The 72,089-nt window shown below is 36.6% G+C and overlaps 2 protein-coding genes, 1 long non-coding RNA gene and 1 pseudogene across 3 annotated transcripts; 2 read left to right on the top strand and 2 right to left on the bottom strand.

Annotated features, from left to right (window-relative positions):
- Positions 1–29,764: 29,764 nt before the first annotated feature.
- LOC122041788 (cellulose synthase-like protein D5) lies at positions 29,765–33,796 on the bottom strand. The gene is made up of 3 exons (XM_042601588.1): positions 32,736–33,796; positions 31,841–32,648; positions 29,765–31,762 (listed from the first exon to the last, which is right to left on the bottom strand). Exons 1-3 carry the CDS (start codon positions 33,680–33,682, stop codon positions 30,005–30,007), a joined length of 3,513 nt encoding a protein of 1,170 aa, XP_042457522.1. The 5' UTR covers positions 33,683–33,796; the 3' UTR covers positions 29,765–30,004.
- Positions 33,797–34,792: 996 nt separating this feature from the next.
- LOC122041787 lies at positions 34,793–40,759 on the bottom strand (annotated as a pseudogene).
- A 1,246-nt stretch (positions 40,760–42,005) lies between these two features.
- LOC122041786 lies at positions 42,006–49,246 on the top strand. The gene is made up of 2 exons (XR_006129078.1): positions 42,006–42,166; positions 48,324–49,246. It is a non-coding gene; the product is annotated as an uncharacterized LOC122041786 (long non-coding RNA).
- Positions 49,247–64,746: 15,500 nt separating this feature from the next.
- LOC122039842 (serine/arginine repetitive matrix protein 1-like) lies at positions 64,747–66,168 on the top strand. The gene has a single exon (XM_042599268.1). The coding sequence runs from the start codon at positions 64,809–64,811 to the stop codon at positions 65,904–65,906; it is 1,098 nt and encodes a 365-aa protein (XP_042455202.1). The 5' UTR covers positions 64,747–64,808; the 3' UTR covers positions 65,907–66,168.
- Positions 66,169–72,089: the final 5,921 nt, after the last annotated feature.

The following is a 72,089-nucleotide window of genomic DNA, read 5'->3' as shown; positions in this document are numbered from 1 at the left end:
TTTTATTCCTATCAAAGGATAAACATCTCCCACTGCAATAGCTGCTACTTTTACAACAGTGCTCATGTGGACGGTGATTTATATAGTTGTCGGATTTCCTGGAACCCCTGCAATGAATTGCAGACATAATCAGTGGTTCCTGTACCGGTAGATAACACCACTAAATATGTTTCAACAACTAATAAAATACACCGTTATTGTTCTCAGTTTTGTGAGGACAGTCTACCTTAATGTCCAAGTTTTTCAATCATTACAATTGGGACTACTAAGTCTATTCTATAATATAACAGCTAGGGGATTGACTAACATTTGAAAACCTAAGAATCACAAAATTATTTGGTCAAGACCAACATTTCAAAATCCCCGTGAATTTTGTATGCCACATTAGTGTGGACGTATACAAATTCTAAAAAGAGATTTTATCCATTAATTTTATTATCTTGTCAACCTATGACAAATAAAATTAATAGTTGATCTGTCTTTGATCAAATATTTGGTCAAGACTCTAAATTTAAAATAATATTGATTCATCTAACAATACTATTTAAATTTACCAACACCTCAAAACACCGTGAATTTTGCATGCCACGTTAGTGTGGACGTATACAAAATCATCATTTGTAAGAGGAGGGTTTTACCCATTAACTATCTTGTCAACCCAACTTTATAACAAATAAAATTATCTCAAACACCGTTAATTTTGTATGCCACGTTAGTGTGGACGTATACAAAATCAATCATTTGTAAGAGGGATTTTAACTCATTAATTTTATTATCTTGTCACCCTAGTTTTATGACAAATTAATAGTTGGTTTCCCTTTGGTCACACAAGTGATAGCAGTGACTCCGTTGGGGAGGATACTATTAAATGTGTCTAAGTGTATATCATTACTTGATACTAAATCCATTAAATAGAATTGTGCCCCTTCAGTTGGAGAAGATCACACACATCCTAAATAACTTCCTATAACCATCCATTAAGGAAGTTTGATCTAGTGATCCACAAACAAACTCATCCATTGTGGAGGGAGGCACTCAAAGCCAACACGCAAGCTTGTTGCATCACTTACAAACCAGTAATGGAGACCATGGGATTAATATACTAATCCCTCTCCCACTTAGTTATTTAAGGTGAGGAATTTTAACCTATGCTAGCATATAACACATGCACACACACATCACAATAAATAAAAACAATAAACATGAAAATTAATTTTCCAACTATTATGGCATTTTCATCACTATCCTCCGTGTGCTCCAACCCTAGCTGCTGCCATCTTTAGCCACCGCCATCGGGTCGAGTTATCACATCTATCTAGCTTCTTATTCCGCTGCGCCTCTGGTCCTCCAATAGCACCACGCCTCGCTAAGATACGATCAGCGACAAATATAGAATTTTACATATATCGATCCTATATTCCATAAATGGAATATACATGTAATCTAGATTGAAAAATAAAATTCTAAAACCTAGGGCTAATATAGCTTCTGCTATATTAGTTACATACAATCATGCACACACAATTAAATGCCCTTGACATGTCTAAGGGTCCAATCACACACAATAAAAATATGTCATAATAGTTGGAGCCTGCAACCACAAAGTTAGCACATCCTACTATTATCATGCCTAAATTATGTATGACATGTGCATAACCTATTTGAAAACCAAACGCACAGAAGCAAACCCTAGCTCTGATACCAATTGTTGGTTAGTCCTAAGAAAATTGTACCGGTTCCACTGTATAAAAATTTTTGTACAAGTGTCAAACCTTTCCTTAAATAACCTATTATGTTCTCTAGAAGTTAAATTAGAAATCGCAGACGGAACTTAACATCATTGATTCCAAATTTAACTTATCTGTTCTTAATGGTTTAGATTTGAATCGCAAGCGGAACTTAACACTATTGATTCAAATCTACCTAAGTTATTAATTCCATAAATATTAATTTCCAAAATTGACTTCCAAGACTGCATGACGAGGCACATGACCTTCTTGAATATGGGAGCAACCACCACCGCCTAGGCAAAGCCTTTTAAGGAAAGCTAATATTTATTTCCTTAAATAACTCTAGGTTAACCAAAAAGAACAATCGAATCACAAATTCGAAAAAGAAGAAAACACAAACTCGAAAAAACTATTTTGAAAACTCTAGAATCATATGCTTCTTGTGTTTGGTATTTCCATAAATAACTATACAAAGAAAACTAGTATGATGCGGAAAACAATTACTAGTTATACCTTTCTTTGTAAGCAAAATAATCTCTTGATCTTCTACCGTATTCCTCTTCTTATCTCAGACATTATGTGGGCAACGATCTTCCGAGATGAGAACCACCAAGCTCCTTCTTCTCCAAGCTAGATTCGGCCACCAAGAATTCTCCATGAGAAGTAGAGGTCCGGCCACCACCACCAAGCTCCAAGGGATACAAGAAACAAAATCTCCTTACTCTCCTTCTTCTCCTAGCTTGAACTGGCCACCATCAAGAGCTCCAAGAGGGGATAAAACCGGCCACTAGAGAAGAAGAGAAGAGGAGAGGGAGAACCTCTAACGGCCGGCCACACCAAGGAGAAAAAGAGAGGAAGAAAAGAATAGAGTTGTTCTCAATGAAGACACCTCTACCCCCTCTTTTATATTCCTTGGTCTTGGCAAATAAGGAAATTTTAATAAAAACTTCCTTAATTCCTTTGCCATGAAAAATAAAAAATAATTTAATTAAAAATAATTTTCTTTTCTTAATATCAATGGTCGACCACTTATTTCCCCAAAACAAGGAGAGTTTTAATTAAAACAAAAATTAAAACTTCCTAATTTTTTTCCAAAAATTTATAAAAAATTTCTCCAATAATTTTTTCCTTCATGGTGGATTATAAAAAGGAAATTTTATAAATTAAAATCTTTCTTTTAAACATGTGGATAATTTCCAAAAATAAAAGTTATCTCTAAAAATTAAAATCTCTTTTCAATCTACAAATAAGGAAAGATATCAAATCTTTTCTTAATATTTTGTAGAAACTAATAAAAGAGATTATTTAATTTTTAAACTCTCTTTTAAATCATGAACATGGTTAAAAAAGGAAAGTTTTATCAAAATTAAAATTTCCTTTCAATCTACAAATAAGGAAAGATTTCAAATCTTTTCTTAATCTTTTGTAGGAAGCTATAAAAGGAAAGATTTAAATTTTAAACTCTCTTTTAAAACCATGATATCCACATAAGAAATAATTTTAATTAAAAATAAATTCCCTTTTAATATGGCCCGGCCAATCAAGCTTGGGTTCCAAGCTATGGCCGACCAATTAACTTGGCTCAACCTTTGGGTCTTGGCCGGCCCTAGCTTAGGTTCCAAGCTAGCTTGGCCGACCACCAAAGAGTGGGTAAGAAGGTGGGTATGTGGTGGGTATAAATCTCTATATACAAGAGGCTACGATAGGGACCGAGAGGAGGAATTTGTTTTGGTCTCCCGATGAAATTAAGCTTCCCGTGTTCGCCCCGAACACACAACTTAACTTCATCAATAATAATTCATACCACTAAAGAATTATTATTGAACTACCGCACCAATCCCAAATTACATTTTTGGGCCCTTTCTTATTATGAGTGTGTTAGTCTCCCTGTGTTTAAGATGTCGAATGTCCACTAATTAAGTGAGTTACTGACAGCTCATTTAATTAATATCTTAGTCCAAGAGTAGTACCACTCAACCTTATCATCATGTCGGACTAAGTCCACCTACAGGGTTTAACATGACAATCCTTATGAGCTCCTCTTGGGGACATTATCAACATAGATCACTAGGACACAGTTTCTTTCTATAATCAACAACACACACTATAAGTGATATCATTTCTCAACTTATCGGGCTTATTGATTTATCGAACTAAATCTCACCCATTGATAAATTAAAGAAATAAATAACAAATATATGTGCTTGTTATTATATTAGGATTAAGAGCACACACTTTCATAATAACTGAGGTCTTTGTTCCTTTATAAAGTCAGTATAAAAAGAAACGACCTCTAATGGTCCTACTCAATACACTCTAAGTGTACTAGTGTAATTATATAGTTAAGATAAACTAATACATAATTACACTACGACCTTCTAATGGTTTATTCCTTTCCATCTTGGTCGTGAGCTACTGTTTATAATTTATAAAGAACCGATAACACCATCTTTTGTGTGTGACACCACACACTATGTTATCTACAATATAAATTAATTGAACATCTACATTTGGTATATATAAATGTAGATACTTGACCAATGTGATTCTTATAACTAGATAAATGTTTATACCAAAAGCTAGGCTTTTAGTATACACTCTAACACTCCTATACCTAGTGGATCGCCTTAAAGCCAATTGTGCATGAGGTGGTTGAGGTACTTGTTTATTAATATGAGGCAATATCTCACTTTAAATAGAATGATCTATAGGTTTGAATAGAGCGCTAGAGGGGAGTGAATAGCATGTGTCACTTTTTAATGATTTTTCAAAAACTAGAGAGATAGTAGTGGAATGCTAACAAGCTTTATTTTTTACTTAGTTCATAGCATATACTACTAGTCCAAGGCCCACGATTATTTATCACTTTTGTTAGGCAATCCACTAAAAATTCAATTAAGTACAAAGAACTGAATATGAATATCAAGTACATAAATTAAAAATATCAACAATAAGAATGAAGTGTAGACTTGATAGTAGTTGTCAGAACAGTATTTTAGCGTTGTAGTGGAGTTTGGGAGCATCATGAGAGTCGTTCAGTGTAGAAGAATGTAGTTCTTAGCTCCTGGTCGAAGGTTCTTTTTATAGCATATTCCAAGCACCTTGACCAGCTCTAGGCGCCTCCACCAAGGCCTATCTGATCTATCTTTATCGCTGAGTTATCCAACTCCATGCACTTGGACCACTCCTGGACATTTGGACCACTGATGTAGTAGCATCTCATCAAAGCTTTATTTGAGTCACCTCTATACCTTCCCAGGTGTTTGGATCCCTCTTGGGTGCCTGAAAGCTAACGTGTGCAAGCAAACTCGGGCATGCCAACTTAGTTGCTCACGTAGCTAGATTTGGGCCTTCCCGAGCGCCTATATCCATATGATCGCTTGGACCTCTGGAACCTAAATCCCTTCTAAGCATCTGGAACCCCTTGACTCCGGCCACCTTCCTACATCATAGAGTTAGCATAACAAACATAATAATAACATAAAAGTAGAAATAATTTGATAGTCTTGGGATTGTTCGATCTTGACTTTTAGATTTCAAATGAAACCTTAGGTTGAACTAATGTCGATTGTTCCCTTTAAGGGAATGCATCCTCACTTACTCCTCTCAAGAGAAGTCATCTAACTTACCAAACATCTAGTCCTCCAAACCTATTTAGATTTTCTGCTTAGTATCTCATCCTCTAACCCTTGGACTTTATCTTGATGTCCGGTCCTCTAGACCCATCTAACTGCTAGATGTCCGATCCTCTAGACCCTTCTGGACTTCATCCTAATGTACTCGATCTGTCAAGTCTTCTTGCCTAGTCATACTAACCAAGACTTTCTTACCTAGTTCCATAGACCAGGACTTCTTTGCCTAGTCTCACAGATCGAGACTTCCTTGCCTAGCCACAACTAGGGTTTTCTCTTTCTCTTTACCTATTGCCCACTAGAACTTTTGTCTTACCTAGTATCTAGTCAATTTGACCTACTAGGACTTTCTGGTTGAACTACTTGCACACTTAGTCAACCTTGTTAGATTACAATGAAACTTAACTTTAAACCTTTGCTAACATCAAAATTTAGGTTCAACTATATGTTGCTCCCTGCACCAACAAAATCCTCCAATTGTATTGGAGATCACATGGGAATATCTTGGTTCACTACTCCCATTGAATGCACAATATTCATAATGTAAGATATAGTAATTATATCACTACTTATTACACTGGTAGTGATTATATAAGTATCGCTAACGCTTTCTTTAAAAGATACTTCTTTAACCTTAGACTCTTACTGTCCTCAATGAATTTAACGTTTTCAGTTTAAAAAAGAATAAATTTGAGGGGTAATAAAATTTATATCCCCTAGACTTATCAGCATATCTCACGAAATAGCAGCTCACTATTTTTTGGGTCTAATTTCTTTTCATTAGACCTATAAGACCTAGCCTCAACTAGACAACCCAGACATGCAAATGTCTAACACTAGGCTTTCTATCCATCCACATCACGTATGGGGTTTTAGTCACTGTCTTACTTGGTACACTATTAAGTAGGTAAACTACAATTTTGAGGATCTCGCTCCACAAAGGCTCTGATAGAGAAGTGAAAGTCATCATACTTTTCACCATATCTTTTAGGGTATAGTTTCATCATTTAACTATACCATTCTAACTGAGAGTACCAAACAAGGTATATTGATGAACGATCCCACACCCTTTTAGGTAGTATACAAATGGTTCAAGATATTATTCGCCTGATCTATCATACCGACCATAGTATTCTCCGCTATGATTAGATTTAACTGTAAGTACCCCGTCATAGTTTTGATATGGTCAACCGAGTTAAGTTAGGTCATGTTTGTATTTGATGTCTTGTATTTGAGTGTATAGGGACTTAGAAATGCAAGAAGTCGAGCAAAAAATGTGATAAATGAGAAGCATGACATATGAATCGAGTCGGCAGGTTCAGTGCATCCGAGGGACGAGAAGCTGCGGAAGAGTACATTGGTGGACAAAAAGAACACGCGTGATGCTTCCGAGGGATAAGAAGCTGGAGCGAAAGTTTGCTCAAGGAGAGATGGCTGGAGTTGGGTTTGGGTGAGCTCAACTCTAGATGTAAGAAGTCGAGTAGAAGATGCGACGGGCGAGAAGGATGATATAGAAATCGAGTTAACGGGTTCGATGGATCGGAGGGACAAGAAGCTACGGAAGAGTACGCCGGTGGAGCAAGAAGGGCGCGCATGACGCTTCCAAGAGATGAGAAGCTAGAGTGGAAGTCTGCTCGAGGAGAGATGGCCGGAATTGGGTTCGGGTGAACTCAACTCTGGATGGCCAAAAAATCACCTAACCAATTGGAGTAGAAGACTGGATAAAGTTAACCTGAGTTGACCTTGTTCAGGCGCTAGGAGTTGGTCTGGGCTGCCTGACCATTTTGGTGCCCAACAGGCACCTCGTTATAGTGGATCAACTTCGGGTCCACGTCAGTAGCAATTCAAGCGCTCGAGATGGTCCGAGCGCATGGGAGTGGATAAATGCTTATCCTTTTACCATTGCAAAGTGGATTGAGAGGAACAGCTATGTGACCAGCTAGGGACGCCCAGATCGCGTCCAGGCGCCCAAATTGCTCCACATCATCAAATGGTCACTTCAACCAGTGAGCCTATAAATGGAGCCCTAGTGCTAGAGATTTGACACAACACTTATGTACTTCGAATTCTTTATTTTACATTTTATGTACTTCTAACATTTGTAAGAGTCTTCTTCGCCTATGCCGAAAGGAAAATTTTGTTAGTGCTTTCAACGCCTTGAATTAACAACTTCCCTAGTTGTAACCAAGTAAAATCCGGTAATCTTTTTTATTTTTATGTAATTTAGTGTTGTTTATTAAAGTGTTTGTATAACTTAAGTCGAAAGCTTTGAGAAGGGTATATTTATAATTTCAAGTAATTTACCCCCTCTTGTCGGCCTCACCGGAACAAACACTAACGACCTTAATTTTCTTGTCTAGTTGATTTTCAACTTCGACTTTGAAAATCTTGAACACATCCAAGAATTGTGATATTTCATGAATAAGATATAATAATCATATTATGAGTAATCTTTTATGAAACTAATGAAATAAGTGTGTTCATGCTTTAGGGAATAGTCCACAAATGTTTATATGTATCAGTTTTAAGATGTCATTACATCGACTTACACCCTTATTCCTCTTGTCAATCGTTTTCCCCTTAACACATTCTATATAGAAGTCAATGTTTGATATGTTAAGAGAATTGAGAATTTTATGTGACATACCCTTTTTAGGCATTGTTTCGATATATGTCTTAAATGCCTATACCACAACATAAAAAAAAATCGCTGGTCAAATTACATTTTATACCTATGTTATGCATAATTTTATTGTTAATAGTAGGAGTTAAGATGTTTAATTTGTATCGCTTATCAATTAAGGAATCATTGTCAACCAATACTAAATTTAGAATAATACTAAAAATTTCATTTCCAAATGAATAAGAATAACTAGATTTGTTTATACAAGAAATATAAATTAAGTTTTGTCTAAACGATGGTACATATAATGTATTATTCAGATCCAGATAGACATTAGTGTTAGTGAAGTTAGCATTAATAATTAAACTTTAGTTTTGATAAATGACAAATGGTTAAAGTTAGATTATCTGTGATCTAATATTTCTACCAAGTGTGTAGGAATTGATAGGTCTAAAGGACCTGACATCAGGATGAAGCCCAGTTAGGTTTTAGGGCCTAATAACTAGCATGAAGTCCAGATAGATCAAGGTGTGACCCAATATCTGGCAGGAAGTCCAGCAGGGTTTGCAGAACCTGACAGCTGGCTAAAGTCTAGTTAGATTTATGAACCTGACAAATGGTAGGAAGACCTGGTGGGTCAACAGGCAAGTTAGGTGACTACAAATGATAAAGTAAGTCACTGGAGGAGAGTAATCTAGTGAGAATGAGTCCCAGAGGGACTATAGTCGGTGGTCCATCTTAGAGCCATTTTAGAAGTCTAAGTTGAGACCATGACTAGATCCTGATCTTGGTAAGATGTGATCTAATTAATAATCATTCTATTTTATATTATGTTAACTCTATTTTGTAGATTATACTTGATTGTACTAACCTTGTGATGTAGGAAATTATATGGCTGAAAAAGCGCTCTAGGCACTTAGACACAGTCCAAACACCTAGAGGTCTGGGGGTTCGGAGTTGGTCTAGGCTCCTAGAAAGGGGTCAAACCAGATGACTAGCTAGTTGAGGTGACACACTCTGATTGGTCGGCATACGTCAGAGCCCAAGAACCCAGACCGGTCTTGGTGCTCAAAGATGAAAGAAGTTTTACAGATAGAGCTTCGACGAGGTACGGACACGTCAGTGATCCGGGCGCTCGGGCCGAGTCCAGGCGCCCGGACATGGATAAGTCAACGAAGTCCCAGGATCGGATATGCCTCGTTGGAGGCACCCGAGGGTGGTTTGAGCACTTGGAAAATACCTATAAAAAGGACTTCAACCAAAATCTTTAGAACATCATTCTCTCTGACTTCGTACTTACACGCTACTCCGAGAAGACTCCTAAGACACCAAAAGGCTGCTCCGACAACCAACACGCTCAAGCAATTATTCTTCCTATTGTCGGTATCATTAGTTAATTATTCTTGTACTTAAATTTTGTAAACTTATTCGAGCTCATAGTGGTTGCCCAATGAAAGCACTCAATGAGTGCGAGTCTTGGAGTAGGAGTCGTCGAAAACTCCAAACTAAGTAAAACAAACTTGTGTTAGTGTTTGATTTTTTTCTTCTTTCTTTTTTCCGCTATGCATTCTCGTGATTTTCAAAAATGTGAAAAAGCGACTCAGGCTATTCCCCCCCCCCCCCCCCCCCATCTAGCGCTTTACGGTCCTACAATTAGTTCCTAATAAAGCCTAAAAATATATATGGACTCTACTTTAGCTTTCTCGTATAGATATATCTTTCACCATCAAGCAACAGTCGACTCCTGAGACAATCTTGCATAGTGATACTTATGTGAGTAGTAACACCGGTATCTATCCACTAAATATCAATAAGTACAATCAGTAAGTCTACTTCTGAACTGACAATTTTAATAACTTTACCTTTCTTAGCACATCAGTTGACGTATTTAGGGCAATCTTTTTTATATGACATTTTTTCCAAATACTAAGTGAGCACTTTTAGATGCCCCATGTCTTAGTCTCTCCTCCTCTTGCACACATTGAGCAATAAGTTCATTTAATGTCTACTTTTCCTTTTGAGTATTATACAAGATCTTAAAAGGAGTGAACCGTGTAGACAGAGACATTAAGACAAAATGCACTAATATATTCTCAAACATTTTGATTTTTAGTAATTTTAGACTTATGATGATATTAGACATCTTCATAATGTACTCCCTTATATTTTATTTATCATTATACCGTATGAATACCAACTTTAAAAAAAAATATGGTAGTCTCGACCCTTTTTGTTTGATGCAAATTAGTCTGCCAATTGGTTAAAAAAACTCCTAGAATCCTCCCCTTCTGTTATTGAGTCCTTAGAAAGTCTCATGATACTTAGACTCATGTGGTTTGATCACTCCCACTTTTGAAATTCATCCCTTTGCTCTATAGTGATATCATTGGTCAAAGGTGTGGGGCGGTCATATCTCAATGCATTGTTTAAGTCTATGCAACCCAAGACTATAATTATGTACTCTTTCCATTCTGTAAAATTTGATTTAGTCTGATGATGTTGTTAATGTTGGTGGTTACTGATTGCACTGAATTAGAAGAAAGAAAACATTATAAGCCCACTAAGCCAAAAACATAAGTTATTTAACATAAGTGTATGCAATTAAAATATGCATGTAATGGGCTCTTAATGTGATACCAAATACCACATTGCATTTTAATCTTTGGACTAAAATATAATTTGTTAGCGTTACTCTCTAGTATAACTCAAACCTTAGTCCACACAACATGTCTTCCTTTGGGCTAACACATTATGCGTATAATTGACACTTTATATGAGTTATACGAAACCATAGCTTACAACAACCTTAATCAACCACCTAACATGCCTTCCTTTGGTTGACTTATTATGTGCATGATCTAAATAAGTAAAATTTTGTTTCTTAGTTGTAAGCTACATTTAAACATATATTTGGCCTAAAAATATTTTCCTTTGGACCAACTACTTTTAGCATAGATATACGTCTATCGACACAAATATACTAAATCTACCTAAAGTATCTTCCTTTAGACAGACATAATAATTTAATTTAGTAGTACGCGTGTAGATAAACAAAAAAACCTTAGTAAACCAAGTCAAACATAAATGATTTGCTCCACTAGTGATTCCCAAGTGATCCTGAGTAGAAACCCAAGCAATGGAGCAACTATGCGATTTACAATGCCTAACATAGCTATGTCAAAGCTTACAACCCTAGACATGGCCGTGTTGGGCAGCATGACCGTGTCAGAGCTTATATCCTAGGTTTTCTTTTCTAGGTATTTTAACGAGCAAACATCATTTTATGCTAGCAAAACCAAATCTAGCATATAACAATAAAATAAACGAAAACCAAAACCTTAATGTCATATAATCGATGAAATGACCTCTGCTTTGATATCACTTATTAAATCATATAAATTTTAAATCGCATGAATTCTAAAAGCATACAAGAACTCAAATATGGAAAATACAAAACAAGGATCTAGTTTCATCATAGAATATGACACAAAATGTTGGATTAGAAATTCACTGGGGGGGGTATATAGCGATCGTCGAAAAATTTGAGTTAAAACAAAGTTACATAGCGAAAAACAGAAGAAACAAACGACGCTAACACAAGTTGATTTTACTTGATTCGAAGCTTTTGACAACTCCTACTCCAAGGCCAGTACTTGTCGAGTACTTTCGTTGGACAATCTACTAATAGTTCACAAAATGTGTTACAAGATAACTACAGGAACAAAAAAAAAATAAGGTTACCAACAACAAGAAAAATATGAAAATCTGAGTCGTCGGTTGTCGTAGGAGCTTCACAGTGTTGCAGGAGCTTTTTCGGAGCACCAAGCAAGAAGGAAACTTATCACTATTGTTGTTCTGAAGCTCCAGGTCTAAAGCCTTTAAATAGGTCCATTCCGAGCGCCTAGACCACATGGCTCGGCCAATCGATGCACTCCACGTCAGCTTGTGGATGATTTTTTTGGGTCTGGGCGCTTGGACCGAGTCCGGGCTCCCAGACCGCCTAGGTGCCCGAGGCCACATATGGGTGAGCCTGGTCCGGGTGCCTAGACCCCTTTTCTTTAGCCTCTACTTATGTAAGAAAAGGTTAGTCCAAGCAATCAAAAAATATATTTTACCCTGCAAAACAGAGTTATCACAATATAATAAAATATGAGTATTAATTCAATCCTGTCTTCACAAGACCAGGACCTAGTCAAGATATCAACTTAAATTTCTCAAATGTACCTAAGTTGAACCGACTCCTACAGTTCCCTCAACGGGGAACGCGTCCTCACTGGTTCCCTCCTTTAGTTGCTTACCTTTACTTACCACTTGTAGTCGCTTGACTTCCCTCTGATCCACCGGGTCTTCCCTCCAGTTGTGAGGTCTACAGACCCAACTGAACTTCGACCGGTTGTCAGGTCCTGCAGACCCAACCAAACTTCCTGCTGTTGGTTGCTACTCGGAAAACCTAGAGGTTCCACTGTACAAAAATTTTGTACAAAGGTCTAAACCTTTTCCTAGCTACCATGTGTTCTTTTAAATTAAATTTTGGATCACCTGCGGAACTTAACACGTTTGATCCAAAACTTAATCTATTTGTTCTTTTAGGTTTAGACTTGGATCTCCTGCGGAACTTAACACGTTCGATCTAAATCACCTTAAGTTATTAATGTCATTAAATATTAATTTCCATAATTGATTCCCAGTACTGACGTGGCGAGGCACATGGCCTTCTTGGATATGGGAGCAACCACCACCGACTAGACAAAACCTTTTATGGAAAGCTAATATTTAATTTCCTAAAATAACTTTAGGTTAACCGAAAAGAACAATCAAATCACAAGGAAAAATAAATCAAAAGAACACAACATCGAAAAACATATTCGAAATACTAGAATCGTAAGCCTCTTGTATTTGGTATTATTTCCAAAAATAACTAGTATGATGCGGAAAGAAAAATTACTAGTTATACCTTTTAGAAAGACCTCTTGATCTTCTACTGTATTCCTCTTCTAACCTCGGACGTTGTGTGGGCAACGATCTTCCAAGATGAGAAACCACCAAACACCTTCTTCTCCTCCTAGCTAGGTTCGGCCAAAACAAGAAAGCTTCACCAAGGAAGGAATAAAAAAAAACACCAACCAAGCTCCAAGGGATGCAAGCTTTCTCTCCTTCTTCTTCTTCTTCTCCAAGTAGTATCCGGCCACCACAAGAGCTCCAAGCCAAGAGAAAGGTTCGGCCACCACAAAGAAGAAGAGGGGAAGAGAGGTTGGCTGGCCACACCAAGGAATAAGAGAGGAAGGAAAAATAATAGAGGTTGTACACCATGAAGGCACCCCCACCCCTTCTTTTATATTCCTTAGCCTTGGTAAATTAGGAAATTTAATTACAATAAAATTTCCTTAATTTCCTTGACATGATTTAATTGAGAAAAATAAAATAAAATTTTCCAATTAAACTCTTAATGGCCGGCCACATCATAGAGAGACAAATTAGACAAGTTTCAATCAACAAATTAAAACTTCCTAATTTGTTTCTGGAAATTTTAAAAATAAAATTTCTCTTCAAAAATCCCTTCATGGTTGATAAAAAGAAATTTCTATAATTTTAATTTTTCAACATGTGAATAATTTTTAAAGAGAAAATAAAATATCTTTCCAATCTACAAATAAGGAAAGAGATCTAATCTCTTTCTTTAATCTTTTGTAGATCCTTTTAAAAAAGATATTTTAATTTTAATTCTCTTTAATAAATTATATCTTCCACATAATAAAAATTAAAATTAAAATTCTTTTTAAATTTAATTATGGCCGGCCCCCTCTAGCTTGGGTTCAAGCTAGGGCCGGCCACCCTAAACCATGCTTAGGCCGGCCCTAGCTTGATTCCCAAGCTAGCTTGGTCGGCCCCCTTTAGGTGGGTATAGAAGGTGGGTATAGGTGAGTATAGTACTTTATAAATAAGAGGCTACGATAGGGACCGAGAGGAGGAATTGGTTTTGGTCTCCCGATAAAATTAAGCATCCCGTGTTCGCCCCGAACACACAACTTAATTTTATCAATAATAATTCATTCCACTAGAGAACTATTATTGAACTACCGCACCAATCCCAAATTACATTTTTGGGCTCCTTCTTATTATGAGTGTGTTAGTCTCCCTGTGTTTAAGATATCGAATGTCCACTAATTAAGTGAGTTACTAACAACTCATTTAATTAATATTTTAGTCCAAGAGTAGTACCACTCAACCTTATCGTCATGTTGGACTAAGTCCACCTGCAGGGTTTAACATGACAATCCTTATGAGCTCCTCTTGGGGACATTATCAACCTAGTATCTCTAGGACACAGTTTCCTTCTATAATCAACAACACACACTATAAGTGATATCATTTCCCAACTTATCAGGCTTATTGATTCATCGAACTAAATCTCACCCATTGATAAATTAAATAAATAAATATCAAATATATGTGCTTGTTATTATATTGGAATTAAGAGCACACACTTCCATAATAACTGAGGTATTTGTTCCTTTATAAAGTCAGTATAAAGGAAACAACCTCAAATGGTCATACTCAATACACTCTAAGTGTACTAGTGTAATTATATAGTCAAGATAAACTAATTCCTAATTACACTACAACCTTCCAATGGTTTGTTCCTTTCCATTTTGGTTGTGAGCTACTGTTTATAATTTATAAGGTACTGATAACATCATCTTCTATATGTGACATCACATACTATGTTATCTACAATATAAATTAATTGAACAACTACAAACAAATGTAGATAAATTGACCAAATGTGATTCTTTATTCAACATAAATATTTACAAAAGCTTAGGCTTTCAGTTATACACTCTAACAATCTCCCACTTATACTAATGACTAAGCTGCCATATCTTCTACTATACATCTTATTCCCATTCCCTCCACATGCCGATCGAAAGCTTTCGCCGGAAGGGCCTTAGTGAAAGGATCTGCTAGGTTATCCGTTGATGCAATCTTGGCGATGACAACTTCTCCTCGCTTCACGATATCTCGTATCAGGTGGTACTTGCGCTCTATATGTTTACTTGCCTTATGAGCTCGTGGTTCCTTCGAGTTTGCAACTGTACCGCTATTATCACAATAAATTGTGATGATTTTGGGCAAACCAGGAATCACATCTAAGTCCATTAGAAAGTTCCTGAGCCATACTGCTTCTTTAGCTGCCTCAGAGGCTGCTACATACTCAACTTCCATGGTTGAGTCTGAAACGCATTTCTGCTTAACACTCCTCCATGAAATGGCTCCACCTCCTAAAGTAAACACATAGTCTGATGTAGACTTATTAAGTCCGAATCAGTGTAACCCACAGGAAGAAAATCGTCGCTTGGTAAACTAGCATATAATCTCTAGTCCTTCTCGGTACTTTAATATATGCTTTACCGATCCAATGTCCTTGTCCAGGGTTATTCGATATCTGCTGACCATGCCCAAAACAAATATCGGGTCTCGTACATAGCATTACATACATAAGGCTTCCTAGAGACGAAGGAACTGCCTTTATGTCTTCTATCTCCTTTGATGTCTTAGGAGACATCTCTTTAGATAGAGCTATTCCATGCCTAAAAGGTAAGAAACCTTTCTTGGAATCCTGCATGCTAAAACGAGCAAGAATTGTATCTATATATGAAGCTTGGGACAGAAACAACATTCTTTTCTTGCGATCCCTTATTACTTTGATCCCAAGAATATGTGCACACTCTCCTAAGTCCTTCATATCAAATTTTTTGGACAACCATACCCTTACGTCTGATAATACCTTGACATTGTTGTCAATTAACAAAATATCATCTACGTATAGTACAAGAAATAGCACCACGTTTCCGTTACACTTCTTATATATACAAGACTCATTCGGACTTTGAATAAATCCATATGACTGGATTACTTCATTAAACCGGATGTTCCAAGATCTTGAAGCTTGCTTCAGTCCATAAATGGACCGATTGAGCTTGCACACTAGATGCTCTTTGACTTTTTCAATGAACCCTTCTGGTTGCTTCATATGGATGTTCTCTTCAAGACTTCCATTAAGGAAAGTTGTCTTGACATCCATTTGCCAAATCTCATAATCCATATGAGCAGCAATGGATAAGAGTATCCGGATAGACTTAAGCATGGCTACCGGTGAAAAGGTTTCCTCATAATCGATTCCCTCTTTCTGAGTGTACCCTTTCGCAACAAGCCTAGCTTTGAAGGTTTCTACCTTCCCGTCTGTCCCTCTTTTCCTTTTGTAAATCCACTTGCATCCAACGGCTTTTACACCATCAGGTGGTTCTACAAGCTCCTAGACCTTATTAGAGTACATAGACTCTATTTCAGAATTCATCACCTTTTGCCAAGATGCTGCATCTATATCTTGGAGTGCTTCGTCATATGTCCAGGGATCAGGTTCATGTTTACCCGGGATCAAGTCCGAAGACTCTCCCAAAAACATGAATCTCTCAGGCTGCCTTACAACCCTCCCACTACGACGAGGCACTGTCTGTGGTTGTGTATCATGTGTGACACGTGTTGCAGTTTCTTGTGGTACTTCATCTTGTACTGTTGGTACTAAAGTAGACGTGTCCTCTCTTAGTTCTTCTAAAATAACTTTACTACTGGGCTTGTGATCCATTATATAGTCTTCTTCTAAAAACTGGGCATTGATGCTAACAATGACCTTCTGGTCTTTAGGACTATAAAATAAACCTCCTTTCGTTCCTTTGGGATATCCCACAAACACTCGAACTTCTGTACGAGATTCTAACTTATCAGCATCTGGTTTCAGCACATGTGTTGGACTACCCCAAATCCGAATATGTCTTAGACTGGGTTTTCGCCCATTCCACAATTCTGTGGGAGTAGAAGAAACTGATTTAGAATGTACTAAGTTTAGAACGTATACTGCTGTTTCCAGAGCATATCCCCAAAACAGATTTGGAAATTCTGAATAACTCATCATCGATCTAACCATCTCCATAAGAGTCATATTCCTTCGTTCTGCTACACCATTCTGTTGGGGTGTTCCAGGTGCAGACAATTGGGATTGAATCCCGACCTCTGATAAGTAATTCCTAAACTCTCCTAAGAGGTATTCCCCACCACGATCAGATCGTAGTGTCTTGATACTTTTACCTAGCCGTTTCTCCACATCAGCCTTGTATTCTTTGAACTTATCAAAGCACTCGGACTTGCGGCGCATTAGGTAAATGTATCCGTATCTTGAATAATCATCTATAAAAGAGACAAAATATTCAAAACCACCTCTTGCCTGGACAGACATAGGACCACACAAATCAGAATGAACCAATTCTAACACTTCTTTGGCTCTATACCCCTTGACCTTGAACGGCCTCTTGGTCATTTTCCCTTCCAAGCAAGATTCACAAGTTGGAAAATTTTCCAACTCTAATGAACCCAAAAGTCCATCGGTTATTAGCCTCTGAATCCTACTTAAGTTAATATGACCAAGCCTTAGATGCCAAAGATATGCTTGGTTCATTTCCGAAGGTTCTTTTCTCTTATTTGAATTAGAAGATGAGTTATAAATTTCCATGTTTTGCTTTGTGGGAGAAATTGGATTTAAAATATATAAATTGCCAACTAATGTACCAGAACAGATAATCACTTTATTTCTCTTAATAACTACATCGTTACTAAAGGAAACTGAATATCCATCTAAAAACAGTTTAGAAACGAAATTAAATTCTTTCTAAAGCTGGTACATAAAGATAATTTCTTAAACCAAATTTTATTTCTACTAAAAGATAAGTAGACGTCTCCCATTGCTACCTTAGTAGCATTGCCCATATAGACGGTAATCTCTCCTTTAGATAGTCGCGGGTTTCGGAACCCCGCAAGGAATTACGACATGATCGGTGACTCCGTATCTACACACGGTCTTGGTAGATAACACTGCTAAACATGTTTCAACAACTAGAGCATGAGATATACCTTTGTTGTTCTGATTCCTACGAGAACAGTCCGTCTTCTAATGCCCTGACTGCTTGCAGATGAAGCACTTGCCCTTCGGCTTCTTCATTCCAGCTTTAGGTCCTGTACTCTGAGATTTATTCACTTTCTTTGCTGAACCAACTTGTTTCTTCTTCTTCTTTCCTTTCGGCTTAGAAGTAGAACCATTTTCAACATAGTGAATATGAGAGTTGTGACGAAACAATCCTTCTGCTGCCTGAAGTTCTGTCAGTAGTTCCGCCAATGAATATACCCTTTTGTTCATATTGTAATTCAGGCGGAATTGCTCAAAACTTCTAGATAGTGTTTGGAGGATCATATCGATCTGGGTTTCCCCATCAATTTCTCCTCCAAGGATCTGTATCTCGTTCAAATAAGCCATCATCTTTAGGATATGATCCCTCACAGGAGTACCCTCTTGCATGGTGGCTGTCATTATCTTTCTCATGGCTTCTTGTCTAGAAGCCCTATCCTGATGACCAAAGAGTTCCTTGAGATTGTTCATAATATCATAGGTTGTTGGTAAATCTTGATGCTGATGTTGCAATACATTTGACATTGAAGCCAAAATGTAACACCGCGCCATCTCATCTGCTTTTACCCATTTCCTATGATATTCAATCTCCTCTTGGGTAGATTCACCAGTAGGTGCTTCAGGACAAGGCTCAATCAGTACAAATTTATAGCTTTCAGCAGTAAGGACAATGTTCAGGTTCCTCTTCCAATCTATATAATTAGGTTCAGTAAGTCTATTTGGTTGAAGTATGATGGACAGTGGGTTGAAAGTCATCCTAAGAATCACAAATAACTTTTGGTCAGAACTTTAAATTTAGAATAATATTGATTCCTCAAACAATACTATTTTAAATTAACCAACACCTCAAACCACCATGAATTTTGTATGCCACGATAGTGTGGATGTATACAAATTCAACATTTGTAAAAGGAGGGGTTTAACCCATTAATTTTATTATCTTGTCAACCTAACTTTTTGACAAATAAAATTAATAGTTGGTATCCTTTGGTCACACAAATAATAGCAGTGACTCCGATGGGGAGGATACTATTAGTTGTGCCTAAGTGTATACCATTACTTGACACTAAGTCCATTAATAAGATTGTGCCCCTTCCGGTGGGGAAGATCACACGCTCTTAATTAACTTCCTATAGTCATCCCAAATGGAAATTTGTTCTAGTGATCCATAAACAAGCTCATCCGATATGGAGGAAGGCACTTAGAGCCAACGCGCAAGCTTGTTTGCATCACTTACAAACTAGTAATGGAGACCATGAGTTTTACTTAAAAATCTCTCTCCCACTTAGTTATTTATAAATGAGGAATTTTAACTATGCTAGCCTACTAAACATGTATACTAACATACACACACAGCACAATATAAAAGCAATAAATAGAAAATCTAATTTTCAACTATTATGGCTTTTATCTATGGTTGTCCTCCGTGTGTTGTCATCCCAAGCTGCTGCCATATTTGGCCATCGCCACCGGGTCTAGCTGTCGCATCCATCTTGCTCCTTGTTCTGCTGTGCCTCTGGTCCTCAGAAGGTTCCACGCTTTGCAAGATTTGATCCGCGACTTAAATAGAATTTTACAATTTTGATCCTATATTCCATAAAAGGAATGTACATGTATCTAGATCAAAAATAAAATCCTAATAAAACTAAATACAGCTCCTGCTGTATTTTATAATACAATCATGCACACACATATAAATGCCCTTGACATGTCCAAGGGTCCAATCACACACATAAAACTATAAGCCATAATAGTTGGATCCTGCATCCACAAAGTTAGCACATCCTACTATTATCCTGCCTAAATTATGTATGATATGTGCATAATTAAACTAATACCAAATACACAGAGGCAAAACCCTAGCTCTGATACCAATTGTTGGTTGCTACTCGGAAAACCTAGAGGTTCCACTGTACAAAAATTTTGTACAAAGTCTAAACCTTTTCCTAGCTACCATGTGTTCTTTTAAATTAAATTTTGGATCGCATGAACTTAACACGTTTGATCCAAAACTTAATCTATTTGTTCTTTAGGTTTAGACTTGGATCTCTGAACTTAACACGTTCGATCCAAATCACCTTAAGTTATTAATTTCATTAAATATTAATTTCCATAATTGGTTCCCAGTACTGACGTGGCGAGGCACATGGCCTTCTTGGATATGGGAGCAACCACCACCGACTAAACAAAACCTTTTATGGAAAGCTAATATTTAATTTCCTAAAATAACTTTAGGTTAACCGAAAAGAACAATCAAATCACAAGGAAAAATAAATCAAAAGAACACAACATCGAAAAACATATTCGAAATACTAGAATCGTAAGCCTCTTGTATTTGGTATTATTTCCAAAAATAACTAGTATGATGCGGAAAGAAAAATTACTAGTTATACCTTTTAGAAAGACCTCTTGATCTTCTACCGTATTCCTCTTCTAACCTCGGACGTTGTGTGGGCAACGATCTTCCAAGATGAGAAACCACCAAACACCTTCTTCTCATCCTAGCTAGGTTCGGCCAAAACAAGAAAGCTTCACCAAGGAAGAAGAAAAAAAACACCAACCAAGCTCCAAGGGATGCAAGCTTTCTCTCCTTCTTCTTCTTCTTCTCCAAGTAGTATCCGGCCACCACAAGAGCTCCAAGCCAAGAGAAAGGTTCGGCCACCACAAAGAAGAAGAGGGGAAGAGAGGTTGGCCGGCCACACCAAGGAATAAGAGAGGAAGGAAAAATAATAGAGGTTGTACACCATGAAGGCACCCCCACCCCTTCTTTTATATTCCTTAGCCTTGGTAAATTAGGAAATTTAATTACAATAAAATTTCCTTAATTTCCTTGACATGATTTAATTGAGAAAAATAAAATAAAATTTCCCAATTAAACTCTTAATGGCCGGCCACATCATAGAGAGGCAAATTAGACAAGTTTCAATCAACAAATTAAAACTTCCTAATTTGTTTCCGGAATTTTTAAAAATAAAATTTCAACATGTGAATAATTTTTAAAGAGAAAATAAAATATCTTTCCAATCTACAAATAAGGAAAGAGATCTAATCTCTTTCTTTAATCTTTTGTAGATCCTTTTAAAAGAGATATTTTAATTTTAATTCTCTTTAATAAATTATATCTTCCACATAATAAAAATTAAAATTAAAATTCTTTTTTAATTTAATTATGGCCGGCCCCCTCTAGCTTGGGTTCAAGCTAGGGTCGGCCACCCTAAACCATGCTTAGGCCGGCTCTAGCTTGATTCCCAAGCTAGCTTGGTCGGCCCCCTTTAGGTGGGTATAGAAGGTGGGTATAGTACTTTATAAATAAGAGGCTACGATAGGGACCGAGAGGAGGAATTGGTTTTGGTCTCCCGATAAAATTAAGCATCCCGTGTTCGCCCCGAACACACAACTTAATTTTATCAATAATAATTCATTCCACTAGAGAACTATTATTGAACTACCGCACCAATCCCAAATTATATTTTTGGGCTCCTTCTTATTATGAGTGTGTTAGTCTCTCTGTGTTTAAGATATCGAATGTCCACTAATTAAGTGAATTACTAACAACTCATTTAATTAATATCTTAGTCCAAGAGTAGTACCACTCAACCTTATCGTCATGTCGGACTAAGTCCACCTGCAGGATTTAACATGACAATCCTTATGAGCTCCTCTTGGGGACATTATCAACCTAGTATCTCTAGGACACAGTTTCCTTCTATAATCAACAACACACACTATAAGTGATATCATTTCCCAACTTATCAGGCTTATTGATTCATCGAACTAAATCTCACCCATTGATAAATTAAAGAAATAAATATCAAATATATGTGATTGTTATTATATTAGGATTAAGAGCACACACTTCCATAATAACTGAGGTATTTGTTCCTTTATAAAGTCAGTATAAAAGAAACAACCTCAAATGGTCCTACTCAATACACTCTAAGTGTACTAGTGTAATTATATAGTCAAGATAAACTAATTCCTAATTACACTACGATCTTCCAATGGTTTGTTCCTTTCCATTTTGGTCGTGAGCTATTGTTTATAATTTATAAGGTACTGATAACATCATCTTCTATATGTGACACCACATACTATGTTATCTATAATATAAATTAATTGAACAACTACAAATAAATGTAGATAAATTGACCAAATGTGATTCTTTATTCAACATAAATGTTTACAAAAGCTTAGGATTTCAGTTATACACTCCAACACCTGCCAGATATCAAGCCCTACGGACCTATCTGGACTTTGCACCAGCTATCAAGTCCCGCGGACCTAACTTGATTTCAGCCTGGTGTCAGGTCCTCCGGACCAGTCCACTCTTACACACTTGGTAGAAGGATTAGACAATAAAACTCTCTAACTTTAGACTCCTTGTCATTCATCAAAACATGAGTTAGATTATTAGTGCAAATTGCACTAACAATCTTCCCCTTTTTGATGAAATGATAACCTGAGTAAAAGTTAGAAAAAAATAATATTGATACAGAGATAAAGAAATGATTAAATTAATTTTGTTTGTTATTTTTCTACATTAACCCTTACCATAAAGTTATGAGGAATTAGTTTTAGGAGATTTTCAAATAAAAAGGATTTCCAAGTAAGATTTTCAAATTAATACAAGAGAATTTTATGTGATTTACAAATGAGGAATTAGTTTTAAGAGTATTTTTGAAATAAGAATTTTAAAAAAAAAAATCTAAGAAACCACTTTAAGTTTGAAACAAATTTTTAACAAAAAATTTTTAAGTAAAAATTTCAAAGTTATGCTAGAAAACTTTGCTAAGGAAAATTATAAGGATTTTTAGGAAAGTACTTGCAAAGTAATCTTTTTCAAAAATGAAGTTTTTCAAAAAAAAAATGTCAAAACATTTTAAATCTATTTTCTAAGATATTTTTTCAGAATATTTTCAAGCAAACTTTTAAGTAGGTTTTTAAGTAAATTTAAAAATGAATTTCAAAATTTCTGAGTAAATTAAACAAAATTTTCTAAGGATCTAAAAAAATAAATATTTGTTAAGTAAAAAAAATCTAAAATTAATTTTAAGTTTTAAGAAATATTTTTAAAGTACTTTTAAAGACATAACTTTTTAAGATTAATTTTTAAAGTAATTTTTTTAAACAAAGAAAGATTTAAACCAAATTAAATAATTTTTAAATTATTTAGATAAAGCCTCCCCTTAATTCGATATAACAAAGTTATAATAGAATATCAAGCATTTGGTAATATGCAACACAAAGTTAAATAAAAGTGACTAAAAGGGAAACTGAATACTAGTTATAGAAGTAAGAGTAAAACAACATCAAGTCTGTGTAAAGCAGAAAGTAAGAAACAAACTAGTAGTAAAAAATAGTAGTAATTGCTAAGGAAAATTATAAGGATTTTTAGGAAAGTACTTGCAAAGTAATCGTTTTCAAAAATAAAGTTTTTCAAAAAAAAAATGTCAAAACATTTTAAATCTATTTTCTAAGATATTTTTTCAGAATATTTTCAAGCAAACTTCTAAGTAGGTTTTTAAGTAAATTTAAAAATGAATTTCAAAATTTCTGAGTAAATTAAACAAAAATTTCTAAGGATCTAAAAAAAAAATATTTGTTAAGTAAAAAAAATCTAAAATTAATTTTATGTTTTAAGAAATATTTTTAAAGTACTTTTAAAACATAACTTTTTAAGATTAATTTTTAAAGTAATTTTTTTAAACAAAGAAAGATTTAAACCAAATTAAATAATTTTTAAATTATTTAGATAAAGCTTCCCCTTAATTCGATATAACAAAGTCATAATAGAATATCAAGCATTTGGTAATATGCAACACAAAGTTAAATAAAAGTGACTAAAAGGGAAACTGAATACTAGTTATAGAAGTAAGAGTAAAACAACATCAAGTCTGTGTAAAGCAGAAAGTAAGCAACAAACTAGTAGTCAAAAATTATACTACTACGAAGACGAGGAAAATGGGCCAGAATCCCAGGAGCGTAAAAAATCTAGTAACTTAGCATGATGAGTCTGGCTCTCTCGTCGAAGATCGGAGACCTCCTGACGAAGACTCATCACGGATCCCTCAAGTATGGTAACTCGATCATCTAATGTATGAGGGACTGGAGGTGTCGGTGCCCCAAAGAGATCGACGATATACGCATCTAGCTCTGCCTCCTCTCCTGGAACTAGATTAGGCTGATCATGGGCCTTAGAATCAGGCTACGACTGGGCAGCTGGATCAGGTGGAGGCTGAGCGACTGCATCGGGCTAGTGCTGGGCCTCTCTCCTCTAGGATAAGACACCCTCATCATCTATATGTACACCTCCTAAAAAAAAATTCCTAGCGCCTACTATGTCAAACTCATTTAGAGCTCTGACATCAATGCACAATGCGGCAATGTAGGCGGTTAAAATATGGCAATAGGGCATGTGGATCCGTCGATTAGTGGTAATACCAGCCGAATAGAGGATGGTATGAAATATGTATGTCTATATCTAACATATGACATAATGCATAAAGGAGAGATGAATGAAAATGATGCATCATCGCTACGCTGCGAGTGGTCAGGGGCAAATTGCATGTGACTAAGGCTCTATAAAGGACATAGTCCTGGACTCTAAGGGTAACTGATTTAAATAAGGTCACAGTCGGTATACGTTGCCCCCCCCCCCCCCCCAAAAAAAAAAAATGAATAGATCGTATCAAGTGTGATATGCGAGTAGGGATTGTCAAATGGTGAATCCCGGGGAGGGTAGCACTGGAAGGGACATGGGATGGATGCAACTCCAAAATGTCACGAATAATAGTTAGGGATAACGTCATATCTATACATGTGACCCTAGTAGTGTATGTAAGATCATTGACTCTAACTAAATTGGTATACAGCTCAGCATACAGACCTATGTTAACTGAACTAGTGCAATCAACTAATCGCTGCAAGCTGTAATAATCAATAGCCTCTACAGAAGGAATGCATAATCGCATGAAAAAGTGTCTATCTAAAAGTCTAGAAGGTATAGGAACATATATGGTAGAGAAAAATCTAACCCTAAGTTCATCAGTGGAGAACCTAGAGTCTGTACTAGCAGTCGAGGGGTCAACGCCAGGATGGAATCATTTCCTAATTAACAAATAACATTCTTAAAATAAAATTCTAAGCAACAAACAACAACAACAACAAAATAAAGTTTAAGTTTAAAAATTTTACCGACCATCGTGAATAGTTATAAAAGAATTGACAACTTCGATTGATCCGCAATGCATGGCTTGAGAATTGAAGTAGGAAAGTTTTAGAAAAAAAAATTCTTTTCTTGCTTTTGCTCGTAAAACCCGATGAGGAACTTTTTACAAAAGAGAAAAGGTGAGGGACAAGTGTAGGGGGCTCCCCTACCACCCCTTATATAGGGTCGTCCGAGTGCTTGGACGAGGTGGCAAGGCGAGGCGCCCGGATGCCCATACCAGGGGCGCCCACCTTGGTTTTGGGCACTTGGTTTGCGCTTATTTTTTTATTTTTTTAATTAATTAGAGATTGAGTTAAATGTTTATTTAAATTAGAAATGAATTAAGTTAACGATATTAAAGTTGAGCAAGTTAAAATGGACTAAGTAAAGAGTTTATTAAGTTTTAGAAGTTAATTTAAGAATTAATTAAAGCTTAATTAAAATAATTTCAGTCAAGAATTAAAAATTAATTAGTATTTTTAGTTGAGCATTGAGAAATTAATTCAAGTTTGAGAATTAATTTGAGTAAGTTTATAATTTAAATTGATGATTAATTGAGAAATTGATTTGAGTTGAAGGTTAGTTAAATTAAGTTGCTATAGAAATTAAGTAAGTTGAAAATGAGATTGTTTAAAATTAATTAAAAAAATAAGTTAAGGTTAATTTACAAAATTATTGAGTTGTTTAACAAATTGTTAAAATTGTGTTTTTTTAAACGGTAAAGATTAATTAATTTGAAGATTGATTAACTTAAGAAGTTGATTTAAAAGTTAATTCAAGTTTAAGAAAATGTAAATTAAGAATTAATTAATGATTAACTAAATTAATTTAAATTGAAAATTAGCTAATAAACTAATTCAAATTTAAAAGTTATTTTTAGTAAATTTATTTAGCTAATTAATTGAAAATAAATTTAAGTAAAAGATTATGATTAAAAATAATAATAATAATAAAAGTTTGGTTAAACATACTTATCTACAATTAGTCTTTAACTGTCTAACCCTTGATTACTAACTAACTATCAAAAGATAATAATGTTTACCTAGTTAGTCGAGTCAAGTATTTATGTTTAGTTAGATATTTACTAAGAAATGACTACTTGACTTGATTAATATTCTCTTGTATTTTTCGCCTAGATTTATGTTTATGCACTGATATAAATATCGGAAATCTAGGCAAAATGTCTATGCATCTCACACCATTCTATGTTTATAAATACACAATTAAGGTAAACCTATTTTGTTTGTGAGATGCTCAATTCCTAGATCTATAGAATCATACTTTTTATGGGTTAAATTTAGGTTAAGGCCAAAATCAATTTTGAAACACTAAAGAAATAAGAAATTTTTTAGAAAACATAAGTAAATAATTTTCTTAGGATTTAAAAATTATCCGAATAAATATCCTCCACCTTAATCTAAGATTTTTCTAGTATAAGCAATATCTTTATGATTATTTGCAAATTTTTAAGGAATTAATTATTTAATTTTAGATTAATTATTTAGATTTAATTTAGTTTATCTTTATTCATCTCACCAGTCTAATTTTTTAGACAGAGGGATCCTATAATTTTATGAGATGGGTTTAAATTGAATTTTAGGATTTGATTTAAACTTGTGTTAGATTCAAGTTTAGCTTTAGATTCAACAAATAGATATTTTTTGGATAAATTTATAAGTTATGGTGAGTCACATGAACATCATTAGAGTAACCACGCCTTCGAGGTTTTTCAAATAGTCTTATCCACTGAACTTAATAACAAAACTTTGGTCTAACCATCTAAGATTATAAGGGGCAGCTTCAGTTAGTTTCACTAAGTTAAATGCACCAGGTTGAAGTTATATCTTCCTAGACATGGATAGACAGAGCTTCCCTAACCTATTATCATCCAAAACTTCTCCAGTGTAGTTTTTCAAGTTAAATTTTTGTCTCTTTTTAACCTAATTCTAATTACTCAACCGGGTAAACTATTCTTTTGGAGGTGCCAATTAATTTGAAGTCTTCCCCTGAATTATTAAACTTTTAGGTTTTAGTTTTATGTCGATTATTTTTGTAGTTAAAATAGACTTGATGGTAATTAGCTTCGTAATTGTTTGATTTAAATTTATTTGATTTGTTACACTTCATTGTATTTTAGGTTTAGGCTTGATTTATTTGAGTTTATTTTATTTTTAAGTTTTAAATTTAGCTTTAAAGGTTTATCTTGATTTAGTTTTGAGTTAATGGATTTAGTTGAATTTGGTTTTAAATAATGAATTTCAATTTTAGGTACATAAAATTGATTAAGTCCTACTTGTGTGGTTAGGCATACTTTCGGAACCCAAGCTTTAATTAGGTTTTTATTTTGACTTATCAGTGATATAAAAAAATTTTTTATTAAGCTGAACTTGTATCCGAGCCTGGACTTATTGTATACAGTTTTTTGAGTTTTAAGAATTAAGTCTAAATTTTTTGATCTAGTGGTAAAAGTTAATAATAATCCTTTAAGTTTATTAATTTCATTTTTTAAATTTATGTTTTCCTCCTCAAGTGTTTCATCTTGATTTGGATTTTTATTTTTAATTTATTTCTTGAGGCATTGATTTTCCTCAAGAAGTGATTCATTTTATTTTTTTTATGTTTGATTAATGTATTATTTAAACATGCAATTTTAAAAAAAAAAACTTTGGAGGCTAAGTTAGAAGATACCTCGTTCGGACCTTCGAAAATGATTGCGGCCTCGTGGCTTGATTCGTCTTCAGACTCGTCGTCTTGCTTCGACTCGCTTTCTAATTCCAGCTCTGTTGCCATCAATGCGAGGTAGTTGTGATGCTTCTGATCTTCGACATCCGATTCTTCCAAAGATGATTCGTCCCACGTCACCTTGAGTGCCTTCTTCTTTCTAGTTGTTTTGGGTTTGTCGTCCTTCATCTTTGGATACTTGTGCTTGTAGTGTCCTTTCTTGTTACACTCCTAGCATGTGATTATCGCCTTCATGTCATTTGACTTAATTACCTTTTGTAGGTCCTTCTTGTGAACATTTTTCTGACCATGTTCACAAGTTGCTATTCTTCGTCTTCTGAGTCGGATTTAGATTCTGGCTTGTTCTTGTGTTTAGCTTCTTTCAAGGGACCTGTAAAAAGTATAATACATTTCTCGACCTGCTTTGAGTTAGTCTGTTCATGGAGTTCAACTTCATAAAAAAATTCATCTAATTTTAATTTAGATAGGTTCCTTGAAATTTTGTAGGCATCTACGATGGATGCCCACAGTGCATTTCTAGGAAACGCGTTTAAAGCATATCTTATCAAGTCTCGGTTCTCCATTTGATGGTCGATTGTGTAAAGTCTGTTGAAGATGTTTTTTATCCTTGCATGTAATTGACTAACAGACTCCCCTTCTTGCATTTTTTTATGTTAAATAGTTTATTTAAAAATATATCTCTTTTTGTTATCTTTGCGTCGTTGGTGCCCTCGTATAGTTCTATGAGTTTGTCCCACAGCTCCTTCATGTTTTTATGTGGGCTGACATAGTTTAGCTCCTCCTTGGTTAATCTGCACTGGATTGTGTTGAGAACCTTGAAGTCGATCTGAGCCTTCGTCTCCATTTCCGAATTGAGATTCATTAGATTGAAATTGGCTTGAATCAAAGAATGAATTCAACTCAACATGGAAGAGATTTGGTCAATTTTGACTTGACCAAAATGGGAAGTTGAAACATCAAGTTTGACTTGATGAATTGCCACTTCATGGAGGATGACTCATCCTACATGGCAGCCACATCATCTCCACCTCATGAGATGTGCCACCTCATGGAGGTTACACCTCCCATTCCATTTAATGTGGCCGGCCACATTAAATGGGGAGGTTACATGTGTGTGGCCGGCCACACTAATGGTGTAAGAGGTTTCATTTTGTGTCATTCAAGTGGTGTTGAATGCTTCTCCTTCCTCCTAGCTCTCTTCCTCCTTTCTCTTGCTGTTGCCGTGGGTTTCAAGAAAATGAGAAGGTGTGTGAGTTGTGTTCCATGAAAAAGGGTGAAGTGAAGGTCACAAAGGAGGGTACCTAGTGGATTATGTGAGATCCCTTTTCTCTCTCCTTTCTCCCCTTTTTAAATCCTACCCGAGAGCCCTAGAAAGTGCTAGCACACTTGGGTGCTCTCTTCTCCATCCTTGTGTGTTAGAGAACACACCTTGTTCATGTGGATATCACTAAAGAGTTGTCTACGTTGACAACTTCGAGATCCGGCGTACCATTGGACGAGCGGGATTTGCGAGGGCACGCTTCGAAGGTAAAATGTTTTTCCTTTGTAGATCTACTGTAGATTGTAGTTTAAAACTCGTACTCGTGTTTTCGGAAAGTTTTCTTCGCACGAGATCCAATGGCTAGGATGATTCGGGGTTTCCGCGACGCGAAAACGCGGTTTTCGCGGCCCGAAAAACCCAACACCATGCCCTATCTATATGAAAGCATCCGTTATCAGCCCATTAATAAAAACTGATCGTATTAACCAATTCTGTAATCCCACATCAATAACCTAAATCCAGAATAAACATAAGTTAGATCACAGGTTTAGTTCTTATGACAAATCTGTAAGCTTATAGAGATTAAATCCAGCACATCATGATTGGATTATACAAGTTGAACAAATTATTCAAGTTTATGTCTTAGTGGAATTTTGATATTGATATTGATCAAACACTAATAACGAGTACATAAAAAAAACAACACTTCAGGTATTTCATATGTGCTTGTGGAATTTTGACGCTTCTACTAAAGGCAAAAATCTTAAGTTCGACGATGGTACTTCTCCTTCCACTCAAGGAAACTGGAAACTCATGTAGTCCCTCCTCCCTCCAGCTGGGGGGCTTATGTACACCCAAAGCAAGGAGATGATACTCGAGATTAGACCAGCCCATATAAATACAATCGTCGGCACCTTCCCCCTCCGCCCCATCAGGCCTTTTGCGAACGGATACAGATGGCAAAGGACCCAGAAGCTGAAGAACACACCTCCCAGAAGCTTGCTCCACTGCGGAAATTGACAGTACATTGTCCTCGCAGTCCCCACGGCTATCGCTATCGTGTTCATCATCATAATTGTGATCGGAGGCACCATCAAGAAGCTCCACTTCACGACGTAGAGCTCAGCAAAGGCATCCGCATCGTCGTCGGCCGCAGGTTTCGATGTCAAAGTGAATGAAATGTCCACACCGGCAATGACCTTCAGCAAGCCTTGGAGGACAGCAGCAGGGTGAGCACTCGTTCCTCCAATTAACCAGAACTGCTCATTCCTCCACCACTCATGCAATGTGATCCCGGACCACTTGATCTCCAACAATGCGAGCAGGCAAAGAGTACCGGTAATGGCGAGGAGTAGCATCAGAAATGTAATGCTGAGGGATTGAACGATAAACTGGCCGGTGAATAGAGAGATTGCCGGGAGAATGCAGTAGACCATGAGAAAGATGGAGGTGAACGGGTAGATTCCACAGTTGAAATAGGCTACTCTCTGCAAGAACTTCATCCTCCTGCTGGCAAAGATTGCATTGTTCTGGGAGAAGAATATCTCGACCGAACCAGTCGCCCACCGGAGGACTTGGTGCAGCCTATCGGTTAGATTGATCGGAGCTGTCCCTCTGAATGCATCCCTCTTGGTGACACAGTAAATTGACCTCCACCCCCTGTTGTGCATTCTGTAACCTGTCACGACATCCTCAGTGACAGAGCCATATATCCAACCCACTCGTTGGCCCCATTCGGTTTGATCCTCGAAGAAGCAAGATATAACACTGATCGTTTCCGCGACTGTTGCTGCATCAAGGGGTTCTCGAGGGACTGCCAGGGAACCAGCAGGCCTGCCTTGTCGAACTCCGGGCATGTCTTGAAGCAGCCTTCCCTGGTATTCAGCTATGGGAATGGATGCTACTAAAGTGGCTGAACTACCAAACCTCTTCGGCAGCAGTGCTGATTCTACATCTAATTCGTCGTCGTTCTCATCGTCCTTTTTGTCGCGATCATGCTTCTTCCCCATTGTAGGTTTCCTCAGGAAAAGCTTAGTCTTCTTCCTTCCAAACCAACCGTGGTGTTCGGTGGCACGAGGAGGGCTAAACCCATAAAGAGCAGTTCTTCGAAAAATGCAGCCAGTTCCAACATACATGGGACCTTGCAATCCATCCATGGCCCTCATAGTGACATCAAAGAACACCAAATTGTTATTAGCGTATCGGTCACTGGGATCGATTCCATCAAACCTCTGAGGAAATTGAACATAGCATATCCTGTCACCGCCTCGATCGAGCATGAAACACATCCCTTCTCTCAGAGCCAAGGAATTGTGGATGTAGTGATCGCAATCCAGATTCAGAATGAAGGGGCCATTGGACATTATAGCACTTGTTCTGACCAGAGAATTCATTGCGCCGGCCTTCTTGTTGTGATCGTATCCCGGTCTCTTCTCGCGCGAAACATAGACGAGCATTGGAAGTCTGATGTCGACGTCGGCGGTGTTGATAAGATTACTTTCTTGTTCCACATTGCCTATTACCGGTTCAGGATTTGGAGGAACAAGCATCACCTATGAATGGTAAGATATAATGAAACAACTACTCTATCGATGCAAAGAACAAGCACGAGGCGATTGATCGATAATTACCTGAACGATACTAGCATGATCAGCTCTAGAATGATCAGGTGCAGCTGAAAACCATGTCCCAGGCCAGTGTGATCCATCAGACATCCAAGTTGCTTTAATAAACTCCGTGGGTTCCGAAATGCTGTCGTCTTTGATCTCCATTTGTTTCTTCTTAGCTCGTAGTTCTTCGTGCGCATTGTATGCATCAGATCGCCTCCTGATGGATTCAGGCAGAGAATTTATTCTTACTTTAAACTCATCATATTCCCTCTTAACCTTCCTCCTCTCTCGAACAAAGTCTCGACGGACTTTGTTCTTTAGAAAGTCGCGCTTCTGACTGAAGTAGGCCTCCGGATTCCTCGGCTCTACGGTATGCTTCCTGCAGAAGGGAACCCAAATTCTTGCAAAGGTAGCAGTTTCAGCAAGAGCTTCGAATGTCAGAAGTGAGCCTCCATCATCTGATAGGTAACAAGCAAGTTTCTCAACAGGGTAGTCGACTGCGAGTATGGAGAGGATTGTGTTTGCAGTGACTAAAGGTGGTTCTTTTTCTGAATCAGCTGTGGAGACAAATACATCGACCCCTGGAAGATCAGATCGGCCTTTGGGGTTTCGAATGCTCGGGGACTCGAAGCGTTCTTTCAGGACGGAGAGATCTGTGGCTCTGTTTACTGGACAAAGCTTTTGAAGCTGGTCTAAAAGCCAAGAGAATGCAAACCAGACCTCGCAAGCTACAGACATTCCCCATAGCCATAGAGCATCATGGTTAGGATGCCGAATCCTCCATGCGAGGAAAAGACCAAGTGCAAGAAGGCGAATGACTACGAGCAACCTGAAGATCAAGCAGGATTGGTTCGGATCTCATTCTATAGAATCGAAAAAGTCGTTTTTTTTTAAAGTAAATCATCGTGTTGATTACCTGTATGGGCTGAGAATTGCTTGGGAGACGCCCTTTTTCCTTGTCAATGGCCTTCTGCATTTCCCCTCGAAATCGGGTGGCTCCTCGAAACCGTTGTGCTCTGCTCTGTCGCCGCCGGCGTTGCCATCTCTGTGCCACACTGCATTCCCATACCCGTACGTTCCCTTGGTCTCGAAGAGCCAGCTGTTGTGATCGAAGTCCCCAGGTTGGTGCGGTGCTTTCATCGATCTCACCATCGACAGCCTCTTCCAGGCCATTCGATTGAACTCCGGCATTGATGTCAAAGGAAGGCGTCTCCGTTCGTCCTCAGACATGGAATCGTCCTCGTCGTTCGCGGTTCGGTACGGCTCCTTGCACCCCGGGCACAGCCCTCCGCCGTCCCCGATGCACTCCAAGTAGCAGTCTTTGCAGATCAGGAACCCGCATTCGCACAGCGGCTTCATCACTCCAAGGAACACATCGCCGTCGCATCCGTTCATCTCGCAGAGCATCCCCCCTGAGGATTTCGCCACCTTCACGCTGTCCGCCGAGCACTGGATGACGTGGCCGCGGGTCCCGCAATTGAACCCGCCGGTGAAGATGGTGCCGGAGATGAAGCTCCGCTGCGGGCGAGGCTCGAGCTCGTCGACATCCTCCTGCGACGGGGTCGGCTGGTGGTCCGGCGTCGGCGGGATGTGGACGGTGTACCGGACGAACTCGGAGGAGGTACGTTCGTGGCTCTCGTCGCTGTTGTCGGCCGCGGAGAAGTACCTCCCCCCGCCGCTCGAGAGGCCCCGGCTGGACGGCCTAGCGGCCGGGGAGTCAGCTTTGGAGAAGGAGTGCCGCGGGACCGGACTGGTCAAGCCGATGCTCCGGCGGAGGGGTCCATCGCCTCCTTCCTTCCCGCCGGAGGAAGACACGGTGATCGTCACCGGGGAAGCCGGCGACGATGCTCGCCGACCCGCCATCTATCTCCTCGAAAAGCAAACGCGAGATCGACGAATCGAGCAAACAGAAACAAACAATCAATGGAGACAATTCACAGGGCGTTGAACGAAGACATTAGTTTGAATTTATTTGAACAAATGGGGAAAAAAATAAAACAAAACAAAAAATAGAATTCTTAAAAGAACGCTCGCAACGGTCGGGTTTGACATTCTTAACACCTCAACGTTCAAGAACGGGTGCAGCATGGAGAGGCCAACGGCTACTTGCTATCTAACTCTGACCGTCCGATCGCATCAGCTTTGTTCTTGGAGCGTCTATCGTGGTCCCACAAAAATCAACGGTCAAGCCGCCTCCGGAGCGGAAAAAATGTCAAATTAGACGGCCAAGATTGACGGATCACCCTATATCGGTGACAACGGTTAAGAGAGTGAATTCTCAACTACTTTAGATATTTATTATAAAATTATTTATTATTATAATAAACATAGCAGGATTGAAGGCTTCAGTTTAATTGAATTAACTGACCTAACCCTAAACCTAACCGATTGAATAGTTCAATTCGGTTAATTTTGAAATTTATTTTTTAAAAATATATATATATTGATTTAATCGGTTCAAATTTAATTTTAAAATTTAAAAATCAATTAAATTGAACCGAGGACATCAATGCATTAATCAATTCGACTGCTGGACGGGAATTGAATGTTTAGTAGATGGAAATTAAACGTTCAATTTGACTGAAAAAATCGAACAAAGAGTTGAACATCAATTGATCAACCCGACTGATCAATTAACAATAGATTGGTGGACTCAACTATTTAAAAGTTTAACTATTTTGATTTTTAATTAAATTAAACACTTTTTTTTATCAATTTCGTTTGTTCAATTTTAGTAGAAAATTTTGATATAAAAATGTGCAATTTTGATTTAATCGAATCAGTTCGGTTATTAACCGGATCAATTTTTAACAAAACCTACCTGGTTTCAGAGGTATGAATGAACAATAACATGCTGAGGGAGGAGGCAAGAGTTTCAATATGCAGAGAAACCAATAGAGCACTTAAAAGTGTTTGGCCACAGATTCTTGATGCCTTTATAAAAAAACATGGCAAACATAACAAAATATTTGGTATTTTTAAACACTAGCAAACGATACAAAAAAAACTCGTCTCTAAAGTTGATTTCCCCCTATAACATAGTTACAGACTTCCATGTGCAATTCCAAAACATCCACATTGATAGTGGGGAAACTGCAAACAAAAACTGTGCGGCGGAAGTTTGAATCCAGGATCAAAATAGAAGTTTGATGCACGTTAATTTTAAAAAGGATGATAAATTGGTACAAGAATCAACTCCTAAGTCCTAAATGTGTTGGCATGTGAAAGAAAGAAGCGATAGTCAGGATGATCGACTTGTTGCAGGCGAAGCCAATCATCTGCAGCTTGCAATAACGAGCTTGCACGCTGCCCTTCATGCAGGCTAGAAGATGTCCAAACAGAACTTCTGAACTTATACGAAGCCAGACCAAAAACAGCCAAGCAAAACTTCACAGGCCGGTCATTGAAGTTCCCGACACTCATGTTACCAATAGAGCCAAGAACCACTGAAGGTGGATTGACCGTATCTATCAGAGATGAACAAAATAAATTACGAGAATAAACAATTCTAGCAAAAGTGATTACGCTCACCCCAAATATTCCTCATAGTCCATCCCCGAATAATGTGAAGAGAGATAAATCACGAGATCAGTTTATAGCCGACCGCCAAGTAGCTATGGATGGGAGGAGTTTTTTCAACTTATGAGAGTAAACAAAACTGTGACTACGTAGTTATAGAAAGTATACAATGCCCTAATATTGGACGACTATGTTTCTCATCTTCTACTTGGAAGAGATGAATGATGTAGAAAAGAAGTCGGCAAGAATTAATAAACCAATTCACCGGTTGACAAGGCAATCAGTTAGTCACCCTCCTAATATTTGTAATTACCATAATGATATTGCTTTTCCCTTTTCATATCACCTAATACCCAGTAATAACATGATGCGTGTAATAGAATGATGATATGATCGAATTTTTCATATATTTTACAGGGGTATCTAAACATCTTTTATATAGATAATATATATAAGACAGAATGAAATTTCTCGTATATAGATATATCAATACTGATTTAAACATTGCCAGAAGTCCAAGCACTGCATTATCCACACACCTTATGCTTAGCATCCAGTTAAAGATGTTAGATTAACATAAATACAGAAATACTAAGTAACTTAAAGAGACACTTCACCTATCATTCCCAGATGTAAGAATGTACAATTTGATAATTTTTCATAGATGTGAAATTAACCGATACGCATCTTAGTTACAATTGCTTACTTTTAGGAGTAGCCAAGAAGTGGAATGTCAAAAAACAGGCATCCAAATCCTTTAACGTGGGACCTATTGGAATTCTGTAAATTGGGTACCTGAAGCATGAATGTCAAGGAGATACCAGGCAGTAAACAACATTAGCATGTATCTAACAAAAGATGATAATGAACAATGATGCAAAAACTGAAATAAACCATACCAGGCAACAGACATCCAGCTAGAAGGTAGAGCATATCACAGCTGTTGTATGCTTTCAGGTTTCGAAATTTACTTGCAAGAACTGATATCTATATTGGCAATACATGAAAAATATCAATTTCTGGATTTAAATGAATGCTTGAAGTGTAAAGTAAAATAAACATCATTTTCCTTATCAATCAATGGCTCTCTTCCATAGGGTGGATCCTTCTCAAAGTACTGAAATACTGGACGAGCTGGTTTGGGATAAACCTCGCCATTTTCATTTGCAAATCCTTCATGGCCAACTTGGCTGATCGATTCCAAGGATGAACTTCCTTCCTTCAATCGGTTCTCTTCACTGCCACTGCTACCCTCCCTGCTGATATCCAGGTAATGATTGTCATTACTATCTTCAGTCGATTGCCTTGAAAACAAGTGTCAAAAGCTTCAAAATTATAAACCTTGGAAAGACAATTTTCTGTCTTATGACTCAACAATGCCATGTAGTGCTTTAGTACTAAACTTTGATGACTAATAAACACTATGTTTTCATTCATTTGATACTGGAAACATGCACAAACTAAAAAGCCATTCTCAGAAGGTTAAAAAAGAAAATATCAGTAGAATAGGAAACTTGTAAAGGGAACGTAAATTGTTTTTCCTAGTGGATGGTGTTTCTCTCAACTCATTTCAGGCAGAAGGATCCTGCCATAAAAGTTGCACGAAATATATACCATTATAATGTTTCTTGTTTAAGGCGCCCAGTAAGTATTTACTGAAATTGTAGTTGAAGATTTAAGCAGCTAAGGCACGTCTATAAGGAGAAGAACACCACTTAATGCATGACCAGCAGTAGAATTGGTATTATGCAATGTTCAGACACTTAGGCAAGTGTCTAGAAGTAGACAAGTCTCAAGCTCTAAGCTAGACTTTGTCATATATAAACAACTAATTACCATATGTATGCACACATCGTGTCAAAATAATCTGCGATTATGCATCAAAAATCTAATTTAATCAATATTGTTTTGACAAAAAAGGAAAAATGTAAGTGTACCGGAAGGCAGGCAATAGGCTAGTAGCAAGTCAAGGCAGGGGCTACTAATATATATCCTGATTGTGTATAAAACAAACTGAATATCAATATATAGATAATGAAAGCTTATTGTATTTTATGTAATTCCAGAAAGAAGCAATACAATTAGAGAATATAGAAGTGCAGGAGATATTTTTCACAATCATTTAAATTGGAGAATTATGCTAGCTGGATCTCCTTTGCATCATTAAGATTAGGATGGTAAAGTCTAGAACATAATACACAGCATTAGCATGACACAGTATGCACATTGATGCAAGTAAATTTCTTGGGTGTGCAGACCAATTTTGAGAAAAATCAACTAGTCATTCATGTCAACTACTATGGGATCCGCACAATGGGGAAAAGAATGATACACTAATTTGAATAGGCCATAAAAATGCATTATAAGATGCATTTATTAATTTATTAAAATAATTAACAAATATTTGTGTTTAAATGGATTTAATAATTATAAAAATAATATTATAACTTGTACTGAGCATCAAAATGATCAATAAGGAAAATAATTACAGATGTTAAAATGCAACAAAATAGATAACAACTCATCAATCAAGAACATGAATTTATCAATTTATTATGGATCAAGTTAGAAAAAAGATAATGAACTCAATTCATCAATTATACATATATACATTTTTATTACAAACTCTATTTGATAATTAAAGAATTAAATTAAATTAGATACTGCTACAAGAAGCTATGTAAGGAATATTAAGTTTACAACTATAATTAACTACAAAAAGAAAAGAAAAATGAACATCATCTAATTTGAAATAATTATATAAATGGTTTATTATTAAAAAAAAGTAGTTAAATATATTTCTTCAATATGATTATTCATAAATATTTGTTAATCTCATTAATTAATTAAATTGTAGTTATATGCATAGATTTCTTTTAAAAAACATAGGATTTTACTTATTAAAAATAGTTTAGTTTATGAATCATATTACTCATGTTATCCAATACATAATGGTAGCAAAATTAAAAGAAGAGTTTACATATAATGACAAAATATTCTATCCTTTGTATTTATACCATAGTTCTATCTTATATCTATCTATATATATATATAATCCTCGATCATGAAGTTGCAAGCTTCCAGAAATTTAGTCAGACTTCCTACCAAAAAAATAAAAGGAAAAAAAATCTACATATACTTATGTTAAAGAAGGAAACTTATGCTTTAACATGAGGGTCAAAAGACTCTTTAACATTGAAGCCTAATCTGAATCAGAGAAAGCACCAGGGAATATGGTGTCCTGCTGACAGCAAATAAGACCCGCTACATGCAACTTGAGGATCTCTAAATCTCTTCCAGAATTTAGCTGGGTTTGACTTGATATCTAATATCCAAGAATATGAAAGGTTTGGGAAGAAGAAACAACATACACAGGACTCCTCCATTGAGAGTGGGTGAGTTGGGGGATGACAACATCAATCAGTAAAAAGTTTCTACTGGTGATGGATATATGTTCCATAAACTCATCAAGGAGATCATTTTTTCTAGACATAACCCATACTCGGCAGATATGAAATGACAGATAATACATTCACTATCAAGACAACTTCCATCTGATATCATGCAGAAGAATACACAGGCTCCGAACATGCAGGTTGGGGCAATGCAATCGGGATTGATCGTGCATTAATTATAATGTTATAAGGAATTTTAAAGTAAACATAGAGGGTTTCCAATGTGTAATTTAACTAAAATGATAAAAAGCTCCAAAAAATGGGGAAGACAGGCTACACCTCTGATTTAGTATGTTATATAGATATCCTTAATAAGTGTCTCCATTCCATTTGAACAAAACAACATAATTATATAGATAAGATTATGTTAATGACTTACATTAGAGAATGAAATAACAAGCTTGCAAGGAAAAATAAGTTCGCTCAGGTGTTATTCTGGAGGATGATTTTATGAATGAAGATATATGTAAGTAACAGAGCTAAAAGCAGGGAGTAACTTCTGAACAAAAATGTCTATCCAAGGTTGAACAGAGTTAAAGTAAAAGATAGGGATTAGAGAGATTTAAGTTTCAATTTTACCCACAATATCTATGTCCAATATGAAAGAAACTAATAGACAGGACATGAGATGAAGCATTAACCATAACAAAGTCCCTGATGATTCAGCTGGCCATAATTAAAGGTTCTTAACAATGGGTGTCGTGGTTAGAATTCAGAAGCTCAATATATTTATCATGAACAGAACTTGAAGAATCCCATCTTCTCTTCTGTTGGAATCATACCCAGCTTGAACAGCACTCATAGACGACTCATCCTCACATTAAAACTTAAGATCTCATCGCAACCCTGACAATGCAGATTGTCAAAGCATTCTCTCATAGCAGGTTCAGAAATGAGGCAAAAAATGTATCTTTTCTCACAAATAATTAACGAAAAAAAAACATTGAGAGAGCAACTAATCAATTTCGGGGAGAATGAAAAACAACGTCAAGATTGTCAGCAAGCATACCCCAGCCTTAATTTGGTGACAGAAGTATCTTCGTACAGCTGGATAGCCGAGAGGTATGGTACATAGTACTGAACAACGGACTCACTCCCGTTCAACACCAATGGCACTCCTGCACCATAAGCACTGCACTCCTTTAGAGACTCCCAAAGATCGCTGAAGCAAAGTAAGGCTGAGATCCAACCTTAGCTCCATTCCTCTGCCGTCTTCCACTGGCCTGTGAGCGTTTAAGAAATTAAACACTCATCAGAGGCAATTCACGCAGCAACAAAAACCAAAAAGGAAGTTCTTTTCGACCTTGGAAAAATACCGGGCGGGTACTACCGGCGTAGTGGATTCAAGCAACCGATCAAGATTCCCAGCTGGAGATTGCGGTAGCGGCGGGGAAGGAGTAGGTGTGGGAGACGGGGAAAGGGATGGAGATGACGATGAGGACACCGAAGGCTTCGATAAGGCATCATCCGTGCCAAGTCTGTCCTCGGCGACCCTGACGTCGGCTGCCGGCGAGGACGATCGAGTACTCGGCGCCGCTTCCTTCTTCTTTTGCAGCAGTAGCTGCTGCTGCTTCTGCAGTTCTCGCTGCTTCCTGAGTGCCGGAGGACAGTAGAAGCGCTCTTCCATCTCTGATGCGGGACGACGATGAACCGCCGGAACCGACCATATCGGCGGGAAAGGGGGAGGGAATTCGAAGGGATTCTGAAATGCTGGTCTTATGGCACTCCCACATCTTTAATTTCGAGTTCGTCGATGGGGATCGGAGCTTGTTAGGGTTTTCTTCGGAGCCAACGACAGCAATCAGCAGTTAGAGGTCGACTACGGTGCTCCGCCCCCGCAGCCTCGTTGCCTCCCGAGTCCCGGCACTTCCCAAATATTCCTCGCCTAGTCACCTTACCTCTCGACGACTGCGGTATGTCCACCGTAGGAAACTGGTACCCAGATGGCCGGGTCCCTGTTGACAAACGCCACGAACCGGATCATGTACGACTGACCGCATACAAAGGGTTAGACCACGGTGGAATCTCAGTCCTTCATCCAATGCCTTTATTATATCCGGACCGTCAATTCAAAAGAATAATCCCCACAACGTGAGACGCTCTCCTATTAGTGGCTGGTCATATATTTGCATTTTTATATGCGGATAAACATAGAAATGATTTTGTACATGTGTATACCAATAACGTTTGTTTATTTTGTGAATAATTGATTTAGAGGGATTATGGATATAACATTGTTATTCGTTGACAGAAGACTCATATTCGAGTCTTTTATGAACTCTTGATTCATCGGATTATTATTAATTGAGATATCTTATGTATGTTTTTATTAATATGATGGTACTGAGACTCCTGAGACATAGGGTTATGAAGCGATGTTCTCAGTCACTATAAAAAATTTATTCTACTTTAGTTTTATCTTTTCGGGATGATTTAGTAGCTAATGCATGAGGTAAAGTCGAGATAAATGTCTCATTTATAATAGTCATTATTTTAAATGTTAATAGTCGCTCGTGATTTACTTCTTATGGGGACATTGAAGACAAATATATTCATTTTTTATCATCACATTTACTTACATCCACATATCCGTCAAGCAGTCTAATACCAAAACTAACCTCAATTTTGGACGCCAATTTATCCTATTACCCTTCATTTTAATTAAACCCTTTTCATACTCATTCTTTCCCTCCCAATTTTCAAATGTCCATCGAATTCAGACAATTTTAAAAACTAAAATCTCTAATATTTTTATATAAAAAAAGAATAATTTCATTTTTATTGTTCTATGTAATTGAGTATTTTTATTTTAAATTTTTTATACATTTTGTCGCTCACGATAAATCAATCGATTATCGATGGATAAAATATATTTAATTTTAATTAAATAATATTAAATTGAGAAGAAATTATATATTATTTTAAATTTTTAATACTCTTATGTTTTCTCATGATAAATCAATTCGAGAAATTGATTAGAGTTGTTGATAGAAAATATATTATATTATAATTAAATTATATTAAATTTAAAAATATATATATCTCATTTTAAAATTTCTTTATTTAGAAGATGAGGATGCATTAACAAATGTTTATGCGCAAAGAGTTTGGACCATTCGATTGGGTAAGAATTATTAATTCAATATACACGATGTTCATAAATTAAAAATAAAAATTTATAAGTTAGGGTTATGCATCCCAATCGACGATCAGTTTGATTAGACTATGAAAAATTCCCCAAATTGTCGCAGGCGAACTTGTGGGTCGCGATGCGACTGTCGATAGTCAATGGCCTTCAGCAGTCCGCCTCGCCGCGAAATTTTATGGCTGAAGCAGGATGGAACCGGCTGTTGAGTGTGCTGCGATTGCTAAGGTATCGTGGCCTATCTTTGTATCATATACGGCGAATGATTCTGTTATCCATCATATCGATCAAAGTTCATAATTTTTAAGTTTTAATCTCGGTGATAATTTGTTGTTCTTGCGTCTTGTAATGAAGCTCTTCGATGGTCTTACAAAATTGGATAGGCATGGCATACGAGCATGAGCAGGATTCATAGGTCTTTGGTTTGAAACCGCATATTAACTTCTTTTTTACCTAATTTGTTTTGAATTTTCAAATGCTTGATACTGATAAAAGTATAGATCGATTCAACCAAGAGAACATTTGTTGCATTATCGTTTTGTTCTGTTCATCATGCCATGTTAAGAATTGAGTATTGTTCATACTTCTAACTAATCTAGCACTGTCAAAGTGCAACAAGTTCTTTATTATTTCAGATGTTGAATAGCAGACTGAAAGTATTCGTTGCCAGTTCCGATTGTCTGGAACCTCAGTCGTAAGCTGAAAGTATTCATTACCAGTTCCAATTATCTAGAACCTCATAATTAGCTTCTCTTAATATGCTATTATTCATGTTGATTCTGGCCACATATGCTGCATCTTATTTATCAAAACGCATGCTCAATACTTAACATTCTTGACACTGTTCTTCACTGGTGCTTATGAAGCACCCCCATCGAACCTTATCATCGATACCTATGGGACTTCTTATATATTTACTTATTTAGTTTTACATATTTGTTGTTGCATCTCTGTTCAGATCGAAATGAAAGCATTTATTAGGACTAAATATTATCAATGTATCAAGTTATATATGGCTTTGCTATGAATATCAATTGCTTGAAAAGGGCGTTCTCAGTTACTTACTGAATCTGAGCCTGAATAACAGGGGCCTTTGAGCTTCTCTTCATGACACGGAGTTGACGGAGAAAACAAGTGCAATAGCTAATTGGCTCAAGTAGGACATGTTGGTCCCGTGCGGCCGGCAAGAGAGAGGTTAATTACCTTAAATAACAATTATATCATTCTCAAAACTTTCAACTTTGATTAAAAAATACTTGTTAGAAAAATAGAAATAAATTACATAAAATGAAACGAGGTTACTGGATTTACTTGGTTTGTAACTTAGGAGCTTGCTAATCCAAGACAAGTAAAATGCACTATCAGAACTCCTTCTTCAAGCAAATTCACGGAGGCGGAGAAGCCCCGTACAATGATTAATAGCAAAAACAGAAATTAGAGACTCGAATACAAGTGTTGTTGAGTGTTGTGTTCAATAAAGAAGACCAGGGCTCTATTTATAACCCACTAGTCGAAAATAGTTGTTTACTAATGTGGCATCTCCGGGCTCTTGGATCCTCTCCGGGCGCCCACAACTGTGCGCCCTATCTGCTCACAACAAATATTCAACGGTGCGATGATAAAACTTTATCATTGTTCGAGCGGCTGGACTGTTCCGGACACTCGAAGTGTTGCTGATGTAGACCCAACCGTCATCCGCAGCAATGTCTCCTCGACGAGGCGTCTTGTGTCTAAGTGTGCAGGAACTTAGGAACACAAGAAGTCGAGCGGAAGTGTTGACTTGTCCAGGAGGTTAGACACAAGGATCAAACACAACATGACTTTACTTAACTCGGTTGATCACATCAAACTTATCCTGGGTACTTACAATCTCCTCCTTTTTGATGTGCATCAACCCTAAGCTAAGTTAGGATAATATAAATATAGAATTTATTTGAAAAAAGTGAATTGACAATTTAAACAAAAAATAATGCAATTCAGTACAACTAAAATATGCAAATAATTGACTCCCCTTAACCCACTAAATTTCTTTCCCCCATCACATCAAAAAATTAGGGGGTAAATCTTGAAAAAAAATCTAAAATAATTTTCTAAGGGTAAGCAAACAATACCCAAATATAAGAATTTTTTTAAGAATTATGTTTGAATATCCAAATTTCTAAGAATTAAAGATCAAATTTGTCAAAAAATAATTAAAAAATATTTTTAAATTTTGAAAAAGACTGAAAATTTTTCTGATGGAAATAGAAATAGAAAAGTCAAAATAAAAATTTTGACTACAAATAAATATTTATTTTGACCAGTACGAATTTTATTAATGAAAAATAATAATTTTTGAAATTAAATACTTAAAAATAGAATTTGATATCTAAAAATCGTGATAATTTTTTTAAATATAGAAAATTTAATGCTTATCCATAGAAAATTTAAAATTTTCAAAGATAATGTCTAGATAATTTTTAAATATAAGAACATTATTTTTAATAAATAATTCAAAATAAATCAGATAATGGTCAAAAAAAAACAAATATCGAAAAAATTTGCTTTAACAGACAACATAATATTTCATTATAAAAAATAAATTTTTATAAAAATAACTCTTGAAACATTTTTAATTTTTAAAATATGATTTTCGTTAAGAAATTTATAAATAATTATTTAATGGTCGAAAAATTTTAAATTTTTTTTACTAATAAGTAACAGATTTCTTTTTCACGGGAAAAAAATAAAATCTAATTAATTTCAAAGAGAAAGGTTACGAAACAATTTATTTGAAAATTTTAAGTATACAACAATTTTAAGCATGCAAAAATTAAGACATATTAAAATTAAAACATGCATAATGATTTAAAAGCATGATTTAGTAACCTAAAATAAGTTCCTATCTACTAGATTTATCAAAAATTTATGTGGTATATATTTTCTAAGAAATTTTTTAATTTCACCCTTATAAAGTTTAAAATACTAATTAAGCCTTGGAAAATTTTGAACATGTGTACATGAATGATCCTTTTTCAATTTTTTTATCTGATCTTTTAGCTTTTCATTTTCAACCTTCAATTCTATTAAAATTTTCTAATAGACATGATTTTGCTAAAATAACTTTTAATTCGAAATTCTCCTTTTCTAGTTGTGCATTTTTGGCTACTATTCTACAAAATTTTTAGAAAGTATTTTGACAAATTTATACAACTGATCGAGAGGTAAAGTACATACCTTACTTACCGTGTCAGTTTCATTGTTCGATGCTCCCCCTTTATCGTTGCTTTCTTTTTCAATAGCTTATCCTTTGTCGATGCTCTCGATACTCATTTTGGATGAACTTGCTTCATCATTGATTTCTTGGTAACTTATCATAAGTACAAGTCCGGCATAGGCTTCAATATATGACTCTGATGACGACGATTCATCACATGTCGCCTTTAGGTTCTTGTGCTTCGTTCACGTTGGTTTTTTGTTGTTGTCTTTCTCCTTCAAATTTGGGAAGTTATCCTTGATGTACCTATCTTCTTGACAATTATAGCACCGAATCTTTTCTTTGCTTTTTGGAAGTTTCTTAGCTGCAACTTGTTAAACTTGTTGGACTTAAGAATTTTACTAAACTTTCTTATCATAAATGCAGCTTCGTCTTCGTTGAGTGATGTGTCAAAACCATGTTCGTTCTTCTTGTCTTGCAAGGCTAGGTTCTAACTTGACTATGTTTCTTTTGAAACTCCTGCACATCAAGACTCGTGTAATTCGAAAGTTGAGAATAACTCTTCTAGAGTACTTACCTCTAAGTTCTTAGAGATGTAGTATACATATACTAAGGATGATCATTCTTGTGTTCTCGGAAAGACGTTGAGCACATATCAGATTGAGTCCCGATTCGTTACCGACTCTCCGAGGTTGTTAATTTGGGTGATTAGTTTCTTGATCTTTGTCTGGAGTTGAGCCACATTTTTTCCTTTGTTCATCCAGAGGTTTGTTAGCTGATTCTGGAGGTGTCCCGTCTCGCTAGCTTAGCCTCTGAGGTGTCTTCATGGAGCTCCAGAAATTTCTCCCAGAGGTCTTTAGCGGAGTTGTAGGTGCCGATTCGGTTGACTTGTTATAGTAGCAGTACGATTAGCAGATAGAATTCTATTTATCCGTTGGCCACAAAATCGGCCTGCTGCTTTTTGTTCCACAGGTGTCCTCTTTGTGTTCTCCGTTTTCATTCCGGGGTGCTTCAAAACCATTTTTTAACGTTAGAAAAATATCAAAATCAATTTTAAAATATACCTCCATTTTGTGCTTCCAAAGCGCAAATTCTCCTTCGAACTTTAATGGATGAATATTCGAATCGGCCATCATCTTACTACTTCAGTCGGCGGTTAGTCCATCTGAGGTGGTTGGATTATAATATCATTTGTTGGTCCCATGCAGCCGGTAAAAGGAGGGTGAATTGCCTGAAATAACAATTATACCATTCTAAAAACTTTTGACTTTGATAAGAAACACTTGTTAGAAAAATAGAAATAAATTGCATAAAATGAAATAAGGTTATCGGATTTACTTGGTTTGCAACCTTGAAGGTTGCTAATCCAAGACAAGTAAAACGCACTATCAAAACTCATTTTTCGAGCAATTTCTCGGAGGCGGAGAATCCCCGTTCAACGATTAATAGCACATAAAATGAAAACAGAGATTAGATACTTGAATACAAGTGTTGTTGAGTGTTATGTTCAATGAAGAAAGTCGGGGCTCTATTTATAGCCGACTGGTCGAAAATAATCGTTTGTTGACATGGCATCTCCAGGCGCCCCATCTGTGCACCTTATTTGCTCGCAACGGCTATTCAACGGTGCGATGATAAAACTTTATCATCGTCTGGGCGCTGGACTGATCCGAGCGCCTGGACCGGTCCGGGCACTCAGAGTGTTGTTAACATGGACCTGAACATCATCCGCAGCAACATCTTCTCGACGAGGCGCCTGGTCTGATCCTAGGCAGCCCGGACGCCCGTAGTCCAAGCGCCTGGTTATGGTTCAGGCGCCTGGATAAGTCAACCGGTTGCTTGGATGATTCTCCGGTTATCCAGAGTTGAGCTCACCTGAATCCAACTTTGGCCTTGTTCTCGAGCAGTTTTCCACTCCGACTTCTCATCTCTCGAAAATGTCGCGCGTATCCTTCTTGCTCTACCGGCGTACTCTTCCGCTGCTTCTCGTCCCTCAGATGCACCGAGCCCGTCGACTCGCTCCCCATGCCATCATTCTCATCCACTGCGTCTTCCACTCGACTTCCTGTGTGTCTAAATTTCTGCATATTTAGACACAAGGATCAAAACACGACAAAAATATAATTTAACTCGATTTATCATATTAAAATTTACCGGGGGTACTTACAACACAAGCATATGACTCGATTTCAAAATATGACATTTTGAAATGATATGCTAGACATCATGGACATTCCTGCAGCATGCTAAGGGTATATGTCGTGGCTCAGCATGGTGATGCATCGAGATAGTCTCATGCATGCCTATATAAACCTCTATTAGTTCATATACTTTTGTGTTCCTAACTGTCCACTGATTTTGAATTGATATACAGCACCAGGATAATAATGAAAACTCCATACAATTAATCTTTTGTACCCGTTTCAGACATGATGACAAATTAAAGGAATCTAAATCATGGTTAGTTTACGTGCTCATGTTTATTCCACTTTTATTCTTGTACATATGAAGTGAGTGATTTTATCTGTAAATTTCTAAGTTGTTTTTCATGCATTCTGAGAAAAGCATGGACTTGCAGGTCAGTACTCTAAACATCCATGGGTAACTTACCTGCTCCGAAACACATTTACTCTTGTTTTTTTATTGATTTTTTACCATTCCTTGCATAGCTGTGTGGCTCTCAATTGCTTGTAAATTTACCTACTCATAAAGGATTTTGCGGGTGCATATTACATTGTTAAGAGCTTGCATCATTTTAAATATATTTTTTGGAGTTTTTTTTTTTCATTAGTGTAACTTCAATTCTCTCTTAAATTTTTATTTTTTGTTATGTCTATATATTTACTTTAATGTTTTTATCTCTACAAACTCTAGTCTTCTATCCAATTCCATATAACAACTTTATCTTCTCGTAATACATGACAAATGAAAAAAATGACAATGACCTCTCTTCTTAAGGTCAATCCTTTGTTTTACAAGTTTCCCAGTAAATTCTCTGATCGAAGCTGAACTTGAAATGCTTCGATAAGCCGAACCCTGCGTTAAATCATTTTTACGACAGGTGCCAGCATTCCACTTTGGCAAACTTGAAATGCTTCACTTTGCGTGTCGTTTACACCGAAGAATAATTCTTCCTGGTGCACTGACAAATCTGATGGCTCATCAAATTTATGTTTTTCCCTTTTCCAGTGGCCAAAGAATAATGCTGTCCGAATAGTCAACCACAACAACTGCTGAGAGCACGCATGCCCTCGATTATAATAACAAGGTGTTCAGAATAGTAATCAACAATCCAATGGGGGCATCTTATCCTCACCCAACTTTAGATGACTTTTGTCAAAGAACTCTTCGAGGAAGCATCCAAGGTCCTCTATCGCAACTTTACCTTCTTATCATTGCTGGATCGACTGTGCACCTTTGTGATCGACAAGCAAGCCTTAGCATCCATTTCTCAGGCATGGCCGGCTGCAACTTTTTATCTCATGCAAGCTCAAAGCTTGACGGCCCCTTTCGGCCATGACTCGGTTTAATTTGTCTTCTTCGCCACTGCATCACTATAAGAGTGTCATGAGAGTGTGACTGTTTCCTATAACATGGATGACAAGGACGAGGGGGGCAAGGCAGCCTGCGGTGGCGACGGCGAAGCTGCTGCCACCGCCGTCGCCGCTCGTCATCAATTCTCCGCCTTGGTGGCTCACCGCGCTCTATTCGGAGCCCGCCGTCGGCGGGCGGCGGGTCGGAAGGCCGGCGCCGGAGACAAGCCGGTGCAAAGCAGGCTGAGCAAGGTCTCCGACGCAGCCAAGGATGCCAAATGAGTGACCGGACGTTAGACGTAATGTTTTGTAAGGCTTAGTTTCGCTTTCATGAAGCCTGAAGCCTAAAGATTAGGCAGCACGACCTGGTAATTAAATATGTTTGAATTAAAACAAGAGGCAATACTGTGCGGGGAGACTTGTCTTCTCGACCTTCACGCTATCGCGACTTGGGATTGGATGTTTTTCTTCTTCTTCTCTCTCTCGTTTACCTCTTTATTTCCACTCGCTGCCAGTAACTTTGAAACTTGTTCAGCTCTGCCTTCTTGTCAAATCCAGTCATTGCACTTACGCTTCCACGATATCCTTTAAAAAAGGTTGGGCAGAAATCAAAAGAAATACTTTTTTTATTGAGAAGAATATTTATTCCATATCAATATATTTTTTCCTTAAATTCAAGTTCATAACTGCCATATAATATTTATAACAGCTATTATTTTATAATTACTATAATATAGATATTTTAATTTTATTGAATACTATAGTACAGCTACTGTTGTAATATGAATATTTCATGATTAATAATTACATAATATAAGTTTTTGTTATCTTTAATCAATATTCAATAATAATTAATGTTGGTTAATATTATGTTATATTAGTTATAAATTATAATTGATACTTTATTTTTATTAATATTAGTCAATGTTGTGCTATACAAGATACTCTTCATAGTTGTTAATCGTCTAGTTACAGTAGTTATATTGTAACGGCTATAATTATATAGTAGTTATATAAATATAAATATTTATAATTATGTCACAGATGTTCTAATTAGACTGGCTCATGGGGTCGGATCCTAATTAAACTTGACCTGGGCTTGTAACCAGATCATGAGCCGGTTATCTGTTGACCAGGTTCAACGGGGCCTAAACCATAATCAACCTACCATTAATTGTTGAATTAGTGGTTGACTGTTGATTCGGCATTTTCTTTTGGTTTATAGTCATCGAAATCAACGATTTGGATCATCGAGAAAGGAGGTGAGGTTTGTTTATATTTTTTAATGATGCAAATTATTTGACCATTTTTTTTATCAATATCTACGATTACACTCTAAATTTTATAAATACTGAGTTCATTTTATTATTTTCATATCATCTTCTTTGTTCATTTTTAATTTTGAAATTTTGATCGCATTCTATTTCAATTTTACATACTTTTCCACTACAATTCTACATACTTTTCAACTTCAATTCTAGATATTTTTAATTGTAATTTTATAATTATAATGGAAGGAAGAGATTCATTATCTCGATCTTAAATAGTCATAAAAATAATCAATCTGAATAAGAAACATGATCTTTAATTTACTGATGATGAGTTTGCGTAAATTTCGACACCCAACACACAAAGAAGTACCAAATGATACTAGTTCTAAGGCTCAAGATGTTCCTCCTTTACAATCATCTATTTTTATTAAAAAAAATTTTTGACAATGTCACTTTTTCATTTGAAGAATTAGGTCTAAAATATAAGATTGTAAAGCCTTCTACAAATTCTAAGCGAGCAACGACTATGGGTTATTGAAATAACGTGTTGAAATGAATCACCCCGACGGAATATAAAATGGAACATTTTCAAATGCAATTATCCATATTTTCCTCAATTAGTGGTGGTAACGGTTCCAATTTATTTATGTATTTTGATAATAGATTAAGAGAATAGTTAGCTAGATTTTTTTTGTCTAAGAACATCATTTTTTTAGTCTTAGATCTAAAAACACTTTTTAAGATTTTGTCAAGATTCATTTAATCCATCTGCTAAACATGTATTTACTCGTGCAATTAAAAGATTAGTAAGACATTGAGAAAAAATTAATTAAAAATTTTAATAAATTAAATAATAATGTTTATTTATGTTTTAATATTTGAAGTCATCAGTGATGTTTGTATATGACTATGACTCACCATTAGATATGTAAAGCATAGTGCAAGTCCTTTATTTATTTTTTCATAAATTTATAATTTTTTTTAATATAATAATTTAGAATGGCGGTGTACCATGAATCTTTATAGAGGTTTCAAACTGTTAATTGTAATCATCTTAGAAGGTTGAGGTCAGGGGTGAATCCAGGATTTAAAATTTGGGATGTTGCATACTAAGTCACATATGTTCAATTAAACAAGTTGAAATTTTTAAAAAAATATCCAAACAAATCTAAAAATTCGTTCAATACCTCAAATTGATACAAAATTCGTACCTACATCAAAGATACAATAAATATCAATTATTGATACCAAAATCAGACTAAAATCACTTAAATCAGCTCAAAAATTTGTTCACCCTAAAAAAAACCTTTGAATTCTCAATTTAGGACTGGAGTTAGGCTCAAAGCTTCCTAAAAATCGTCGTCCTAGGTTGACGGTGGTCGATGACGACAAACAAGTTCATGTGCAGCTCTAACACGAAATAAGACGTGAAGACTCGTATTAAGGTCTTTGAAATTTTGGTACCAAATTACCAATAGAAAGCTTAGGTCGTAGGTGTTGGTGTAATCGACTTCAGAGTTTTGATGTTTGACAATATGTTTAATGGAGTTGGGTTAAGGTTAACCTAGTCAAGTGAGAAGTCTAGTCAAGTCAAGGTTAACTAGATGACTGGTAAGTGATGAGTAGTCTACCGAGTGATTGCAAGTAGTGAGCAAGTCCAAACAAGTCAAGGTGACCTGAGGTTTGGCAAGAGGAAAATTCTAAGGGGAGGTAACTCTAGGTCTTGGAGAAGTGAACTCCGAGTAAAAGTCGTAGTGAGTAAAGCTATGTGGTAAAAGTCTTGGTGACTGAAACCATACAATGAAAAATCCTAGTAGGAGGTAACCCTAGGTAATGAAAATCCTTGGAGGAGTGAACTCCAGGTATGTGTGACTGAATGGTTTCCGATCGACCATGCGCGCTCGATTGAGCTAGCGGATTTTAGTATACATAAGTATAATTTTACTAGCACTATTTTGCATTACTATTATTTGTTGTTGTGTTAATTTAGTAGCATAGGAAAAGTTTTAATAGATTAGGCGATCATACATTAAGTAGAGAAAGTTTAAACAAATCTGGATGACCAAATGTTTGACAAGTTGAGATAATATATTGGAAGTAGTGAAGTGAGGTCACGTCTCATTAGAAATAAACTTTAGATACTAATCCAACTGAAGAGAACAAAGGAGATTTTTAAGTTGAGATCAAGACAGTCATTATTGTCTCATTCATGCATACTATATTTGCACTAATATTGCTCTACATGTTTATGCTCTAACTCTAATTTGCATGGGTAATTATTGTTTATGTTACTAACACTGTTTTGCAGAAAATGGCGTTCCGTTGATGGGACAAATGTGTTCAGTCGACGGATCAAAATATCATAACAGTTAAATTCGAATCAGAGCACAAAAGGAAAAAGTTGTTTAGTCGACATATAAAGTTTAATCAATCGATGGAACAACGTGATCTCAGGTATTGGGCGAATCAGATTTGAGCAAACAGGGAAAGCAAGTTTCAGTTGACGGAAAGATTGTGTTCCATCGACGGAACAATGATATTTTCACGATCGAATGGAACAGGTCATAGCAAATAAGGAAAGAACAGAGGATCAGTCCACGGATAGAGTGATCAGTCAACGGATTGGTTCAGTCAATGAAATCTCTTATTAGTCGACGGATCGAGTTCTATAAAAGAAGCCCTCAAACTCCGAACCAGATAGAACTTTCATCTTCTGATTTTCTACTACGCTAATTCAGTGTTTCTTTAAGTTGTGACTACTACGATGCTGGGAGGCTTCTGACAATCTACACTTCATCTTGTATTCATTTGTTATCGGTATACTTTATTTCACTTGCATATTATACTCATTGTAATATCATTTGATCATTTAGTGGATTGCCCAAACAAAGCGATTGACAATCACAGACCTTGGAGTAGAAGTCGTCGAAAGCTCCGAACCAAGTAAAAAATAAGCTTATCTCTACTATATATATGTGAATAGAGAAGAGGTGGAAGAGGGAAGAAACTCCATTGTTAATGAGACTTTAGTCTCACATTGGGAGTTTTAAGGCATATTGGTTAATTTATATTAATTCACATGCATTGATGATATGAACAAATACATGGAGAGAGATTCTTTCTCACGCGTGGGTGCGCAGGAGGGTGCAAATCCACAGCCGCAAGGTTCTCCACACTCACTCGCTCGCCTTTTGCACGACCGCTCATTCGCTCGGTCGTTCGCTTGCTCGACCTCTTTGTCCGCTCAACCGCAAGCCCGTCCGGTCGGTCACTCGCTCGGTATGCTCAACCACTTGGCCCTCTGCCCCGATCAGACATTTGGGTGATATGCTCGCTTAGCTGCTTCGCCCGACTGGCCACACCCGATCAGCTTCTTTACTGATCAAACACTTGGCTGCCCGCTCGCTCGACTCAAACAGCCGCTCTACTCGCTCAGCTGATCTTCTTCCTCGACCGATCTACCTGCTCGGCCTCTCAGTCCACTCAGTCACCACTATGTAGTTGTCTTTAGTACTTGACAGAATAACTAGCCCTTACTATCAGCCTGAGATTATCTGCTCAGGTTATCTTGACAGATAAGTAAATTTAATTCTGTGTATTTAAATTCACCTAATTTCTCAATATCTACGGTAATATATTGTTTTGTCCAACAATCTCTTATCCATCTATTTACTTTATTCTGCTGCGCACTCGAGTTTTAACGAAAGTAAAGAAAAATTTTAAAAGCATCAAAATTCAATCCCTCCCCTCTCGATCTCTTGCAATCCAACAATAAACTTTCTGAATATGTAATCCATTATGAATTTTTGTAATCGACGGTGGCAGACCATGAAAGTAGCGGCAAAAGTTTTGGGATGAATTATGAAAGATTAATCAAAAAGAGAGAATGTAAAAAAGATTCAGTCAACCACCTTGTTATTTTAAATCTAGTTATTAAAAAGATAATTAATTATTTATACGTGGACTTTAAATTCTAATTATTGAGAAGATAATTAATTATTTATACATGTACTTTGGAAGGAAGAAAATAAAAATTATAGAAAAATTTTCATCATGAAAAACATTTTACTTTCTGAAATGGATGGATTATATATTTTTTTTCTATTTACTTCAAAAAAATAGGTGAAATTAATTTATTTGCAGGGTAATTATTGTTTATGTTACTAACACTGTTTTGTAGAAAATGATGTTCCGTTGATGGAACAAATGTGTTCAGTCGACGGATCGATAAAATATCATAACAGTTAAATTCAAATCAGAGTACAAAAGAAAAAAGTTGTTTAGTCAACATATAAAGTTTGATCGATCGATTGAACAACGTGAACTCAGGTATTGGGCGAATCAGATTTGAGCAAACAGGGAATGCAAGTTTCAGTTGACAGAAAGATTGTGTTCCATCGACGGAACAATGAGATTTTCACGATCGAATGGATCGGGTCATAGCAAATAAGGAAAGAATACAGGATTAGTCCACGGATAGAGTGATCAGTCAACGGATTGGTTCAGTCGACGGAATCTCTTATCAGTCGACGGATTGAGTCCTATAAAAGAAGCCCTCGAACTCTGAGCCAGATAGAACTTTCGTCTTCTGATTTTCTACTACGCTAATTCAGTGTTTCTTTAAGTTGTAACTACTACGATGCCGGGAGGCTTTCGACAATCTACACTTCATCTTGTATTCATTTGTTATCAGTATACTTTATTTCACTTGCATATTATACTCATTGTGTAATAGCATTTGATTATTTAGTGGATTGTCCAAACAAAGCAATTGACAATCACGGACCTTGAAGTAGGAGTCGTCGAAAGCTTCTAACCAAGTAAAAAAATAAACTTATCTCTATTGTATATATGTGAATAGAGAAGAGGTGGAAGAAAGAAGAAACTCCATTGTTAATGAGACTTAGTCCCGCATTGGGAGTTTCAAGGCATATTGATTAGTTTATATTGATTCACATGCATTGATGATGTGAACAAATATATAGGGAGAGACTCTTTCTCACGCGTGGGTGCGTAGGAGGGTGCAAATATAGGGTCGCGAAGTTCTCCCGCGCGGCCTCTTGCATGGTCATTCGATCCCACTCGACCGCTAGCTTAGTCCGCTCAACTGAACACTCGCTCGCTCGCCTCTTCAGCTGAACACTCGCTTGCTCGCCTCTTGCACAACCGCTCATTCGCTCGACCTTTCGCTCGCTTGGCCTCTTTGTCTGCTTAGTCGCAAGCCCGTCCGATCGGTCACTCACTCGGTCTGCTCGACCGTTCGGCCCTCTGCCTGCTCGCTTAGCTACTTCACCCACCGGCCACATGCTCACTCAGCCACCCGACTTAGATTATCTGCTCAGGTAATTTTGACAGATACAATATATTGTTTTGTCTAACAATCTCTTATGCTTCTATTTCTTTATTCTGCTACGCACTCGAGTGTTAACGAAAAAAAAAAATTTTAAAGCATCAAGATTCAATCCCTCCCCCCTCGATCTCTTACAATCCAACAATAGACTTTCTGAACCTGTAATCCATTCTGAATTTTTCGACGGTGACATAATCGACGATGAAAGTAACGACAAAAGTTTTGAGATGAATTAGGAAAGATTTAATTAGAAAGAGAGAATGTCAGAAGATTGGGTCAGCCACCTTGTTATTTTAAATCTAGTTATTAAAAAAATAATTAATTATTTATACAATGGCTTTTAAATTCTAATTATTAAGAAGACAATTAATTATTTATATATGTACTTTTGGAGGAAGAAAATAAAAATTATGAACAAAATTTCATCATGAAAACCTTTTTACTTTCTTTGGATGGACTATATATATATATATATATTTCTATTTACTTCCAAAAGAATAGGTGAAATTAATTTCTTTTCTTTTATTTACCTCATGATTGAGATTGTAAATGAACCAAACGTTTGTGAACAAGTTTGGTGTTCGACTTGGTACGAGCTTGTTTATGTTCGTTCAATATACATAAGATTAATTAAACAAACAAGTTTAAATAACTCGTTAAGCTAAACAAATAAGCTTGAACACATATGTGTTCGGCTCGTTAACGTTCGTGATCAACGTTCATGAACAATGTTCACAAATCATATTCATTAATAAAACTCTTTTTAATATGCTAAATAAATAATAAAATAAAATAAATAAATTTAAATTATCAAGCTCAATAATCAATCAAACAACTAAAAGTTTCAAACAATCAAATAAGCTTGAATTGAGAGCTTGATAACATCTAAACAAACCAAGCTCGAACCAAGCTTGAACCAAGCTCAAGCCAAGCTTGAATTAAGAGCTTGATAACATCTAAATGAACCAAGCTCAAGCCAAGCTTCAAACAATCTCAAGCTCATAAAAAATAAACCAAACCAAGCTTGAATACTCATTTCAAAAGCTTGGTTCATTTTAAACTCGGCTTGGCTCGACTTGATTATCTTATCAAATAAACTTAAACATCCTAAAATTTAACTCGGCTCGATTTATTTACAGCCCTACTCATGATCTGATAAATTTATAAATCACACGTCATTTTTACTTTTGTGCAAATAATAAGAATGAAAGCTCAACGTGCAAAATTATTTCTTATAGTGACTGACTTCACGTGATTGCCAATCTTCATCTTTCACAATGTCCTCTTCCCACCAGCGGGCAGCGGCTCCATGAGAGCGCTGTGCGCAGGCAGTTGCAGCCAATTGAGCACGAGCAACCTCAAAGGTCGCTCATGGGGCCGGTGGCCCTCCAAGGACGAGAACAACCGGGAAATCTTCTTTCAAAGTTGTACCTTTGCTTTTCATCTAGAAGAGTTGTTGAGGGATTCTACTGATATTTTAGGCAAGGGCACATTTGGTACAAAGCAATGAACACAATACATTTTCTTTCTCTTCATCGTGACAAAACAACAACATGATTTACACGTCGGCTGAGTTGTGGCCCCTCTACATTTACTATAAATCTGTCCCTGATTAAGATTAAGATTAAGCGTTAACCTTAAAAGAGATATAATAGAATTATCCAAATTAATCGGATCAAATTACCAAATCAAATCATATTAGTATTTGAATTATTCTAATAATTCTGTTATAATTATTCTCAGAATTATTCTTAGAATAATTCTGTTATTTATTAATTAGTTATTTGACCAAATACTTTTGAACATTATATATTGTATTGTCCTTAGGACAAATATCAATGAATAATAGATTTTATTATTCTCATCTTATTCCTTCTCTCTCTCTCTCTCTCTTTTTATCTTCCCTCAATTTCTTGAGGCGGAGATCGTATAAACGGCGAATTTTAAATTTTTCCCTCAAGCCTCTTATTTTCTCCTACGTGTTTTAATTTTCTTATTCTTCTCTATTTTTCAGAACAAACGAAAAATACTTATTTTCTTCCGCTGCCAACCCCTTTACTTCTCTTTCCTCTTCCTTAATCTCTATTTTTTTTCCACTACCACCGGACAAATTATTTTTTACTTTAGATGTCAAATACTCGACGACATCAAAGAGGACAAAAGCAAAGTCTAGACCGATGTCAAATTTGTCACATCGTTGATCATACTGGAAATATATGCCCTAAAAGACTTGATTGGTCTAGGGTAAAATGTCAAATTTGTCTTGGAATTGGACATTTTGGTATTCAATGTCCTAGTCCATTTGATTCAAATTTCATTGGTGGTCCTACAGCCTCAAGACAACCATCTATTTCACAAGTATATCCTAAAGTTCTTTCGTCTGTGCCTACTTGTGGTAAAAACCCAGAGTTATCATCTACTGATCATTGGTATATTGACACTGGAGCAACTCATTATGTCACATCAGATTGTAATATCCTTACATACGTAATGTCATATTATGGCTTAGATACGGTGCAAGTAGGCGATGGTTCAGGTTTGCAAATTGCTAATCTTGGAAACACATATGTTCATTTATCTAATCGAACTTTTCACATGCGCAATGTCTTTCATGTTCCATCTATCACTAAAAAACTTACTTTCTACACGCCAGTTTTGTCTTGATAACAATGTCATTTTTGAATTTCATCATAATCATTATCTTATAAAGGATAGAGGAACAAATGATATTGTGTTTTATGGGAGAATCAAAAATGGCCTCTATTGTCTTCAGAGTTCTTCAATCAAAGCTTTTGTTGGTGAACGCACAAATAAACCAGCTTGGCATGCTCGACTTGGTCATCCTTCCCTTCGTATTGTTCAGTCAATCATCAATAGATATGGTTTACCTACTTCTATTACCTCCTCTCCATCTTATTCATGTAGGGCATGCATTGAATCTAAAAGTCATAAGCTACCTTTCTCTTTATCTGATCATGTTTCTAATTTTCCACTTGAAATAATTCATTCTGATGTTTGGGGCCCTGCACCTATTTTGTCTAATCAAGGTTTCCAATATTATGTTACATTCATTGATCATTTTAGTAAATATACTTGGCTTTATCCTATGAGAAGGAAATCTGATTTATTTGATATATTTTGTAATTTTCAAATTCAAGTTGAACGATCTTTTAATCGTAAAATACTCTCTTTTCATTCTGATTGGGGAGGTGAATATCAAGCTCTCCATCGTCATTTTGTCTCTTGTGGAATTGTTCATCGAGTTTCTTGTCCTCACACTCCAGAACAAAATGGCTCTGCTGAGAGAAAACATAGACATATAATTGAAACTGCCTTAGCTCTTCTTCATCATGCATCAGTTCCGCACAAATTTTAGGATGAAGCTGTTAGCACTGCAGTATATCTCATAAATCGACTTCCTACACCATTGCTCAATCATAAATGTCCTTTTGAAACACTTTATAATCAAACCCCTGATTACACTTTCCTTCGAATTTTTGGTTGCGCATGTTATCCATGGTTACGCCCCTATTCTAAGCACAAACTTGACTCTCGTTCACTACAATGTGTTTTTCTTGGTTATAGCAATTTGCACCATGGTTATCGTTTCTTGCATATATCAATAGGACGAATTTATATTTCACGACATGTTACTTTTGATGAGTCTTTATTCCCTTTTTCGGTAGCTTCTTCAATCTCTCCTCCAGATACAAGTGGCACCTTCTTAATGTCACCTAATATTATCAGAAGTGATGGAATTCCAGGTCCTGCTCCGGAGCTCTCTAATAATTCTCCTATACCATCAGAATCACCTCCGGTTGCTGCTCCAATCTTAGAAGTCTCGCCGATCGAAGATAATATGCTCTCTGGTTCCTCGGATAATGCAAGTCCATCATCTACATCACCATGTCAGCCTACTTCCTCGTCGTCATCAACAAGTGATTCAGATGATAATGCTCCTCGTCGCATGCTTCCCATTAGTGATATTTATGAGCGTTGCCCACCAAATGCAACTCGATATCCCCTTCCACGAGCTCTAGTGGTTTCTTCTAAATCTATTGAACCAACCTGTTTTACACAAGCAAACAAGGATCCAAACTGGCGTAGTGCAATGGCTACAGAATTTGATGCACTTCTTCGCAATGAAACATGGACTCTAGTTCCGCGCACTCCCTCAATGAATGTTGTGGGCTCTAAATGGGTATTCCGTCTTAAGCATCGAGCTGATGGTTCTCTTGAAAGATACAAAGCTCGACTTGTAGCTAAAGGATTTAGTCAACAGCCAGGTATTGACTTTAATGGCACTTTCAGCCCAGTCATCAAAATTACATCTGTCAGACTATTATTATCAATAGCTGTTAGTTCTAATTGGCTTGTACGACAATTGGATATTTCAAATGCATTTCTCCATGGTCATCTTGAGGAAACTATATTTATGGAGCAACCACCTGGTTTCATTCATCCACAATTTCCATCTCATGTTTGTCAACTCAAGAAATCCTTATATGGTCTTCGACAAGCTCCTCGTGCATGGTTTCATCGACTATCTAATTGGTTACAAGCTCAAGGATTTTCTGGATCAAAGACTGACTCGTCTCTATTTCACAAATATAATGATGAAAATATGATATTTTTTCTTATTTATGTGGATGACATTCGATAATCAGTAATGATCACAAGGTATCACAACTTTATTAAGTCTTCTCAATCAAGAATTTCCTAAGAGATTTGGGTATTGCTCGTTTCTTTCTTGGTATTGAGCTTTTCCTGAATCTGAATGGCTATCTTCTCTCTCGTAGCAATACATTCTTGGACTCCTTCAACGGGCTAAGATGGATGGAGCACGTCCTGTCTCAACACCGATTGTTGTAGGCAACTTTTCTGTACCTTTATCATCTCCTGCTTTAACTGATTCTCAAATATATCGGAGTTTTATTGGATCCTTATAATATGTCACTATCATACGTCCTGATATTACTTTTGCTGTCAATCGAGCTTGTCAATATATGCACTCTCCAACCGAACAAAATTGGGATAATGTAAAAAGAATACTTCGCTATCTCAAAGGCACTATTCTACATTGTCTTCTTTTATATCGCCAATCATCTCGAGATTTACATGCATATAGTGATGCGGATTGGGCATGTTCTCCTGAAGATAGACGCTCTACTAGTGGATATGCAATATTTCTTGGACGAAATCTTATCTCATGGAATTCGAAAAAGCAACCTACGGTATCTTGTTCAAACACTGAGGCAGAATATAAAGCTATAGCAAATACAACGTCAGAAATTATTTGGCTTCAATCACTTCTCTCTGAACTTCATCTTGCATCAAATATTGCACCAAAAATTTGGTGCGACAATATTGGAGCAACATATCTTACAGCAAATCCAATCTTTCATGCTCGTACAAAACATGTGGAAATTGATTTTCATTTTATTCGTGAACGTGTGACAACTCAGCAGTTATCCGTCTCTTATATTTCTGCTGAAGATCAAATCGCTGACATCTTTACTAATCCACTATCTAGACAACGTTTCAACAAGTTAGCAAGCAAACTCAACGTCAGAGATCTCCCGCTGAGTTTATCGGGGGGTAAAAGAGATATAACAGAATTATCCAAATTAACTGGATCAAATTACCAAATCAAATCATATTAGTATTTAGATTATTTTAATAATTCTTTTATAATTATTCTCAGAATTATTCTTAGAATAATTCTGTTATTTATTAATTAGTTATTTGACCAAGTACTTTTGAACATTATATATTATATTATTCTTAGGAGAAATATCAATGAACAATAAATTTTATTATTCTCATCTTATTCCTTCCTCTCTCTCCCTATTCTTCCTCTTACAAACCTATCAGATACGAAACTGTTAAATCGACAATTTTAAATATCTAACCGTCGGTTTGAATCGGATTATAATAATATAAAAAACTAAAGATAATTTTAGAAATAAAAAATTTATTCACGCCGGATGTGAGTTTTTTTTTTATAATAAAAAAAAAAAGAATGTCCTTTAACTATTACAATAAAATGGACGTCTTTTGACTTTCGCCAAGACGATTTTATGATTACGGTGACAGTGTGGACTTAACGATTGCAGTGCATGATGACAGCAGTCGCATTCTTGTCGTGGCTGACACCGCGACGACGTCCTATGCGACGGCCTAGAGATTCGTGCTGCGGGCAAACATCAGCCGTCAGCGTCACGCCGCTGCGGCACGGTTCGTTTCCCTCCTGGTAAAAAGGTCGCCTTCTCTCCGCTCACGCGCCTAACACGATCACGCACCATCCTGCTTCCCATACACCGCCGGCGGTAATCTCACTGGCGCTGTCTCGGACCGCGTGATGGAACAGTCGTTGGTTTTCTTCAAGATTCGTGCAGCCGGTGGCCGCGGCGCGAGAGGCGAGCTACTATTACATTTTACACCTTCGGAATTTACCTATTTAAATTCTATTACGAAATCAAAGATATGCTTTAATAATTCTTAAAAACTATAGGAATAAGAAAATTCATCACTTAATAAGCATTGCAAATATAATTTTATATATATTAATTTTCATTAACCACTGATGGGAAGATGAACAATGAGTGGGACTCGCGAGGAGTTAATGCAGCATGTGCATTGGATTGCAATTGAGCAAAAGGTGATAGCTAACGACCTATTTTGGATGCCATGTAAATGGAGAAACAATAAATGAAAATTTTTTTCAAGGAAAAGGAAACCATATTGACAAGAGCAAAAAATAAAGCCTAGAAACATTGGATGTTTGTTAAATTCCTGGGGATATGAGGAAGAGGTTATGGCACTCCGATTATTAATTAGATATTTAAGATTTAATTCTCAGTATATTGTAAGATTTTTTTTTGAAGTAGATGATAAGTCTAAGAAGTTGGTTGTTTGAATAGGTTATGGTGTGTACTTTTTGATTTAATTTAGTGTCCGGTAGAAAAAAAAATTATGAAATCGGACCGTTCAAAAATCTAGATATTTGATTAAAAAAAGAAAAATAAAATATTTGTTCCATGGCTTAGTCAATTTGATAGCTTGCTAATTTTAGGATTTTATTTATTTATTTATTTATTAATGATTTATAATTTTTATTCATGAAAATTATTTATAAATATTATTTATGGATAGTTTACTATCTGAAATATTAACGAACGAATTATATATATATATATATGTTCAACCTTTTATATTTAATTTTACATGATATTAACTTTATTTATTTAATTAACATTGTGTATATATATTGAATAGAACACTAATCTTTCTATATATATTGAACAGAACACTAATCTTTCTCAGGAACCTTTAGTTCGGTTTGACTTGTTTGATATCATAGATATAATACACAAATCGTTACAAAGTGATATTTAAAGCTATTTAGACAATAAATAAGAGTTTTTTTTAAATGTGTTTCTAGTTAACATCAAGTATCTAATCCATTGATTTAGGTTGATTAATTTTGAGATGATCGATCCAGTCTTATGAAAATATTTCATCGACAGTTAAAGATAAATTTAAAAGTATTTGCAATGGACCATCCAACAATCCAATACCCCATATTTATCTTCTCACCAGGAACATGTCATGCAGTTCATGAAATTGAACGGTAAGTACATGAAAAAAAAAGTAACAAAGCTTTGAGTTGAGGTTGCCAACTTTGTGACAAAAGAAGAATTTATTTCTAATAAAGATAATTATGCAGGTTCAACCTTTAAAGGTAAATTTGTTATCTTAATAGTCCTCCTAATACCGGTCAAATAGATATAAAAGGAGATAAATATAGATATATAGATATTAGGTGCATGGTGAGATAAATTTGAGATCATCAATTCCTATAAATCAATCTATGACTATTACGTCAAGATGTTATATGTCTATCGTCTATACTACGCTCTAAGAGTTGGAGGTAAACTTTTAATTGCATATGATGCGGTGATAAAAGGGGACCTACTAAGTGGACGGAGATAGAGGCCAACGTGGAAGTTAAAGTCAAGGAGGTCAACACCAGAGAACCGACAAACACGTCCTGAAGGGGCCTAAGTCGGTCTCTACTGCAATGGCTAATCGAGAATGAGACTCTCGTGTGACAATGATTTGGCTAGTGCAGAAGGTCAGTGCAGCCAAAATCAGTAGACGCTCATCATAGAGCAGAGAAGCATTAAGGCGACCGGGGCGTTAGCTCGGTCGAGCGAACACAAACTGTCAGGTTACGTTACCCCATGGAAAAGCGGCCCAGTCATGTCGACCGGTGGAGCACTCGGTCGCGCGACTATCCCGTTCCACTGAGCAAAGAGATCATTGACGTATCTATCAATATCTTTTTGGGAGATAATGCCGCTGACACCAAATATGGTTAATAGGCAGATCGTACGACAAAAGCTTCCACTGTTTCTTCAGAGGTTTGTACGCCCCCGTGAAGGTAAGGTGTCAAAGACACTTTATCAACACATCCTTTCATAGGACAAGTATGGAAACGTGCAGAGACCTTGGGATTATGTCTGCACGTTTCTGCGTCTCCATACGCCTTGGGATGCATGCTCGCACGTCACTGCAACTCTATATAATGGAGGGTCCAATTATCGAAGGGGATACGCGAGCACACCTATTCTACTATTTAGAGCTCTTGTCTACTGTTCGTGTTCCTCTTTGCTGCTGTCGGTAATTGACTTGAGCGTCAGAGAGTTAACGTCGGGACCTTTTCTCCGACTTGACACTGACATTTTTATCCTTATAGATTAGATGTAGTCTTCGCATAGTTCATTAAGGAGTCACATCCCCAGTCAATCTTCACTGAGTTTGAACAGGATGAATATATAAATTGTGTTTCAAATTTATCAAAATATCATATTCATATACCTCCAACGTAATACAGTAAAATCTAAATATAGAGACTCAATTTGATTTGAGTATTTTAAAATATATGGACTAATTTGAATAATTGTAATTTAGATTATTATATTTTTATAATATTATAGTAAAAATAATTATGGTCCTCATCTTAAACTTTCACGTATATAATAATAAAATATAACATTGATAGACGATAATGTATGCCTATTTAATGTCATATTCATGAGTATTTAATTAAAATTCTTTGACTTTAATAAAGATCAAGGAAGCATATGTTAACCATATTTATTTATTTTATTTTAAATACAAAATACATATTATTTAATAAAATATACACATATGTCTGGACCATAATTACATCAAAACAGGATATTAAACATAATTTTATATTTAGCCATAATATCTGGACCATCTGATATAAAATAATAAATATAATCTTATATCTAATTTTATATCTAAAAAATGTATGCAGAAGAAACACTCACGTAATTCCCCATTTGTTAAGCGTTTTTGTGCAAAATGCTGTCTGAGAAAGGAGTCGGACATAAAAGGCCGCTTCCCCTCAACCGCGGCTCCTCCCATGATTGCGTGTCGGACAAGAAGCCGACGCCCACGCCGCCCTGCTGCTCTGCCTGCTGCCGCAATGGAGCACCAGAACCCTAGCAATGGCGACGAGTTCGAGAGCGCCTGCTCCACCCCCTTCGCGAGCGCGCCTTCGAGTCCCGGCCGTGGCGGTTCCTCCGCCGCCGCGGCCGGCTGCTTCTTTAGTGCCCCGTCCAGCCCAATGCACTACATCCTTTCGTCTCCTTCGCCGCCTTACTCAGCTGCGGTCTCCCCCTCCGATCCTGCCTCCGTCGATTTCTCATTTGATTTCGAGTTCTCCGCCCGCTTCCCCTGCCTTTCCACCGCGGCTTCTGCCGACGAGCTCTTCCTCAACGGTCAGATTCGGCCTATGAAGCTGTCTTCTCACCTCCAGCGCCGGCAGAGCCTCGCCCCGCTCCCGGATCTCGGCGTCGAGGAGGACGAGTGCGCGCAGGATAGCGGAGAGGCGGAGGAGAAGGACGTCCGCAGGCGGGATCTGATGCTGCGGAGTAGGTCTGTGCATCGGAGGGCTAGATCGCTATCTCCGTTGAGAAATCTACCCTTTCGCTGGCGGCCGCATGGCGCGGCGGACGAGGAGAGGGGTGGAGACGGGGAGAAGGCACCAGATCGAAAGCAGATTGAGTCGGAAGAAGCTCCCGCACCGCCCGTCTCGGCGTCCTCCCGCTCCTCCTCTTCTTCCTCGGCGTCCTCTTCGTCCTCCTCGGGGCGGAGCTCAAAGCGGTGGATCTTTCTGAAAGATTTCCTCCACCGGAACAAGAGCGAAGGTAGTGGCCACGCAAAGGAGAAGTTCTGGCGCGCCATCTCTTTCTCTGCTCCAAAAGACAGTCCGAGACCCACGTCGCCGCCAGAACCCGAGACGACTCCACAGCCGGCGGAGTCCGCGGCGCGTCGAGAACAGACGACCCAGCCGCGGCGGCAACAGAGGCCGGTCGATGGGCTGGGGGCGAGGCGGCGGGCGATGGCGCCGTCAGCGCACGAGTGGCTCTACACTGCGAACCGGGCTCAGGCGGAGGAGATGAAGCGGCGAACCTTCCTCCCATACCGGCAGGGCCTCCTGGGCTGCCTCTGGTTCAGCTCCAAGGGCTACGGCGCCATCGACGGGTTCGCCCGCTCTCTCAACCACGTTCCGTCGAGGTAATCCGTTCCGTTATATTCTCTTCGAATTTCTGCAATCCCAACTCGCTCGAGTTTCGTTGCGAATGAGGCTGTTCAGCAGATGTCGGATTTCTGGCCTCGCTTTGGTTTTATGTTTTATATTGTCGAGTTGTTTACTGCTTTGTTGCATACTTGCGTTCTGCTTCATATTTTTGTAGCAAAAAATATTCACAGTTGGTCAGTGCCTGAAGGGTTGTGTAGTTCCCACCCTGCGTTAACGGATTTCCCTTTGAAGGGTTGGTGTAGCGTTTTTTTTTCCCGATAAATAACAGGAGAAAAAAAAATCGGGTTTAAAGAGTTTTATTTTTATAAAAAAATAAGTGAATAGCTGAATATGTCTTATTTTTTTTATTATATATTGGGAACTTTTAAAATTAATCTGTCATTTTTTAAAATTCAATTTACTTTAAATTCCAGTTACTTATTAAAATGTTCAATTGCAATGTTATGGCTCGAAGGAAAAAAATAAATATTTTCAAATTTTGTTCCTATTTTTATTTATTTATTTGTAGCTATTATAACAATACTAATATTTTCTCATGCCAAGAGCCCTACAAACAACCTATATAAGTATATTTTTTTTTCAAAAAAAAAAAATGAAAAATAAATAAGAAAGTACGATAAACATGGACGCGATCAACTCGTGGACATATATAGAATAGGCTTTGGATCACGGATCGGTAGAACGAAATCGTATAATCCAATTTTTTTTAAGATTTATAACTACATATTATAATAGTACATAAATAATAATTTAAAAAGAATTAATAAAAGTCAATTAATAATTTTGTATATATATAATCGTCGATCCTAATTCCTAAACACCATAGATAATATTAATATCTGTGTAAGTTTAAATTAACACTGATAATGATACTGGTAGTTCCAGATTTAATAAATTTATTTAATCTTGTGTTACTCTTTATCGGCTGGTCATGACCGATTTTAAGTCCGGATAAAAGAAGAGAATTGTATTTGGTTGTCAACTAGCATTAAAATCATGGTAAATTTTCAATGAATGGATCCATTAAACTATTGTGCTAATGTTAGGTTGTTCCTTGGAAGAAACGCGTTGTAGGATCTGACTGTAATGTCTCGACAAGAACTGCTACATCTCCAGAATTCGGATGTAGTGTTAAATATGCAAGAGTTTGCATTACAGGGTCCGACTGTGACGTATCACAAGGACCGTTACATTTTTATAAAAACTTGGGTGTAGTATTAAATAGGCAAGAATTCTCAAACCATAGGTTATATAAGAACAAATATAATAGGAAAACTAATAATCTAAGATTTGGAACATGAAACATACAACATGTGAACTCTCATTAGTAAATTAATGGAGGTAGCAGATATGATAATTAGGAAAAGAATTAGTATTTTGTATGTAAAAGAGATAAAATGAGTAAGCGAGAAGGCAAAGATGATAGATAACTCATGTTTTAAGTTATAATACACTAAAAGAGTAAAATAAGAAATGGAGTGGGTATTATTGTAGATAGTTCTCTAAAGAATGGAGTTGTAGAAGTAGTTACAAAAGATGATAGAATTATAACGCTTAAGATAATAATGACGAAAGAAATTATAAACATAATTAATGTATATGCACCACAAGTAGGATTAGATGAAATTATTAAATCAAGATTTTGAGACGATCTAGATGAAATATTACAAAATATTCCACCAAATGAAATGATTTTAATAGGAGATGATCTAAATAGGCATATCGGAGTGAAAAATGAGAAATATGAGAAGGTACATGGGAGTTATGAGTTTGAAACGAGTAATGAGGAAGAGAAAACTATATTAGATTTTGCAATAGCATATGTGTAAGGAACTATAGTACTAAACACGCAGAAAACGTAGTAGAAAAATAAGTTCTTTTCCATAAGATTCATACGAAGGAAAACCATATATTAAGATTTATGTTAAAGGGAGTTATACCTTTGGTGCGTGAACACGAACTCCTGACAGCTAGGATCTCAGCATGATCAAACGTTCGTGCCTCTTTCAGTATCCACACGAATAAGTCTTCCATCCGTCTCACGAACTCAAGAAGTGGAGAAGAAAAACCACTTAATGTTGTGCTAGCAACTACACTAGGAGGTTTTGGCCAAGAGAGGGAAGAGAGGAAGAAGAAGAGCAAGAACAAAATTCTCATCATGAAAATGAATCCAAAAAACCCCATTTGTACTCATTCATGAAATTGCCTTAATGTCAATTACCTTAATTGACATTAATATTTGTCTTCATCTAATGCATCCGATGCATCCAATACATGAGCAATTCAAAATTGACTACTCTTCATCCAATGCATGATCAATTCTAAATTGAACACTTCTCTTCCTTCATGAATTCAATTTCATCAAATTAATCAATGAATCTAACTTATTAATTAATTATCACTCCAAATTGACTCAATGAGTCTAATTCGAATTTGACTCAATTCAATAGTTGGATCCAATTGAGTTTAACTCAATGAGTCTAATTTGAATTAGACTTAATCCAATAATTCATCATATGAACCTATCTCTAAATCAACTTGTTCTTTGTGTGCACCCAATAAGTTCTTATAATATTGGCAATGTCTCTAAAACCATTTTAGATACATAAACAATGAGTGACATCTAACAAGGCATCTTGCTACCCAAGTGACGAGAATGTCGAGATTTGACCTAACCTTTCTGTGTCTATCATCTTGTATGACTCAATCCTTCTATCCTTGATATCTAGATTGATCAATGAGGCATAAACTGTGTCATCCTCTTATCAATCTTTATGTTTCTTGATCTCTGAGTAGACACACTCAATCAAATAAGTTCAATATCATATATTGACTCATTTAAGCATGATCATGCATTCTTGTATTCTACTAATCAAGGGCCCACAGATATCACTTTCATCATATGGAAGGGATAGATTTCATCTACATCACTTACATCCCTCCCCAAATCATATTGCATATCTAGTGATCAACTATATGGTCCATCCTGTTACAGGTGACGTTTGTCAATACCAAAATATACAACTCCTTATGTCGGGAACCATAGTGACTTTAGTCTAAGGACTATTCATAGTAATAGTCACATGAGAATATTTATGACATTCATATAATAATTCATGAAACATTCTTATGACGAGTCATTCAGTACATATTCTCTAATATATACTCATGTATCAACCTGATTGTTAGTGCAATTTCCCTAGGTCAAAGTTGACCAGGTTGACTAAGCTTCAATTGACTCAAGCTTGAGTCGTAATGTACGAGTTTTGATGTTTGACAATATATGAAAATTATTTTGACAATGCATGGAGATTACAAGAGCAATCGTCTGTTTGGGGAGACTGGTCAAGGTTGACTATTTTAATGTGAAGAAGAGTCAAGTAGGTCAAGGTTGATCGGATATTTGACTTGGAAGTCTAACGGGAAGGTTGGTAGAAGATGAAAATCCAAATGGATCAGTCTTGACTGGACACTTGGTGGTAAAGTCCTGGTGAGTGAAGCCAGGTGAAATCCCTAGTGAGTGAAGTTAGGCAGATGAAAATCCTGGTGAGTAAAGCAAGGTGAAAACTCTAGTGAGTGAAATTAGCGGTAAGGAAGTCCTGGTGAGTGAAGTCAAGTATGTGGAAATCCAGGAGGACCAGACACTTGGCACGGAAAGAAAAGTCCAAGTGGGTCAAAGGATTGACCGGACACTTGGTGACGAAGTCCCAATAGATTAAGGTTAACCGGATGTTGGGTTTGAGAATCCTAGACTTGAGTTAGGCAAGTTAGGGTTGGCTAAGTTGATCAGGAGATCAATTGAACTAGAGCTCAATCGATCAGCCGATCAATTGAGAGAGTGTTGCAAGAAAAGAGGGCCCAATTGATCAGTGATTGAGTGGGAGACATTCTTGCGAACACAAAGAGATTCTCAATCAATCAGCCGATCAATTGGGTACCGCCAATCGATCAGTCGATCAATTGGGGTTCGATTTCTTGCAGTGACGCAAGGAAAGCCGGAATTGATTGGTCAATTAATTCCGGGGCTTTCTGTGAAATCACAGAAAGCCTCTGGATCGATCAGCTGATCGATCCAGCTACACCCAATCGATTGAAATATGACCATTGCGCAAGATGCATGTTTTCGACGGTTGGGATTGCTGGGATGACTTAGATGAAATATTATAAAATATTCCATCAAATGAAATGATTTTAATAAGAGGTGATCTAAATGGGCATATCAGAGTGAAAAATGAGGAATATGAGAGGATACATGAGAGTTATGAGTTTGAAACGAGAAATGAGGGGAAAACTATATTAGATTTTACGATAACATATGACCTTATATTAGTTAATATATTTTTTAAGAAAATAGAAGAATATTTAGTTACATTCAAAAGTGGAAATAATAAATTGTAAATTGACTTTCTTATGGTTAGAAAGAATGATAGAACGATTTGTAGAGATTGTAAAGTCATTCCTAGAGAAAGCTTAATTATCTAACATAGGTTAGTAGTGTTGGATATACACCTCAAATATAGTATCAATAGAAAAAAAATATATACGACTCCTACAATTAAATGGTGAAAGTTAAAGGATGAGAAGCAAAATATATTTAAGGAGAAAAAATAAGTACAAGCATTAGGTGAAATATACGATAACTCTAATACAACATTGGATAAGATGATATCAAAGTTGAAAATATTAGTTAAAAGTGTACTTGTTAAGTCAAATAGACATACACTACTAAGTAAAGAATATTAGTGGTGGAATGAGAAAGTATAAAAAAAAAAAGTAAAGGAAAAACTAATAGCTTATAAGAAATTAAATATTTGTAAGAACGAGGAAAACTTAACAAAAATATACAATAGTCAAGAAAGAAACTAAGAAAGTAGTGAGTGAAGCAAAAAATAAAACTTTTGAACGATTATATCAAAAATTGGATACAAAATAATGGGAAAGAGACTTTTATAGAATAACTAAAGTGAGAGAAAGGAAAACAAAAGATCTTATCCAAATAAAATATATTAAAGATGAATGTAATACAGTATTAGTAAACGATGGAGAAATAAAAGAGTGATGGAAGAAGTATTTTCATCAACGTTTTAATGAAGGTTCAGGTGACCAACTTAACTTAGATAATTTAAGTATGTCAAATGAGCATAAAAATTTTAATTTTTATCGTAGAATTCAAACTTCAGAAGTAAAACAAACTTTAAATGGGATGCACAATGGAAAAGCCGTTAGACCAGATGATATTTCAATAGAGGTATGGAAGTGCTTAGGGAAACAAAGTATTGAATGACTTACAAAATTATTTAACATGATATTGAAAATGAAAAAAAAAATATCTGATCGATAAAGGATAAGTACTTTAGTTCCCCTATATAAGAATAAGGGAGATGGACAATTGTACAAACTATAGGGGTATTAAACTAATAAGTCATACCATGAAATTTTGGAAAAAAATAATAGAAAAAAGATTAAGGAAAGATACCACAATGAACGAAAATCAATTTGGATTCATGTTTGGAAGCTCGATAATAGAAACTATATATCTTCTTAGACAATTAATTAAAAAAATATCAGGAGTAAAAATAAGATCTGCATATGGTATTCATTGACTTAGAAAAAACTTATAATAGAGTCTCAAGCGAAATTATATGGAGAATTGTAGAAAAAAGATGTGTTAACGTAATATATATTGAACTGATTAAGGATATGTACGAGAATGTAACAACCAGAGTAAATATTTCAGGCGGAGTAACTGAAGTATTTCTAATTGATCCTGTCCGAACGCTGACTCAACGGACGCTGGGCACTGGGCGCTCTCCTTGTCGCTGACGTAGATCTTCGGCCAGTCTCCCGAAGCTCCTGCAAGAAAGTCGGGCCGGAAGGGGTTCCCCGACCCTCCGACGCCAAGTCAATCACCGGCGATGAAGCTTCGCGTGAGTGTACACCTGCCGAGGTGTACACGTGTCCATGGCCCATACCCCAGTAAGGACTTGTCAGTGAGCTTCCCTAACCCATACTGCTACAGTCTCAGCATGTCCTCGATAGGACAGCGGAATCCCCTGTCACAAGATTTGGAGCATGGCCTACACGCGAAACATACCTGCTGTCAGAAAAAGACGTTCCTTGTCCTTTTCCCCATTCCTCCAGATCTGGCGTCCGGGCGGACAG

The sequence above is a fragment of the Zingiber officinale genome, chromosome 2A (assembly GCF_018446385.1).
Source record: "Zingiber officinale cultivar Zhangliang chromosome 2A, Zo_v1.1, whole genome shotgun sequence".
NCBI lineage: Eukaryota > Viridiplantae > Streptophyta > Magnoliopsida > Zingiberales > Zingiberaceae > Zingiber > Zingiber officinale.
Note: the sequence above shows the minus strand (reverse complement) of the source record. Positions and strands in the feature narration are given on the sequence as shown.

Excerpts from the sequence above, each read along its gene's own strand:
- LOC122041788 (XM_042601588.1), bottom strand. The coding sequence starts at position 33,682 with ATGGCGGGTCGGCGAGCATCGTCGCCGGCTTCCCCGGTGACGATCACC. Across the intron at positions 32,649-32,735 it reads GCAATTCTCAGCCCATACAG|GTTGCTCGTAGTCATTCGCC; the intron begins GTAATCAACACG and ends CTTGATCTTCAG. Across the intron at positions 31,763-31,840 it reads ATCATGCTAGTATCGTTCAG|GTGATGCTTGTTCCTCCAAA; the intron begins GTAATTATCGAT and ends TACCATTCATAG.
- LOC122039842 (XM_042599268.1), top strand. The coding sequence starts at position 64,809 with ATGGAGCACCAGAACCCTAGCAATGGCGACGAGTTCGAGAGCGCCTGC.